Source organism: Lissotriton vulgaris, chromosome 2_1 (genome assembly GCF_964263255.1).
Source record: "Lissotriton vulgaris chromosome 2_1, aLisVul1.2, whole genome shotgun sequence".
In the NCBI taxonomy this organism is placed as follows: Eukaryota; Metazoa; Chordata; class Amphibia; order Caudata; family Salamandridae; genus Lissotriton; species Lissotriton vulgaris.
The window spans coordinates 592048264-592120352 of record NC_141687.1 but is presented as its reverse complement, the minus strand read 5'-3'; positions in this window follow the sequence as shown (position 1 = coordinate 592120352).

Genomic DNA, 72089 nt, shown 5'->3' with positions numbered 1-72089 from the left:
TCATGGGAACAGGGCAGACCAAACTACCAAGCCAACTCTTTCACTGGACGGAAACAAGCTTCCGGGGACCGGTTTCTGGCATTACAGCCGTCTTCGGCCCGGCTTGCTTGAATCCTGATGGTGCAATGAGCAAGGGACTCACGTCTGAGTATACCCTTCCACGCTTATGGTGGACAAAACAATTAAGCAAAAGGGGGTGGTGATGGACAGAGTTTCTGAATTAAGCAGAATACTCTCACCCAGTCAAGAGATCAGGGCTTGATCCAACACCGTTTTTAGCTCACTGCACCATCCCAGCTCAGAACCTGGCTATATGCAAACAAAATGTGCCATTTTCCTGAAAATTTCAGCCGATTCCGTCCACAAACGCCAAAGTTATTAGACATAGAATTTTCAAAAGTCCCATAGAGAAAAAATCCTAACTATATATACCTACTGGCTATCGCCAGTGGGTAATATATATATATATATATATAAAAAAAGAAGACCTGTCCGCTATGACTGCGGATTTGGAAAGGTGCCGACCTCTCTCCCCCACAACGAATCTTGTTTTCAATAAAACGCCATCACAACGTTGAAAGTTGTAGCAGTGGAAAAATGTATTGTGCAAATCATGGAGCAAGTGCTCTCCCTGACAGAGCTTGATCACCTAAATATATATATTTTACCTACTGGCGGTCACCAGTAGGTAGTTATAGTTAGGACCTATTTTCTATAGGAAATCTGCAACATTCTATTTGGAATACCTTTGGCGCCGGTTGATGAATCTTCACGAAATTTTCGAAACTGGTGGGGCGCTCCGGTCCACTCCTATCCTGAAAGTCTCGGGGTGATTCGTGAGGCGGGGCTGAGAAAAAAGGGGGTCCAAAAACGTGTTTTCCCCATGCAATTTTCCATAGGAACGTTAATCGCGGCTACAGCCCGAACTGCTGATCGGAATGACACCAAATTTGGCAAAGAGGTAGTCCTTGGTTCAGACTCGTGCCTTTTGTTTAAATGGTGTAAATCCGTTCTGTAGTTCCTGAGAAAATTACAATTAAAAGTACATATATATCTGTGGCCTCGGTGGATCTGTGCATCTTGCGCGCACTCTAAGCGCACCGTCCCGATCACATGCTGAATGCTAATTGGCTGTCAAGTGGTTGTCAACATTCGAAACCAGGAGGTGTTGGCAGCCATTTTGTGCCTCTTTAGAAGTGAGGATCTAGAAATTAGTGGAACAAGTGTTCAAAACGTATAAAGGGGGCAGGTAAGAATTTTTTCTTTTCAAAACTGAGAAATGTGCACTGCATCTGCCATAAAAAAAATGAAAACGAAGCACGGGCTCCTGTGCTTGTTTAAAAATTAGCTACCTGGGAGGGCCAAATCATGGGGTCTAAAATATTACATTGGATAGGGGTTCAGAGGGGCCCTGTAGCCTGGGGACCGCCATTCCTCGGTGCTACAAATTAAATGGGTGAGGGAGCTCAAAGGTCCGTCTAAGCCACCCTCTGGGGTTTTATATATTTTGGGAGGGGGGCCACATGGTCCCCATTCTGCAGCAGTCGAAAGCCTTGGAGAACACCACCCCCCAGTAGCGGCTCCTGCTGTGTCTTGGGGTGCCTAGCCCCGGGACACTGCTGTTTGCTATGCCAGAGCGGGAATCGAGGTTCCAGCTCTGTCATAGCAAACTTGAGGAAATATTAACAAGTGCCATTTCGCTGCAATTAAAAAAAGAAAAAAATGCTGTGAAAATGATATCGCCGTATTTACTAGGTGACGCTAAGATGCATTAACGCATGTTAACAGCCGGTTTGCTAACGACTCGCCTCGGATCTCCAATGAGTTGCAATATTGGCGTTTCCAGTGGTAAGTTAGGTGTTCCTATGACAATATAACATGGAAGAGGGAGGTATGACAACAGCGTTGTATTTACAAGGCGTCCCAGGATAGCAAAACCCTTGGTAATTGTGGTTTATGTCGGATCCTAACATCTGTTCTGAAGTAGACTTAAGCATGTCACTTGCGAACATGAATTATCGCTGTTTTTCTTGCGATATTGTGGGAATATTTACAAGGACAGCATTAAAATTATCGTCGCTTTAGCGTTAGGAAAGTGCCGCTATAGCGGCCATAATGGGCTTAATAATAGGCATTTGAGAATTTGTGAGAATTCCAATAGAAACCCAGGTTTACGTCAGAACATTTTAACACTGTCTTTGTAAATATGTCCATTCCAGACTCCTAATTTTACAGTAAAAAAAAAATCACCTACTATTAATTTTTATTCTGTCTCGGGATCCCATCCCACGGGTGTATATACAACGTTGGGGACTGTGGGTAGAGGCCGAATATCCCTACGGTCCTAGTTACCTCCCTGCGTCCTGCGTCCTACAGAAGCCGCCATTACTTTTGCACACGGGGACCTGCTAATATGCAGCTCCCCATGAGGAAAAGCAATCTGCGTTGCATTTTAAAAGAGAGAGTAGGTTTTCATGTTCTCTCTTTCAAAATACAAACCAAGTTTGCTATGGCAGGGCGAGAGCCTCAGCTCTCAACCTGCCTTAGGAAAAAGCAGTGTTGAAAATATCTTCCGGTAAGACAACAAAGGATTTTTAAGTCCATTATCACCATATTAGCTGTAGTTTGCTGCCGTTAAAGCGGACATAATTTTAACGTCGTCCTTGTAAATATGCCCCTAAGTTTTGGAATGTCGACAATCCCGTCTCCCATTTAAATAGGCACAATGTATTTAGTGAAGTACACACTGTGAATCGTGAAGCAAAACTGTCTAATTGTGATCGATAAAGTATTGTTGAGTACAAAGTAGGTAAAATGTACCTGGGGTTTTGTAACGTCATTGTCTATTCCTCGAGCCATCTCTTGAAGTTAATTCGAAGAGTTGTGTACTTCTTTTGCTCGTAATGTACATAGGGGCAGATTTACAAGTCCCTTGCGCCACTATTGAGTCACTTTTAACATGGGAAAAGTGACGCGAAAGTGGCGCAAGGGGCTTGTAAATCTGCCCCACAGTGTTCTGTCATCTCAGTTTGCTTTCCCCTCTGTCATGTAGAGGATCCTGCGTAAATATAACGGCTTCTGTACCGCCAGTACCTTTCAACCCTACCCCCAAACTGCTTACTGCCTGTTACTATAGTAACATTTCATGGAACACTTAACTGAGCACACAGGTCACAAGTTCACCACACAATGTTGCTAATCCAAACAGTAAGTGTGCTGGACTTTTTAAAACTTTCCATAGGAACCGTTAATCGCAGCTACAGACTCTGGTAAAGAGTTAGCCTCAGTATTATACTTCTAGTTATAAACATAATTTCTACTTTTAATTGTTAAATCTTCTCGAAGCATATGATTATCATACTAAATAATAGTGAAATGTTGTCCGAAAAAGAAGACGTAAACACTCATTTTATTTTTTTAACTTTTATTAAAACACTGATAAATAAATAGAAATGTAACTTTAACATAACAGTATAATGAACAAAATGTGAGCTGGACTCTAATGGTAGAAGGGTAGGTAACCTGCAAAACAAAAATGAAAATAAGTCTTTAAAATTAGATTGATGTGACTGAATGAGGTCAAAGATCACAAAATAACATAACACTTGGCAATATTGCTTATTCGCACGTGTGTAGTGTGCCTGATACATCCCACCCCTCTCATAGGCCCGCGTTGAAGAGGTGTCTGTAGGGAAGTGCCTGCTGGGTCAGATCTACAGTATGGTCCAGCAGGTCTTTAAAATGATTCAGAGATGAGACAGAATTAGGTGAGAGATCACATCATTATGCAGGACAATATTGTTTATTTACAACGCGTTTAATTGGAGGCATTGTGTATCCAGGCCGCTCTGCTTACCTTTTGGAAACACTGTTTTCAGCAGAGCTCACAACTTGAAGTCTGCTTTGGATCTATACTGCAGACTGTATTAAATTCAGCCTCGATTTATTTATGTGCAGAGTGGACAGCAGCGTCCATAACTTGAAAAGAGACAGAGAAACAATGTGGGAGAGAGGGAGAGAGAGAAAGAGAGAAACAACGACATTGAAAGTGTGTGAGAGAGAAAGTAATAGATGGAGCAGGAGAGGTAGTAGTGATACTGGAGAAAATCTTCGTAGCTCACCTTTATGCCTCCGGTGTCTGTCCAACCACGTGCCGGTTCATCGTGCACAGGCAAGTTTAGTGATCTGAAAGATAGTATAGAGTTAGTAATAGCAGAGTACGTACAACTGCACACGTATATTCCACTGCAAGGAGGTGTCTGTGTGCTCTTTCTCTCCCAGAGTACTATTCCCATGCACTCCCACTGCATAGCGGTGAGTTCTCATTACTGCGTACCCAGAATGTTGCACTCTATTGACTCCCAGTGTCTGGAGGTGAGTGCCCTTTCTTGCGCACCCAGACTGTTCCAATCAATCCTCTCCCACTGCCCGGAGGTAATTGTACGTTCGTACGCAGTCAACTTGCTTTACACTATTCAGTCTCTACGCCCACATGTGACTTCTTGTTGCTTCGGAAACAAGCTTCTTTGCTCACCTTGTGCCATTGGCGGGATTCAAAGAGGGTCCACCACGTGTCGAAGCAACCTTCTCATCCATTGTTACGATGGCCATGCATCATCGCAGAATCCTCAAACGTTGAGCTTTGGAGGTGTTGGGCGAACGCCAATTTGTGAAACACAACCTTTTAGATAAAAAGGAAGATAAGATTGTGCATCATTTCTTTATCAAAGGAGAGAGGAAGTGAGAGAGTGACTGAAACAAATATTCGCAGCTCACCTTTCTGTCACCGGTGTGTCTTCCATCACATGCCTCGACATAGTGCACCTTGAAGCTCTACATCTAAAAGATAGTAAAACAAAGATGTTATGATTGGTAATTGTTACTATCTTAGGGGCCGATTATGATGGCGGACGGACCTGAGTCCGTCCGCCACCATAGAGTAGGAGGGAACCTCCGCATGGCCTGCGGAGTTCCCTCCTTTGCAATTAGGATGTGGCCGCCACCTTGGCGGTCACATCCTCTATTTTTACCATTGCGGCGGGTGCGGCTTCAAGCTGCATCCACCGCAATGGTAAAAATGCATACATTGCATTTGTATGCAGAAAGCGGCAGGCACCGTGCGGTGCCTGCCGATTTCTGCATACAAATGCAGGGGGGTACCGTAGGTACCCCCCCATGTGCACCCCCCACCCCCCTTTACCCAGGGGGCCCGCAACGGGCCCCCGCAGTGAAGTTACACATGCTTTTCCACGGCGGGAAAGCCGCCGCAGAAAAGCATGTTTCACAGCCCATCCTAATCTGGCTGACGGTGTCTGAGAGACACCGTCACCATATTAAAGCTTTTACGCTGCAGTTGTAAGCTAACCGTGGCGGAAAAGCTGCGGACAGAAACCAGGACCCACCAGCCATCCTAATGTGGCGGTGGGTCTTTGGTGGGTCCGTAGAGGATTTTCCGCATCCTCCGGGCCGGCGGTGGCTTCCGCCGGCCCGGAGGATGCGGAAAATCCTCCATCGTAATAGGCCCCTTAATGTGGAGTAGAATAACATCACCCTTTCACACACCTTCCCTACCGCATTAAAAATACAACTATTTAAACAGTCCCAACTTGTTTAATGGACTTCGATTTATGAAGAATTAGTAGAGTAGTAATATGCTCCATCTGGTTATAGAAAACAAGTAGTGCGCAGTGATCCACGCGCTTTCAATAATCAAGAGCGACAGACTTTTGACTGACTATAAAAACTTTCCTGCTATAGGAAAAGAAAATACAAAGGCAATAAGATACGGTATATAGGACTGCATACTCCTAAATCGCTGTGTCGCCTTTTTGTATCCAGTCTGCTACACCCCATCTACTCCCTCCGCTGCGCACCCAGGCCTCACTGCTCACCTTTTCGCGGACAGGGTACGTTCTACATCATGCAGTCCTACTCTGCCACCAAGAAGGCTCACATTTGGGGCTGAGTCTTGATATCACTATGGCAAAGGACATACTCGTGCACCTATCTTCATCGCAGGTTCCTCACCCGCTCAGTCCTTGTGGTACCACTAACTCAGTGACCAAAGAGGCCACGCACGTGGTGGTGGGCCCTCTGTTTGGTAGTTTGGGCCTACATGCAGTGTCCGAACCACCAGGTTGGGCCATCACAGAGCTTGAGATTGGAGCAACTCTAAATTGGCATAGAGCACGTGCGCCTGTCTTTTTTATTGGTAGGGTCACATGTGTTGTGACGCATGTGCTGGATGGGTGTGGTGTGGGAGTATACCAGCCATGAGGGAGTGTGTTTGCCATTCTGACAACTAGAGCTGGAACTAAGAAATGACTACAATGGAACTCTGAGCCGTAGCGTCGTTGTGTTATCCTGGAAGCGTAAGCGGAGTGGGCTGGACTGACGTATGGCAGTGCTGCGCGAGTCTGTGAACGATGACTCCAGGGCTATTGGTGTGGTTCCGTTGTGAGCTATATGAGATATCAACTGATTCGGGTGTCCGTGTTGTAGTGCTGCCGCCACCCGGGTCTTAAACGCAAATGTGTCTTTTAAAGTCCCACAACATGGCCAACATGGAAGGTACGGAGAATCACTAACCCTACATTCATCCATAGTTTCACACATAAAAGTTGGTGGACATGACGCATTTCTGCAAATATGAATGTTTGTTGTACATTCAGTGGAGTGTTGTAGATGTAGTAATACAGGGCTATGAAAGCTTTAGGTTGCAGTTTTGGCACATGACGGGCAGCTAATATATATACGTATGTGGTCATTCGGGTATACTGTGGAACTTGGTGCTGGAAATCAGTGTTCGAGGCTCGGAGTTGCGTCCACATCCTGTTACTGTAGAGAAATTACATAATCAACACTTGCCTGAAAATGTACTGTAAATACGGTGCTCATGTGAATTGCTGATATAATTTTGGGTCGAGTTTGCACTATATAAATATGCTAAAAAAAGTAATCGGGCAATAGCACACACTTATAAATGTACTGTACACTTTGTTTGCAGTATTGTAACGATCTAGTTTGTACATTTGTATTTGTAGATTGAGCGAGAGAAAGTAATATAATCAAAGTTTTTGTTACTAGCAGAGGTAAGATGCATACGGTATTTACAGCACAATATAATGTGGTAGGGCGCAGGAGCAGCATTTTATAAACATAATAAATACATAGAAACAGATAGATAGTTGAAGTGGGTATGGTCACGTGTGCTCGACTCCATTTTATTAATTTGCTGTTGGTAACAAGTAGAATAGTAATCATGATATCATACACAGATATTCAATCGTAAACGCTTTATGACTTCTGCTGCACAAATTTAGGAGCACTATATGTGAAATAATACACAGAAGATTCTATCGTAAAGGGTTCATGAGTTGTGGTGCACTGAGATAGGGGCGGTTTGTGTGGAGCCTGCAATGATGCATGGTTAAGGCAGAACGTACTGGTAAGAATGTCTTTTGATTACTGATTTTTGCCTTTATAAGGCCATGTGGCAATTATTTATGGTGTACTGAGTAAGTGGTATGTGTGGTCTTTAGCGTGTGCTCACCCTGTGAAGATGCGTGGTCTGAACGGTCTGCACTCAAAGCTTTGACAGTTGCATACTGGACTGCATGAACTTTGAGGGGGGAAAAAAAACTACAAACGATGGTTATCAATTGCTCTGCAAACTAGGTCTACTGATTGCTCCCTATAACAAATTAAACGATTACACTTCACGTAGTGCATTCTAACTTTCTCAAAATGGGGACCTATGTCTGGTGGTGAAGTTGAATGCAATGCCCCGGAGGTACTTGGTATTTTCAATGGTGGAGGTACATTTTGGCATAATCTTCTACATTCTTTGTGGGCATAGTTCACAGGATGCAGGGATTGAAGGTGCTTGCACATACTAGCAGTGCCACAGGAGTATTTTTAGTTTCTGCCTTAAATAAATCGAGGCTGAATTGAATGCTGTCTGTAGTATAGATTCAAAGCTGAATTCAAGTTGTGAACCCTACTGTCCGCAGTGTACATGGAAGGCAGTAGTTAGCACAGTTATAGAAGAATGCTTTTTTTCACTTATTTTAACATAATCTGAATGCATAGAGTATAATTGTCTCTGCATTATATAAATAAATGAATTAAGGCTGAATTCAATACTGTCTGTAGTGTAGATGCAAAGCTGAATTCAAGTTGTAAACCCTGCTGTCCGCAGTGTAGATATTAGGCTGGACTGCATCATGTGTAATCACGATTGAAATACCAGATGAAACATGTATGGAATACATTGTCGATATATGTATGTTTCAGGGACATTATAGTTCAAATTGTGACCTGTGCTGTCTGCAGTGTAGACTGTCATTAAGTGTGCCTTTGCACTTGCAGCATGAATTTTATTATTCAACTAAATATATAAGTGATATAAAAGAAGTTTTTGAAGGAAGCATACTAAAGGTATATTGTATAGGTTTGATAGTTGTTATACTTACTTTGGTTTGCACTGAGTTAGTGGCACCTGAAACAACAAGGTTCTGTGGAGTCTGCGATGATGCGTGGTCCGGGCAGGACGTACTGATAGTAATGTTTTTTCTCTTGTGAATTCTGCCTTAGTAAGGCCACGGGACAATGATTTTAGGTGCACTGAGTTACAAGTACCTTTGGCGCTTAGTGTGTACGTACCCTGCGATGATGCGCAGTAGGGGGCACAGTAATTGGAGTAATGTCTTTTGTCGATTGAATTCTGCATGAATTCCATTTAAAAGTGATAGTATGCCTCATTGCTGACATAAAACTGTTCATTCTTCTATGCGATGATTTATGGTGCACTGAGTTAGTGGTACCTTTGGCGCTGAGCTTGTACGTACTCTGCGATAATGCGTGGGCCAGGGGGGCCGCATTCGGACCAATGAATTTTGTCTGTTGAATCTGCCAGAATACGGCCATGTGGCAATGAATTATGGTGCACTGAGTTAGTAGTACCTTTGGTACTGAGCATGTACATAACCTGCGATGATGCGTGGTCCGGGCAGGCCATACTGGGAGCAATGTTTTTTGCCTAGTAAATTCTGCCTTAATAAGGCCACAGGGAGATGACTTGTGGTGCAGTGAGTTAGTGGTATCTAAAAAACTCAATGTCGCACTGGTACAATATTTCTTGCCTACTGGAATGCGTCATGTGCAATCGCCAATCCACCTGAATCGTGAGCCCTCTCAATGTAGATCGAAGGCAGTAGTCAGCACAGACATCAAGAAATTATTTTTGTCGTATCCTTTAACAAAATCTGAGGACATAAAGTACAATAATCTCAATCTGAAAGAAATCAAGGCTAAATTTCGTGCTGTCGTTAGTATAGAATCAAAGCTGAATTCAAGTTGTGAACCCTGCTGTCCGCACTGTATATCGAAGGCAGTAGTCAGCACATATATCGACAAATGATTTTTGTCACTCATTTTAACAAAATCTGAACACATACAGTACAATTGTCTCTGTATTAAATAAATCAAGGCTGAATTCCCTACTGTCCATAGTGTAGATGCAAAGCTGAATTCAAGTTGTGAACCCTGTTGTCCGCAGTATAGATCTAAGGCAGTAGTCGGCACAAACATCGAAGAATGCTTTTTGTCACATACTTTAACAAAATCTGAGGATAGAGTACAATTGTCTCTGCCTTAAATAAATCGAGACTGAATTCAATGTTGTCTGTAGTGCTGATGCGAAACTGGTATCAAGTAAGCATGGGCGAATTTTGCGAATCTGGCGTTCGCGAATTTGCGTATTTACGAACTAGCAATCCGCAAAATCCGCGAATTCTCGCAAATTTGCGGATTAAAATTTTTTTTTGTGTTCGCAAGTGTTTCTGTCAGTTCGCAAGGGTTTTGTACCAGTTCGCAATTGCGAACTTACTTGTCGGCTCGCAACTTTCGCGACTATGTTGTTTCTACGTCTGGTTCATCATCACAGGTTCACAGCACCCTCTGTTTCACCACTGCCACCCTCTGTTTCACCCTTGCCACCATCTGGTACATCAATGCCACCCTCTGGTTCATCACTGTAGATTATGGGGGGGAAAAGCAAGCACACCTGCCCTGCTTCAACTGACATGAATTAATTTGGGGTTGATTTATTAATGTGTCACTGTTTTAAAATTCCAGTCTGGCACCTGCTTCCTTATCTGTAATTTGCTTTCTGTTGCAGTGCAATTTTTTTTCCAGGACCTTTGTGGCCTACTTGTAGCTATTCTATGAGCCTGCTGTGAGGGTCAGAGCAGGGTCATAGAATTGTTGCAACTAGCAACTGAACTCTGGAGGGGCCCCAGTCAGGAAGCACTACAGGGAATGGGTACTATTACTAATGATGAGTTTGAACTTTTGCACCTGCTGAGTGCTTTCAGTTTTGCAAAACTCGTTTTTCTGCAGAACAGCAACTGTAATGCCTCAAACAAACATAGGCAACTGAACTCTGGAGGGGCTCCTCAGGAAGTACTACAGGGAATGGTTACTAATGATAAGTGAACTTTTGCACCTGCTGAGTGCTTTCAGTTTTGCAAAACTCGTTTTTCTGCAGAACAGCAACTGTAATGCCCCAAACAAACTTAATTGTGAAAGTTGATTTCTAATCCAAAAGTAATCCAAAGAAAGTCAAAAGGCCTCAAATCCAAAAATGTGCAGGCAAATGTCAACCTGAGGAGTTATTCTGATAAAAATCATAATTTTCAGAAGGTCTATGCTGCTTGCTAGTGGATTTCTTGTGCAGAATTGCACATTTTGTAATTTCGCGAGTGCGAGATTGTTGCTGCCCGCCACACCTACATGTTCGCAATTGCGAACTCTCGCGATGCGTTGCCAAACTCCTGCGGGATCCCGCAGCAAGATCCAAAATGGCGCAGCACTCGCAAAATATCGAGAAAAACAACTCGGCGAACGCTGAATGATGGTAAGTGAACGCCGCACGCCGCAATATTGTATCACCAAGAAAAAAAATCCGCTGCGTGCGAATTTGCAGATTTTCTGTAAATTCGCGAGAGTTCGCCGATTGCGAATTTACCGAAATTCCGCAAAATCCGCGAGCAGAACGGATTTTCCGCCCATGCTTAGTATCAAGTTGTAAACTCTACTGACCGCAGTGTAGATCAAAGGGAGTAGTTAGTACAGACATTGAGGAATGTTTTTTGTTGCATCCTTTAACAAAATCTGAGGACTGAGTACAATTGTCTGTGCCTTAAATAAATCGAGACTGAATTCAATTTTGTCTGTAGTGCTGATACCAAACTGGTATCAAGTTGTAAACTCTACTGATCGCACCGTAGAACGAAGGCAGTAGTCAGCACATATTGACAAATAATTTTTGTCACTTACTTTAACAATGTCTGAGAACATAGAGTACAATTGTCTCTGCCTTACATAAATCAAGGCTAACTTTAATGCTGTCCATAGTGTAGATCCAAAGCTGGATTCAAGTTGTGAACACTGCTGTCCGCAGTGTAGATCGAAGGCAGTAGTCAATACAGATATAAGTCTGCCGTGCTGTGGCGCTGAGTTCGCAATGGGCCTGTATCAAGGAGGCACGTGGTCTTGGTGGCAGCCACGTGGCAGAGTGAGGACCTTCGCTGTGGCAGAGTCTTTTCTCTTTGCAGACGTGAACCACACCCAAGGCGTACGCCAATTATTTATACTCTTACGTTGGAGTTGCGTACGTTGGACCAGCCAATTCGGCTTCTGCTTCAAGGGGGGAACCAACACAGCTTCATGACCGAGATATTCCCCAGAGTCTGAGATAATAAGGTTGCGTCCACTATGCAGTACACTACAGATATCAATAGTATATCTATACACGGAAAAGTTTTTGTTTTCTACGGTGAGTTGTGTATAGCATATCACCGGTTGTGTTAGCATTGTGTACATTATTGTTAATGTGCAAATTTCTTCCCTTATACATAGTTGATTGCCACATCTCTGGACATTGAGCTAGTGTGCTGTTGAGAGGATATATTGTTTTGGGAAGGTCCGTTGTCCTGTTTTGCGCTGCCTGTGAGGTAGTAGAGGGGAAGTGGTCAGGAGGGGTGGTTGTAGTGGTGGTGGCGCTAGGTGTTGCGATTTTGTTGGGTGTTGGAAGTGGATAATTTGTAAGTATGGGCGAAATTCGCGAAATCGAATTCGCGATCCGCAAAATTCGCGAATTTGTGCGAATTTGCGGATTTATTTTTTTGCGTGTTCGCTGGGTTTTTTGCGTATTCGCGGGCCGCCTGCAGGGCACCGACCGTAAAGTTACCCATGCGGTCATACATGGGCGCGGCCATCTTTTGCGCGTTGCGTATTTTCTGTTTCCAGGCACTATTGGCAATCTCACGTTGTGTGCAGTGCTCTATTATGAGTTTGCATGTGTTTTTGCGTACTCGCGGGGGAAATATTGCGCAAACTTACCCACGCGGTCCTCAATGGGCACGGCCATCTTGTTTTTCATTCATTGCTATGGTTCTGGGCATGCCTTTTCTATCCAGCTTCAATCTTTGCCATCCTTTGTTTGTTTGAAGTTTTTTAAATCTTTTTTACTTAATATCTATTCCTCTATTTTTCTAGAACTATATTTTGTGTTTTCTTCTACTTTTGGTTACTTTAAAACTACTTTTTTTTACCTCTTCTTTTATTTACTTTTTCCATATTCTCTTTCCTATTTATTATTTCCATTCCTGTCCAGGACCATGGCAAAGGGAGCCGGGAAGGAGAAAGGGAAGGGTCCCGCACCCCGTACCCAGCTCCCATGCGGGCGATTGAGGGGGGAAAAAGTAATAGCCTGGGAGATCTTTAGCCTGGAGGAGGTCGCCGCACTGATTTTTTATGTCCAGCGCCACCTCCCCGAGACCATCGCAGCAGGCGGCAGGATCGCTGGCAGGTACGGGCTCGGGGGGCATCAGCAGCTGTGGGGGAAGGTGTGCCTGGCCATGTATCAGCAGTCTTGGGTCCCGCGCACCTACAGCCAGGCCACGCACAGGTGGTCCGATATCCTGGACCTTGAACACGACCTGCTAGGCGTCAAGATCCCTGGGCTTTGTGAGTAGTAGTAGCTATTTAATCACTACTCTGTTTTCTCCTGCTCTATGTTATCATATTGCAAATGTTTGTTTTTTCTGAAGAGCAATAATGCTGCAGATTACATTGTAGGTAAATTATGTTTCAAAATCTTCTGTGATTGCATTGCAGGTGCACTGCTCGCCTGCTCAGTGGTGGTGCTACTATGCTTACTTGTTTTGTGCTCATTTCATTGGCCTGAGTGATTATGTATGAATGTACTTTACAGAACTGCGTAATGCTAGACACTAAGGGGCAGATTTACAATTACTGGCACATCCAAAGAAGCAGGGAAGCGCCAGTAATTGTGCGCCACGCCTCCACCACCCATGGTGCGCCGCATTTACAATGCGGCGCACCATGGGGCAAAAAACGACACAGATGTGTGACGCATCTGTGCCATAAAGGTGGGGCATTGCTGGAGTTGCTTCGCAAGCATGACGCAGCTCTAGCAATGATCTGTGGTGCCCTATCTCCCCAATGCAGCGTCAAACCGTACGTCTCCTTCAAGCAGGCGCAAGGTTTTGACGCAGCATTGGCCTAAAAGTGACTGAGTGAAATCTTGTAGATTTCACTCAGCCACATTTAGGAGGCGTTCCTGTGCAGGAACGCCCTCCCTTGCGCCGGAAAGACCCCTGATGGCGCAGGGCTTTACAATGTGATGCATCTCCCAGATGCGTCACATTGTTAATATACCCCGCGCAATGGCGCCTCTTTTGCGCTGCCGCTGCGCCACAAAAGTCACGCAACGACGGAGCAAAAGAGCTTCAAGGGGCTTGTAAATCTGCCCCTAGAGACTCAAGTCCAGTCCTTCCTTTGTACTCCTGCCACTAAGAAGAGATAGTGGTGGTGGATTGATAGTTTGAGTATATTATGACTGGTTATTTAGTAGGAAACTTTTTAGTGTTCAACTTCTCACTGGTCTGCAATCACGATGGACTGTGTCTGTCACTACGCGTGCTGCGGAGTGCTGCCTGCCAGTCCTAGTCGATCCTTTTTGTAGTTTGTTTAGTGAGTTACATAACTTTTAAGTAGAAGGTCCGTGAATCCAGCAATACTAATATCCTAGTACTGTGGTTCCCAAACTGTGCGCCGCAGCGCCCTGGTGCGCCGTTATCAGTAGCCAGGGGCGCCGCCGCACTATGTGGGAAAGCTAGCATCTGGCCGCGTTAGGCCCCCTGTGCAGCAATGTCAGAAGTGCAGAGTGCCACAACACCAGAGTAATTATGCACGATTAAACAGACAAAGACACGATCACACGCACACTCATGCATAAATAAACAAACAAACTCTGCGCACAGGCTTCATTTCTAACAAGCCAAGCCCCATTTTCTTTATTTTCCTACATGGGGACACCGGAATCAATCATGTGTCAAAAAATGTATGAATCGCCTCAGTGCTATTATTGGAGTAAACATAACTACTTCATGCTAAGCCCACAAACGTCGGTGAAATGCGAGGCAAACCATCCAGAATTTCAGTAGAAGAATATAAAGTACACTGGCACCATTTACTTTGAACCTGGTGAACGCGGATGTTGACCTAAGGCTACCACCACACCGAAAGAGATCAGCAAAGATTATTTCAAGCCACAAGGCAATCGGACAATATCTGTCAAGTTATCACCTGAGGTTTGATGGGTGTACCATAAAGAAAAAGCAGAGGAATGGACCTCGGCTAAAAAAGAAAAACTACAATCCTTAATGAGTGAAAGAACCAAGCACAGCGAGGGGGCAGGAGAGCAAGCACAGCGAGGGGGCAGGAGAGCAGGCACAGCGAGGGGGCAGGAGAGCAGGCACAGCGAGGGGGCAGGAGAGCAGGCACAGCGAGGGGGCAGGAGGTAGGCACAGAGAGGGGGCAGGAGAGCAGGCACAGAAATGGGGCAGGAGAGCAGGCACAACGAGAGGGCAGGAGAGCAAGCACAGCGAGGGGGCAGGAGAGCAAGCACAGCGAGTGGGCAGGAGAGCAGGCACAGCGAGGGGGCAGGAGATCAGGCACAGCGAGGGGGCAGGAGAGCAAGGGGCAGGAGAGCAAGCACAACGAGGTCCTAGCCCCACATCTGTTGCATCCACTGATGCCCCTCGGCTATTTCATTTATTTGTTACAACTAGCAGCCAGACTCGCTTTTCATGTGTGAACGTTTGAAAATGATTATACCAGTGGGCTCTGCCAATATTTGTCAGTCTTTGGCATGGAGAATGAATAATGGTCTGCTGGTAGTTTAAAGCTAGCTAGCAGCTGCTACCATTTTTATCCCTAATACCTTCATTGCATCCCAATTAATTTAAGGAAGCCAACAGGAAGTATGCCAGAGGTCTTGATTACATCCCCCCCACCCGCCGGTGAAAAAATGGTGGGGAGCCACGGCCAACTGCCTACTAGGTCAAGGGAGCCACGGGTTAAAAAAGTTTGGGAACTACTGTCCTAGTAGACAGGTATCCTAGCACCTATTTTTTCCTAACGTTCCTCATTCGATTTTTTCTAAATCGTCTTTGATCTTCTTGTAGACTGTTTTTAAATTCTTATCCTGCCTCTACTATGACTCCCTGTCGTACTACTAGATTATTAGTCTGTCTGTGTAGCTAACTAAGCTTGCACAGTTGGCAAAAGGTGTTAAACAAAACTCCAATTCTATTCAGCAATAGCTCTATGCACTGAGTGCAGTCCTCTGGGTTGTCCATAATGTCTTTGGAAGTCTTCCAAATGTTTATGCTTTGACAATTCCCAACAATAAAATGTCAATGGCCACCAAGAAAGAATAAGATACTAGTTTACTTTTTTATTGGATAGGAGGACAATCCTTACTACTACTGTTGCAGGGACTATTCTGCACAAACAGAACTATGGACATGAAATAGTGCCATTGCTTATTAATTATAATAGGCGCAGTTAGACTTTCCACATACCTCCGTAATAACAGAATTTAAACCCCCAAACTCCTTACTGACTAGCTAGTGTGTCAGAGTCATTTAGCACCCGAATTCATCGATGATTGATCCCCAATGATTATACAACCCAGGAAATAAGACTACGGAGTCAGAGTCCCGACTTCTAAGAGCCACGGACTCATGCTTGCAAATTGGAAACCCTTCCGCTCACTCACTCATGACCAAAAACCACAGAGTCTATGTAAGTTTTAAAGCTGTATTAAAAGTAAAAACATTTATTAAAATCAAGTTCAGCATACAACATAAACGGTGGATTGAAAATTGAAAAGTGCTTAGTTATTTCACACATTAATTGTGGGTGAGCCCTCCCCATGTTGGAACTTCAAGTCTTCTTTGTGGTGCTGAATCATTGCTGACTCCGTCCAAGTGATGATGATCTGATCTTGCTCTTGTTCTTAGAAGGGAAGCTTCTGTCTAGTATGAGAAAAATGGTGCATGTTAAAAAGCAAGCATTCATCAGTTGTGCCAAAAAGTGTACAAGACATGTTACAGCTAAGCATAACTAAAAAACACCCTTCCCTGAAAAAAGGGCAATTAATAGTTTAGACTTGAGAGTCACAAATTATTAAATTTTTTTGTGTAGTCATAGTAAACTTTTTCATTCCTAGACAAAATACTACAGAGTTGTGTATATGGCATATAAGAATCTGAAATATATTTTCTAGACGGAACATCGGCACAGCCATCCACCGGTGCCGGAGCCAACACGGAGGTGGGCACTCCTTGGGCGGAGGCGGTACAACAGCCAGCGGGAACTGCTGTGGGGGATGCCACGGGAGTGGCGGGCAGTGGTAAGCTATTATATTCCTTACTTATTGAGATTGCAGACTGCAAAGTGTGCTCTCTGCACGGGTGTATATGTTATACAGTACAAGTATACTTTACTGTTAAGAGGACTTACACATTTAGAACTAAGTTTTTATCAACCAGGTAGTAGCTTCCTCTAAATTGACTTCAACTCAGCTGTGAAAGTTTTATGTTTTTGAATGCTGCCCAAGGAGGCTTGGAATATGATGCATGGCTGGTTGAAGGATGAAGCAAGGATGGCTGGAAGGAGAAAGGGAAGAGGACTGCCTGGGTGGGTGAAACAGAAAATGTATGTGTGCGCAATATATCCTTTGGTTCAAATTCAAATGCAAGTCAAGCACGGATGCATGGCTTGCGATTTCCAAAATAAAATGAAAATGTTGTTTTTCTGTGAGAAAAACGAAGGTTTGTCCCATTGAGACATTAAGAAGAATGATTGACATTTACTTTGAATGGATGGATGCTTGGATCATGGTACTACCTGACTCATAGATAGCATATGTGTATGTAGATAGAGTAGACAGTCACTGGATGAAGTAAGTGTTACTATGAAGAGCATGTAACACTGCACCCGCACGTCCATTCCAGTGTAGCAAAGGCAAAGAAAAGAAGTTGTAATTTTTCCGAATACTACCATGAATAGTAGCAGTAGTTTGTATTGCAAGCACAGCATATATCTGGTGTTTACGGGGGCTACTCACTACCTCTGTTAATAATTTTAGTACAACTCTGTCATTCATGTGTGGCTTATCAGTGTTCACTCAATAAAAAACAAATCACCTAAAGTCATGCCATATGTAAGCAAATATCCTGTGAAGGGATGGATAATCATATTATTTATCTTCTTCATTTTCCTTTTCTAGTAGTCATTGGCACTGTAGGGTGAAAGTTAAATTAATTAAGCAGTAGCCCTTGTAACAGAGTATTCTCAGTGCCACCCTTATAGAAAAGTAAGAGCTTCACCACCTGCGTGTACTGGACTGGTACAGTAACGCAAGTCTGTGTCATCATGGCTTGCGTCTGTTTTTCTCAGGTGCAAGTTGACTGCGCTGGCATTATGCCGGCTTCCAGAAGTTTAAGTGCCAATTTCGCTAAACAAGAGAGAAGAAGAAGAATAAGACTGGTGTACTGTCATAGTCGACTCTAATGTAGTGAGTCCATATAGTGCTCGTAGAATTGATTCCTGAAACTCCCACTAATGTTAGAGCAGAGGCTGACAAAGTGGGAGGTTAGATAGATACAGGCCACAAATGTTATGTACTGTGCTTGCAAGTTGCTAGTTCTACTGTGACACAAATGTCTGCTGAATTATTTTGTGTTAATCTTGAAGAGCATTGGTTACAGTATGTCTTTCTTTCTTCATGTAGATGCTCCTTCCAAACTGACATGAAAGGAGCTGGCTAGACGGGCCCGGCAAAGGAAGCTGGAGGCGATTGTCACTGAATATCGGCGGCTGGTGGCCCAGGAGGAGGAAGATACGCAGTCGCAATCCACCACAACATCCACTGTGACAGCTGCATCCTCCTCTGTTCTCCCTGGGTCAGCCAGTCAGCGCAAGCCTCCAGCGGTACAGAGCCGTGGTACCTCAGCCTCCCGCCACCGCCAGGCAGCCAAAAAATCAGCTGCCCCCCACAGCAGGTGCAAGGCCCGCATCCACCACCTAACCCATAGGGTGTCCAACATCGAGCAGGAGATGAAGAGAATGAAGAGCCTGCTCAAGAAGAACCTCCGCGCGGAGCAACGGGCCCACCTGGCCAAAGGACACCGCCGGCACCAGTAGAGGAGGAGAGACTGTCCTTGCCCCTTTTTTAAAGATTTTTTGGGGGGTGGGAATTGGGAGTTGGGTTTTTTCTTGGACTTTGGGGACTTTTTCACGGACACTCTTTGGGGTTAGGGAGCGGGGTGAGTCGGGTCTTGCGGGATAGTTTATTTTTGTTATGATTTAAATAATTATTTACTTTCAACTTAAACATTGCATACGCATTTTTACTGTTTTGCGGGAGAGGCGGGGGGGCGTTAACTGTTCGTTTGGTTTCCTGAAACTTAACTGGCTGCTTGATTCAAATTGTCTAAGTAATCGCCCAAATATTTACAAAAGTAAGTGCCACTCACAGAGTTAGTGAATTCAATTGTCCTACTACTTTAGTAGTACTACCGTCAGTCTCTTCTCTCTCCTCCTACTCTATTATTCTTCCTCCCCCCCAAAAGCTTATCTTACCTGTGATTCGTGTTTGAGAATAGACCTAGGGCTAGGCACAGGGCTGGCTGCATGGCAACTGGCGATGAAGGTTGGCAATCCTGGGTGGATGAAATGGTATCATTGTGGTGGTAGTGGTGGTACACAGTGGCATTAGCAGCATATGAAAAAAGAGAAAATGAAACCTTGAGAGGCCTGAGCGGATCATTACAACAGTACGATAGATAGCATAGTACACAAGAACAGTGCCATAATTTAGCCTAACAAATGCTGAAGTTTCCAAAGTATACTAGTTGCGTGGAGTTTGGCTTTGGCTACTACAAGAAATAGTACTGAAGGTGAAGGGCACAGCAGCGTAATAATTTGTCATGTATAGGAGGAGGATGTTTTCTGTTGCTTTGACCTCATCCTTCCCAGCAAGTGTGTGGAATTATTTTGTAATTTACTCACACCTCAATGAAAACCACACAGCCCGGGGGAAGACGGTTAGGGTTTGAAACTTGGATGGGAATGGGGTTTGTGGGGAAAGTTTTGCGGAGAGAGGAAAATAAAACACAGCATGGACAAACAACAAATGAAGATGAACAAATCTTTGGATACAAAGCTATCCATAAATCTTTTACGAGACATAAAGGAAGTGCATGCACTACTGCATGCATGAAGTGGTTTACAAAATGGATAGGTTACTGTAAAGTAAGTAGTACTTTATACAATGTACTAACTATGAAGAAACAATGTGACAGTACAGGGCTGCAGTAATTACGCAATTTCACTTGCCTATCTACCCTCAGAGAGAAGAACCACTTAGTACATTAAATTAGTTTAAAAAAACAGCAAAGAAAAAATGATACAATGGCTAGAGGGATGAATTGAAGCAGAGAGCAAACAAATGCACAGAGTCACACTCACAGAAGTTCACAGCAATAACATTACTTAAAAGATAAGCAGAAATGAGGATGGATACTGTAATTGTATGTTGTTGTAGTTGTCCTGTTGACTTTGGGAAGTTATATGCATCCAGCCATTCCTCTTTTTCACGGTACTCCTCCATTCCATCTGACGCTCCGCCGATCAATGTTGGGGACCAGAAGTCACCTTGTCCACTGCCTACCTGGTGGATGCTGAATTGCGGGTCGCTAAGCCTGCGGTCATCCTTTTTGCCATTGCACCGGGTAAAAGACGGCCTGTAATTAAAACACCATGGAGAAAGAAGTATAAGGTAAGCTGTGTAGTGCAAAAATAACACTTTCAGTGTCAGAGTCGACAGTATTACAAAACATACAAGCATCATTTCGAAAGTGCGTACTCTGAGTCTCCTTTTCAAGGATAAATTAGTGTGGGCGAAATTTGCAGATCTTTCCCCTCAAGCTAGGTGTAAAGTGTAAACTGCGATTTTAGAACCCTAACCCTAACCCTAACACCTAACCCCCCTTTTTCACCATGGATTTTCTCCAAACCACTTGATTCCAATATTAGACCTTCGCCGCATTGCCCCCAGACCCCCGAACCCACCCGCAAAAAAGCAGAACACCCCCAAACAGGCAAAAAGCAAAAATGGGCCTACCTTCAATTCAGTCCAAATGCGCTCTGCATCTAGGCCCTAACTCCCCTTTTCCACCATGGATTTTCTGAAAAACAAATGTAATCAAAATTAGACTGTGCCAGCAGTGCTCTCAGACCCCAAAACCCACCTCCAATAACCTAGAAGCCCCCTAAAAACAGGCAAGTGAGCAAAAACTGAAAAACTTTTTCACCATGGATTTTGTCCAAACCACTTGCTTCCGATATTAGACCTTCCCCGCATTGCCCCCAGACCCCTGAACCCACCCGCAAAAAGCAGAACACCCCCAAACAGGCAAAAAGCAAACATGCAAAAACTGACACTTAGAAAAATGTAGGCCTAGTTCCTAGATCACTCCATGCGCGCTCTGCAGCTAGGCCCTAACTCCCCTTTACAACCATGGATTTTCTTCAAACCACTTGCAACCAAAATTAGGCATGCCCAGCATTGCTCCAAGACCCCCCAAACCCCCCCAAACACCAGGAACCCCCCAAACTGCCCCCGAAAACACAAAATTGAGCGAAAAGTCTGAAAAGTGAAAATCTTTTTCACCATGGATTTTGTCCAAACCACTTGATTCCAATATTAGACCTTCCCAGCTATGGCCCCAGACCCCTGAACCCACCCGCAAAAAAGCAGAACACCCCCAAACAGGCAAAAAGCAAAAATTCAAAAATTGACACAGAAAAATTTAGGCCTAGTTCCCATATCGCTCCATGCCCGCTCTGCAGCTAGGCCCTAACGCCCCTTTCCAACCATGGATTTTCTTCAAACCACTTGCAACCAAATTTAGGCATGCCCAGCATTGCTGCAAGACCCCTCAACCCCCCCAAACACCAGGAACCCCCCAAACAGCCCCCGGAAAACATGAAAGTGAGCGAAAAGTCTGAAAAGTTAAAAACTTTTTCAACATGGATTTTGTCCAAACCACTTGTGCCCAATATTAGACCTTACCAGCTATGCCCACAGACCCATCAACCCACCCGCAAAAAAGTAGAATACCCCCAAACAGGCAAAAAGCAAAAATTGACAAACTCACACTTAGAAAATTTTCAGCCAACCAGTCAACATTGGTCCAAACGCGCTCTGCAGCTAGGCCCTAACTCCCCTTTCCCACCATGGATTTTCTTCAAATCACTTGCAATCAAAATTATGCTATCCCAGCAGTGCTCCCAGACCCCCCTCACAAATCTAGAACACCCACAAACAGCCCCCCAAAAAACACGCAATACTGCTAGGCCTCAGTTTAAATTGTGCCAAAACGCTGTCTGCAACTAGGCCCAAACCCCCCTTTTCCACCATGGATTTTCTTCAAACCAGTCGCAATCAAAATTAGACTATCCCAGCAGTGCTCCGAGATCTCCTGACCCACCCCTACAAATCTAGAACACCCCCAAACAGCCCTCCAAAAACATGCAATACTGGTATATTCAAAACATGGCAAATTGCGCTGTGCACAAAAAATTGCTGTTTTCAGCACTTCCACTACTTCGATCCTCTTGAAACTTACCTGGACACTTGTTTCAGCAATTCCCAAGAATCTCAGCAAGACAGAACAAAATCAAACCACTGCGCTCTTTGAAGAAGAAGAAGAAGGTCTACGGCTAGTTTTCACTTAGTTTTCACCCAAACACACGCGCCCGGAAAAACACCACAAAAGGCTAAAATTCTGCCAATTCTGGAACAAAGAACACCAAACGCCCCTAAAACCTTGCCAACATCATTATGAACAATCCTGCATTGGGCCCAGAGCCCTAGACTCAGCGGGAACCCTACTAACTTAAACCCAAAAACCCTAGTAAATCGCACTGATCCCTAAACCCTAGATATGTTTTGTCTGTCAGTGTCAAAGAGCCTAGGTATGCTTAATCAGGCGGATGCTTAACTCAGTTGTGCCTGCCTTAACCGTCTGCATGGCCCTGACGCAAGCATGGGCCAAAAATCTGTTCCGCTCAAGAATTTGCGATTTTTCCGTAATTTAGCGAGATTTGCGAAATACCGAAAAACAGCAAATTTCGCAAACATAACGGATGTTTGGCCCAAGCTTGAGGCAGTGCCATGCAGACGGTCAAGGCAGGCACCACTGAGTGAAGCAACCTGATGTAGCATACCTATGCTCTTTGTCAGACAGACAAAGCATATCTAATTGTATGCAGCAAGCCACATAGTCCCGATTTTACATGAACTGCTGTCTGGAGTGGACTCTGCCTAGCATAACAACAACAGTACACTGCCTCGCCCTCGACCACTAAATACCACGAATAGACAGACATGTAGTTCTGCTGTAGTAGTTGTAGTAGTGGTTGCAGACTGGTTTACCTGTTTGCCACTCACAAATTGGCCATAGTTATTCCGTAAACCGACGCTGATGATCCATCCATCCCAGTGAGTGACTGTAAAGAAAAACAGCAATTGGTTTAATCAGAGCCAGACAGCCATTGCTGTCCACTGCATGCCATCTTCACAATTATTCATTACCTGTTTTACTTTTTGTCCGCATCTTCTTCGGAAAGTGAGGGCCCACAGGGCAGCCTCTCCTGTCAATATCAGAAGTAACTCTGTCAGCAATCAGCAAGCTTGTAGTCATTCAGTAATTTCAGTCCCACATGAGGGGACTCGTCGTAATCCATCCATCTGCCTTGAGGGAAATGGATAGTATAGAGGAGCATGATTGAGTTGTGAACTTGTGAACTTCAGGAATGCAGACTGCGGCACCTTCAAATCAATAAGGAAAATAAGATGAAGACAGTGCTGCTGATGGATTTGTTGTGATTAGGTGATAAGAGTTTTGTTGTGGTAAAAGTTGCAAAGCAAAGAAAGATACACAGGAATAAAAGTGAATAAGGACGAAAAAAAGGAAGTCATTTTCAGTAAGCATGGGCTGAAAATTCGTTCCGCTCGCGGAATTTGCGGATTTTCCGCGATTTCGCTCACCGTGAATCTCACGAAATCGCGGTAAAATCCGGGAATCAGCGGGGACGAATTTTCAGCCAAGCACTTACAGGGTTACAGCAGCAGGTGCAAAAGTTGAAGCTAATTTTTTGTATCCTTTTACATAAGGGTTACAAAGAAATTAACTTCAACTTGGGCTCCAGCGGCTGTAAGCCTGTAAGTGCTTCCTGGCGCCTCGTTGCCTACTTGCAACTATTCTCTGACCCTGTTATGACCCTTGAAGCAGGGTCAGAGAATAGTTACAAGTAGGCAATGAGGCGCCTGTCACGAAAATTAAACCTCAACAGGAAGCACTGACAGATATAAAAACAAACATTTGCAATGCAATAGGTCTCGCATTAGGAAAGTTTGAGCTATTGGTCTTGTAAATGACAATTTTTTTTATTTATGTGTTGGTTTTGAAAATAGCTAAATTAATAGCTTTGTCATTTACAATGCTAATAGTTATAACTTTTGCAAATGTGACACCTATAGCATTTGTAATGCAACATGTTTTGTATTTACGTGACTTAGCTGTATTGATATTACAAATTACAATGGCTTTTAATTTTTTAAAATTATTAATACTTAAATAAAAGTGATTTTAATTTATAATGGCAATAGCTTAAACTTTTGTAAATAACGTTTGTGAAGATTATGTTCAGTGTATTTTATTGTGACGAAAATCCAAGAACAGAAGTGAAATATTAACATCTTTATGTGACATTTGTAATAGAGTTTAAAACATTGAGAGAACATATTTGAACCAGTTGTTGCTGAATGGTTCCGCAGATTGATGCTGGGGTGGCGCTGAGTGATGCTGTGGTGGTGCTGAGTGGTGCTGTGGTGATGCTGAGTGGTGCTGTGGTGGTGCTGAGTGATACTGGGATGGTGCTGAGTGATGCTGGGGTGGTACTGAGTGGTGCTGTGGTGGTGCTGAGTGATGCTGTTGTGGTGCTGAGTGATGCTTTGGTGGTGCTGAGTGGTGCTGTGGTGGTGCTGAGTGATAATGTGGTGGTGCTGAGTGATGCTGTGGTGGTGCTGAGTGATGCTGTGGTGGCGCTGAGTGGTGCTGTGGTGGTGCTTATTGGTGCTGTGGTGGTGCTGAGTCATGCTGTGGTGGTGCTGAGTGATGCTGTGGTGGTGCTGAGTGGTACTGTGGTGGTGCTGAGTGATAATGTGGTGGTGCTGAGTGATAATGTGGTGGTGCTGAGTGATCCTGGGGTAGCGCTGAGTGATGATGTGGTGATGCAGAGGGCAGAAAGGCACAAAAAGCAGTCAAAGGGCAGAAGGGCAGAAAAACAAGGGAAAAACGAGTCTAACAGAGGGCAGAATGGCACAAGAAACCAGTCTAACAGAGGACAGAAGAGCAGAAAAACAAGGGAAAAACAACTCTAACAGAGGGCAGAAGGGCACAAAAAACTAGTCTAAATGGGCAGAAAGGCACAAAACGAGTCTAACAGAGGGCAGAAGGGCACAAAAAACGAGTCTAACAGAGGGCAGAAGGGCACAAAAACAAGGGAATAACAGAGGGCAGAAGGGCACAAAAAACGAGTCTAACAGAGGGCAGAAGGACAGAAAAACAAGAGAAAAATGAGTCTAACAGAGGGTAGAAGGGCACAAAAAACGAGTCTAACAGGGGGCAGAAGGGCAGAAAAACAAGGGAAAAACGAGCCTAACAGAGGGCAGAAGGGCAGAAAAACAAGGGAAAAACGAGTCTAACAGAGGGCAGAAGGGCACAAAAAACGAGTCTAACAGGGGGCAGAATGAATCCCGCCCTGCGTGTTCGTCCACGAAGATGCCACCTTTTTGTGCAATACCTCTACTCAACTGGAGTACTTTCTACTGTCTAATCAGTAAGTGCTCCCTCGTTGGCTAAATGTATAGGGGCAGATTTACAATAACTGGCGCATCCCCAGGGATGCGCCAGTTATTGAGCGCCGCAGCTCCGCCACCCGTGGTGCGCAGCATTTACAATGCAGCGCACCATGTGGCAAAAACGGCACAGATGTGTCACACATCTGTGCCGTAAAAGCAGCGCATTGCAGGTGCTGCGTCGTGCTTGCGACGCAGCTCCAGCAATGCTCTGGGGGGCCCTATCTCCCCAATGCTGCATCAAGCCTTGCGCCTGCTTCAAGCAGGCGCAGGGTTTTGACGCAGCATTGGCCTAAAAGTGACTGAGTGAATTCTTGTAGATTTCACTCAGCCACTTTCAGGAGGCGTTCCTGCGCAGGAACGCCCTCCCCTGCGCCGGAACGCCTTCGGATGGCGCAGGGCTTTACAACGTGACACATCTCTCAGATGCGTCGAGTTGTTAATACCCAGCACCATGGCGCATCTTTTGTGCTGCCGCCGAGTCACAAAAGGTCTCGGTAGAGGGTGGGAGTGGTGAACCATAGGGTGGCAGTGATGAACCAGAGGGTGACAGTGATGAACCAGAGGGTGGCAGGGGTGAACCAGAGGGTGACAGTGCTGAAACACACACAGGGTGGCAATGCTGAACCAGAGGGTGGCAGGGGTGAACCAGAGGGTGGCAGTGATGAACCAGATGGTGGCAGGGGTGAACCAGAGGGTGGCATGGGTGAACCAGAGGGTGGCAGTGGTGAACCAGAGAGTCACAGTGGTGAACCAGAGGGTGGCAGTGCTGAACGAGAGGATGACAGTGGTTAACCAGAGGGTGGCAGTGGTGAACCAGAGGTGCAGTGATGAACCAGAGGGTGGCAGTTGTGAACCAGAGGGTGGCAGTGGTGAACCAGAGGGTGACAGTTCTGTACCAGAGGGTGGCAGGGGTGAACCAGAGAGTGCTGTGTTGAACCAGAGGTTGGCAGGAGTGAACCAGAGGGTGGCAGTGGTGAACCAGAGGGTGGCAGTGCTGAACCAGAGGGTGACAGTGGTTAACCAGAGGGTGGCAGTGGTGAACCAGAGGTGCTGTGATGAACCGGAGGGTGGTAGTCATGAACCAGAGTGTGGCAGTGGTGAACCAAAGGGTGACAGTGCTGTACCAGAGGGTGGCAGGGGTGAACCAGAGGTGCTGTGATGAATCAGAGGGCGGCAGTCAGGAACCAGAGGATGGCAGTGGTGAACCAGAGGGTGACAGTGCTGTACCAGAGGGTGGCAAGGGTGAACCAGAGGGTGCTGTGATGAACCAGAGGGTGGCAGTGGTGAACCAGAGGGTGGCAGGGGTGAACCAGAGGGTGGCAGTGGTGAACTTGAGGGTGGCAGTGCTGAACCAGAGGGTGACAGTGGTTAACCAGAGGGTGGCAGTGGTGAACCAGAGGTGCTGTGAGGAACCAGAGGGTGGCAGTGGTGAACCAGAGGGTGGCAGTGGTGAACCAGAGGGTGACAGTGCTGAACCAGAAGGTGGCAGGGGTGAACCAGAGAGTAGCAGTGCTGAACCAGAGGGTGGCAGTGTTGAACCAGAGGGTGGCAGGGGTGAACCAGAGGGTAACAGGGGTGAACCAGAGGGTGGCAGGGATGAACCAGAGGGTGGCAGTGATGAACCAGAGGGTGGCAGTGGTGAACCAGAGGGTGCTGTGCCCATACACGACCGCATGGGTAACTTCGCCATGCAAGCGGCCCGCGAACACGCAAATTGCCCAGCGAACACGCAAAAAACCCCGCAAACACACAAAAAAACCAAGCAAACACGCAAAAAATCAAAAATCCGCAAATTCACACGAATTCGTGAATTTTGCAGATTGCGAATTCGATTTCGAGCAAATTGGCGGATCGCGAATTCGCAAATTTCGCCCATACTTGATTTTCAGGCCTCGTGTAAGGGAAGTAGAGCTCGTCCTCAAACTCTATGAATTGAGACGGGAGAAGGTCAGCTAACAAAGAAGAACTTCCATCACCTAAGTCGGTGTCCTCTTCTTCCTGCGTGCATTCACGTACTTTGTAATCTGGTGGTATGAAGTGCTGATTCATCTTGATCAGTGTTAACCTCTCCACATTTTTGGGTGAGAGGTGGGTCCTTTTTGATGGTACAATGGCACCAGCAGCACTGAAACCACGTTCAAAAGACACGCTTGCGAGTGGGCAAGACAATTTAGAGCCAGGTTGATGATCAGTGGCCAGAGAGGCATTTTCCTGTACCAATACAGCAATGGGTTCTTATTAACAAAGACCTCTGTTGGGTCATCCAGATAGGTCTGCACCATCGACTTAAGGTTCTCCACGGTTGTTCCACTTTGCGTACCATCTGTGGCCTTTGCAGCTCTGGAACGAGCAAACCCTTGATGAGTTAGCCAATCCGATTCCGACAATATTATGGCTTGGCCTGGTGCATGTGAGTATGATGATACGGTTGCACCAGTCTCCTTGGTAGGTGGTGCTCTTCAGATGTCAGAACAGCAGGCTGCAGTTGCACGAGTTGCAGAGTTGTCTTGTCTGTGGCCACACGTGACGTTACATGATGTTGTGCTGCACACACCACTGCAGGACTTCTTCCTGGCACTGTTGGTTCTCTTGTGCACCTAAAAGCAATAGAAGCCAGAGGAACATCAGTTAAACACCCCAAAAAGCCAAAAAACACACAAAAATCACCAAATGAAATGTCATCCATGCCTTCAATGATGTTTAAATTCAAGAGACTAGGTCCATGCACCACTGAGTAACCCTGGGCATAAGCAAGGCAAACTTTGTGCAGGCCTGAGCACACTGCCTGGCTTCAAAATGGCCACTTGACCCCAACCACATGACCAAGCCCTGCCTGTATCAGGACTCAAAATGGACCCCACCCACATGGCCAGGCCCCAACAACACCCCAAAAAGTAAAAAAAACACACACAAATCACCACATTCCAATGCCATCCATGCCCTCAATGATGTTTAAATTCAAGACACCCCACAGAAAGACTAGGTCCATGCACCACTGAGTACCCCTGGGCATAATGGTTGAAAGCAAGGCAAACTGGGTGCAGGCCTGAGCACACTGCCTGGCTTCAAAATGGCCCCTTGATCCCCACACATGGCCAGGCCCAGCCTGTACCAGGCCTCAAAATGTCCCCACCCACATGGCCAGGCCCCAACAACCCCCCAAAAATCAAAAAACACAGAAAAAACACCACAATCCAATGCCATCCACGCCTTCAATGATGTTTAAATTCAAAACACCCCACAGAAAGACTAGGTCCATGCACCAGTCACTACACCTGGGTATAATGGTTGAAAGCAAGGCAAACTGGGTGCAGGCCTGAGCACACTGCCTGGCTTCAAAATGGCCCCTTGACCCCACCACATGGCCAGGCCTTGCCTGTACCAGACCTCAAAATGGCCCCCACCCACATGGCCAGGCCCCAACAACACCCCAAAAAGTAAAAAAACACACAAAAATCACCACGATCCGATGCCATCCATATCCTCAATGATGTTTACATTCAAGACACCCCACAGAAAAACTTGGTCCATGCCCCACTGAGTACCCCTGGGCATAATGGATGAAAGCAAGGAAAACTGGGTGCAGGCCTGAGCACACTGCCTGCCTTCAAAATGGCCCCTTGACCCCCACCACATGCCCAGGCCCTGCCTGGACCAGGCCTCAAAATGGCCCCCACCCACATGGCCAGGCCCCAACAACACCCCAAAAAGTCAAAAAACACACAAAAATCACCACAATCCAATGCCATCCATGCCTTCAATGATGCTTAAATTCAAAACACCACACAGAAAGACTAGGTCCATGCACCAGTCACTACACCTGGGCATAATGGTTGAAAGCAAGGCAAACTGTGTGCAGGCCTGAGCACACTGCCTGGCTTCAAAATGGCCCCTTGACCCCACCACATGGCCAGGCCCTGCCTGTACCAGGCCTCGAAATGGCCCCCACCCACATGGCCAGGCCCCAACAACACCCCAAAAAGTCAAAAAACACACAAAAATCACCACAATCCAATGCCATCCATGCCCTCAATGATGTTTAAATTCAAGACACCCCACAGAAAGACCAGCTCCATGCACCACTGAGTACCCCTGGGCATAATGGTTGAAAGCAAGGCAAACTGGGTGCAGGCCTGAGCACACTGCCTGGCTTCAAAATGGCCCCTTGACCCCCACCACATGGACAGGCACTGCCTGTACCAGGCCTCAAAATGGCCCCATCCACATGGCCAGGCCCCAACAACACCCCAAAAAGTCAAAAAACACACAAAAATCACCACAATCCAATGCCATCCATGCCCTCAATGATGTTTAAATTCAAGACACCCCACAGAAAGTCTAGGTGCATGCACCACTGAGCACCCCTGGGCATAATGGTTGAAAGCAAAGCAAACTGGGTGCAGGCATGAGCACGCTGCCTGGCTTTAAAATGGCCCCTTGACCCCGATCACATGGCCAGGCCCTGCCTGTACCAGGCCTCAAAATGGCCCCACCCACATGGCCAGGCCCCAACAACACCCCAAAAAGTCAAAAACACACAAAAATCACCACAATCCAATGCCATCCATGCCCTCAATGATGTTTAAATTCAAGACACCCCACAGAAAGACTAGGTGCATGCACCACTGAGCACCCCTGGGCATAATAGTTGAAAGCAAAGCAAACTGGGTGAAGGCCTGAGCACACTGCCTGGCTTTAAAATGCCCCGTGACCCCCACCACATGGCCAGGCCCTGCCTGGACCAGGCCTCAAAATGGCCCCCAACCACATGGCCAGGCCCCAACAACACCCCAAAAAGTCAGAAAAACACACAAAAATTGCCACAATCCAATGCCATCCATGCCCTCAATGATGTTTATATTCAAGACACCCCAAAGAAAGACTTGGTCCATGCACCACTGAGTACCCCTGGGCATAATGTATGAAAGCATGGCAAACTGGGTGCAGGCCTGAGCACACTGCCTGGCTTCAAAATGTCCCCTTGACCCCCACCACATGGCCAGGCCCTGCCTGTACCAGGCTTCAAAATTGCCCCTACCTACATGGTTAGGCCCCAACAACACCCCAAAATGTCAAAAAACACACAAAAATCACCACAATCCAATGCCATCCATGCCCTCAAATATGTTTAAATTCAAGCCACCCCACAGAAAGAATAGGTCCATGCACCACTCACTACACCTGGGCCTACTGGCTAGTGAGGCTTTACAGGCACCCCAAAATAAAAAAAAATCAACATATAACAGTGAGCTAAAATACATACATGAGAATTAAGTTTTAAAAAAATCACAGAAACAGTTGTATCATGCACCCATGACTAACTCTGGGCCTACTGGATACTGTGGCTACCCACAATATATATTTTTTTAAGTTGTGAAATGCCCCAAACAAACAACACCAACTTACTTGTAAAATCTCAATCCCAAAAGTGATCCAAACTCCAAAGTCCACAAAGTCCACAAATACAAATATCCAGCAGCAGCCACAAAAGTAATCCTTCCAGCTCCAGATCCAAATCAAAAGCGACCAGGACATTGACAAAGCACTGGGAGGAGCCTGCTGGACAAGAACAAGAAGTTGGAGACCCTGGGGCACTTCCTTCCTCTCACCCCCCAAAAATGGACTCCTTGCACCAAAAAGTGCAGCCAAATGTCAATCTGAGGAGTTATTCTCATCAAAATCATCATTTTCAGAAGGTTTATGCTTCCTGCGGTGGATTTCTTGTGCAGAATTGCAATTTTTGCAATTTCGGGAACGCAAGCTGTTCAAATCTCCCGCCGGAAGTCAGCTGCGCGCCGCATCTACGTTTTCGGCATTGTTTACTCCCGCAATGCGTGATCGCGGACCCTTATGATGTACTCGCGTTGTCAAACTCTCGTTGTGCAAGATGGCAAGCCGTGATGAAGTAAATGCGTTTGAAAAATTCTCGCGCGATCACACAGCAAGATCGAAAATGGCACAGCACACGCAAACCTGGAGAAAAACTTCTCGCCGGACTCAGAATCACGGTAAGTCAACGCCGCCCGCGTGATATTGTATCGATTAAGCGCGACCAAGCAAAAAAATTTGCATCTTGCGAATTTGCGTATTTTTGGGAGAATTTGCGTGATTCGCGGACCGCGAAATTGCCAAAAATCCGCAAATTCGCGCGCGAAACGGATTTTACGCCCACGCTTAATAATTAGTACCTCTATTACCTATCTGTCTTTAGATGTGTGTGAGTTGGATGTAATTCACACAGTACATAGTCGACGTCCTTACTCTAGTTAAATGTTGATATTCATTTGTTAGTGGTATATGGAACTATCGCCTGTTTTTTTAGGTAGCATTGTGGATTTGGTTTGTTGTTGAAAGTATGGGAAGTGGTGTTTTTTTTTCTACAAGAACGCCTAGTTTGTATATTATTAATGTTAGTTGTGGTTCTGGTATGTAGCGATTTTCTCGGAGAAAGGAATAAATTGAAGAGTTGTAATATTTGCAGTTTTTACTACATTGAGAACAGGATGATAATTACAAAAGATAAATAAAACAGATATGCTTAATGAACATTATAACTAGGAATTATCATTTAAAAAACCTTTGAAATTCAAAGAAAAAACCATAGGTTTCAGGCATGTTACAGTTAGGAATTATCATTAAAAAAAACTAGAAATTCACTGAAAAAACCATAGGTTTCAGGGGTGTTATAGTTAACTGGACATTATGCTCATACAAACCCCCCTGAAATTCCTCCGTTATAGTTAGTTGTACATATTACATCATTCATGACATGGCCAGTGACATCACTGATGACATCTTAAATGACATCACTGATGATATCACTGATGACATCATCCACGTGACAATCAGATGCACCTCCTCATAAACTAATATAACCTTTCATCACTCACTGTAAAATACAGAGTACCATATTTGAATCTATTGACACAGCAATACAAGTATCGTTGAGATCAGTGATTTCTAGATGTACACACACATCTAATCAATTACCTATAGATTCACTCATACATGTTGTCAATGATCAATAGAACACTATCAAATATACTTATACACCTATTTTGACATTACAAACAAGTACACATCCTATTCAGTTATGCAGTCATCCTACTCACTTTTGCAAACGATGTATCATATTTACATTTACTCAGCTACATACATTTTGGCGCCCGAATAGGGACCCCTCCCCCACCTCACGCGCCGGTTGGCGCGTTGCATACTGTGTCCCCTGCCATCAGTTAGATGGAACACACGTGTACTGGCAGGATTTCCTGCATCTCCCTCTGACCCACGGAGGTGACGAAGACTGCAATTAGTGCCCAGACGAGGCGGTGAGGAGTGCGGAGGATCCCGACCAGAGCCCAGCCGAAAGAAGCAAGGTCCGAGGTGTGAAGAGGCCCACCAGTTTTCCGAAGTTTTCCGAAGTTTCCCGAAGTTTTTCCGAAGTTTTCCGAAGTTCCGAGTCGAGTCCAGTCGAGTTTTCCGAGGCCTTCTGTTTTCCGTGCTTCCCGGTGAGTGCTGGGTCGTATCTAGACGGGTTTGGGTACGCAAGTCCGGTCTGCACTGTTTTTAGGCAGTGTATCTGTACTGTTTAGCAGTATATCTAGTATTCCGAATTTCTGAAATTCTGCACTGTTACAACAGTGTATCTGTACTGTTGAGCAGTACATCTAGTATAGAGGGGTAGTCATCTATGTTTTAAATGTTTTGTAATTAATGTCGTGGTATGAATGTGATTGTTTTTGTGCATTATTGTGTTTTCTTGTATAAATAGTTACAGTCGAAATTGAGTATCAAGGATCAAGCATTTCAGTATCAAGTAGGCACAATGCCGTTTTTCAACAAGTTAAAGCAGATAGGAACTAGGAAAGGGATGTTAGAGGAAGAGATTCCAATCCCCCCTAGGGACACTCCAGGTAATTTCATGTATAATAAGCATGGCATAGACGCCATCCTGTATCTAGAATTATGGACCGATTATACCAAGCACTTAGAGGAAAGATACCGATGGCCAGTTAACGGAACATGGGATGCCGAGTGCATCATAAAGGTAGAAGAAGTATTGCGGAAAAAGAAAGCCAGACAATCTCAGAAAGACGCCATAGAATTTTGCCGTAAGGAATCACGTAAGCGTGCTGAAAGAGCACTCCGTAGAGAAGGCAGACTTAAAGAATCAGAAAAGGCCCAAGAAAACGAATTAGTTACTGAGGGAATTCGAGTAAAATTAGAACAAATAGATCGTATCCAAAATAGCCAAGTGAACAACATGTATCTTTTGGCCGAAGGTACCCCTGACGCCATTTCAGAAATACCGAAAAATTTGCCGTCACCATTGGTTCCAACTAAAGTAATGCACAAGACTACTAAAGACATATTCCTAAATTCCTATCTAGACGATGTAGCACCAGCTTACACCAATCTGCCTGTTCGTGCCCTGCCTACAGACAGGGACGGGGGTGGTATTCCGCCCCCAGGTCACGTTCCGCCGGTACCACAACAGACTTCTCCTGTTCCGCCAGCCCCGCCACTTCCCCTACTCAAAACTGACCTACCGAAACCACGTTTGCCTGATCCACCTAAACGACAAGTTCACGTTCAGATACAGACTCCCCAGGGAGGTAATGTACAAGCGTCCGCTTCAGGAGGTGCGACCACGGGTCCTCAGACCCCGCCACCAACTCACAGATTCAATCTCAAAGATATGCAGAGTCCTCTCACCTACAGGTCTCCCCACTCCTCTAATTCATCCCGCCTCGACGCATTGAAAGAAAACATGTCAGTCTGCAGATATGATCCAGTACCCGGAAAGGACGATTTAATGATATTGGCATCATTACGGTTAAGATCCGCTACTGATAGCTTGTTATGCTATGCAGGAATGAAGGATCGTCTAGACAGAATATATGAGTTTGTTCAAACAGGAAAGGACTCTGACAGTATTAAGGATGCCATGGAGAAACAGAAAGTTGGCATGCAAGCACTGATACTACGCTTTTTCATAAACTGTCTAATAAGAGAACGAGACAGGCCCGGAACAGATCAGAGTGAATTAGACGCATTGAACAAGTGGGGTCAAAATATAGCTGATGGAAAACATGACAGACAAAATTGCATAGAGTCCATGTACAAGAAGATTAAGAAAGCAGTGATAGCAGTACACCAGAAAGAGAAAGAAAAGGCTTCCTCCGAGGAGGAAGAAGTACAGGAAGAATCCGAAAGAGATATAGGAACAATAGCATATGTAGGTAAGGGAACTTACCTTAGGAAGGGTATCCGTCCGGAGAGCAAGAGAGTTTTCTTCTCTGCCTTAACAAATCCGAATTCGGCTGAGCATCAGTTCCAGGAAACTGATAAACGGCTTCGAGATCGAGTTGGGTACCATGTACTCAATTCTATGGATGAACAAGAACTAGCCCGATCAGCTGTATCATGGGCCGAAAATGCAGACATATATAATGATGACACAGTAGCGCAGACATTTCTGAACCTCTCCCCCGACGAACAGAAATTAGCAGGTGTATACATGATTCAGCACCTTCTTATCAAATACAGGAAACACTATTCTGATCCAGGTCCTTTACACGAAACACTGGAAGCACTACTGATGGATAGATGGAGAGGCTTAAGCACTAAATTAATTCAAATAATTCTAGAACAACGACACAGATATGATACCTTTGTAAGCTCTGAATATGTTCCCGCCCCACCTCCAGAAAGGAAAATGTACCATATGCAGTGCGGGGGTGGTATTGAAAGTCAGAACCCCTTACGAGAAGTGCACCCTGTTATGGGTGAGGATAAAATTTTGAAACGCGTGTATGTACACACGCCTCTGACTAAATTAGAACTGTTAGAAATGAAGAAACTAGTACCATGCCATGATAAAGACCCTGCAGGTTTTCACAGAGAGCTTAAAGACATGTTACTGATGGGAGATTACACGTATGATGACATTATGAAAATGTTGAAAGTATTATTGCCTACGGGAATATTCGAGAAATTAAAGGAAAAGGAATGGGAGGTGGGAGACACAAAGATAGCATGGGCAGAAATAGAGGACGAAGAAAGAAAACGGGTTCCAGGGTTAGGCCTTGGGGACAAAACTAAAGCATTACCAGGTTTGATAGTACAGGTCCTGCCCAGATTGTTGACAACTAGAAAAGAAGATTGGGACGCAATTTCGTCCTGTAAACAGAAACAAGATGAAGATACTAGTGACTTTTATTCAAGATTCGAGAAATGTTTTATTATAAATAGTGGTCTAAAAACTAGTAGCGAGTCATATCCACACCTTTTTGTAACCAAATTAGTCGAGAACGCCCTACCATTAGTTAAAAATAGAGTATACAAGGTCGAGAGTACATGGCAAGCAAATACGCCATCCCAGATGTTACAAATGTTACAATATCACCAGAATAGAATTAGGGAAGAACAAGATCAGGAACAGAAACGTATGAAAGACACGAAAATGTTAGTAGCTCAGACGGTCCCATCCGACAGTCACAGAAAAGGTACGACCCAGACAAGTCACACTACGGCTCCCGTTAAAGGGACATGTAACTACTGCAAGCAGCCAGGTCACTACGTACACGAATGCCCAGTTCTGAAACATAACATAGCGACAGGTAAAACTAAAGAAAGACCGCATCCGCCTAGACAAGACCATAACCAGCATCAGTCTACACAGAATACACAGCCTATGCATGCATCCGCACAGACAGCACAGACCGTAGCAGTACCACAGCCACAGCCCATTGCTGCAACTCAGCAAGTTTCACAACAGATGTACCAGTATGCCCAGTCTGCTTACCCCGAATATTCCCGATATACATGAAACAGCCTAGAGAGGGAAGGTGGCTTGCCTCTTATTGAGATTCCTGTAGATCAAGAAGGTCCTTATGTACACAGTCAAGTATTGGGAAAAGACCGAAAGTTTTTAATTGACACAGGGGCAAGTCGCACTACAATAAGTCATGACGAAGTTCCAGGGGCACCCCTCTCAGGCTCACAAAATGTTTCCCTTGGTTTTTCGGGACAGCCTATTGTAAATGAAGTCTCCGAACCAGTCCCCCTGGCTGTGGGTCCATTATCACGTGTTACAGACCTGTTACTCACGAAATCATGTCCAGAAAATCTGTTAGGAATTAAAACATTGAAGGCTCTAGGAGCTATAATCTGCTGTTCCCCGGAGGGAGTTAGACTCTTTCTGCGGGATTTCAAGGGCCATTACGTTTTGCGTGAGTTTGATGTCAGATTAAAAAATGTACCTGATTACTTGTGGGCAAAAGGCCCAACTGATGTAGGATGTATGCACATTACACCATACCGCGTTACACTCAAGGCAGGTGTTGTATTACCCAGAATCAGACAATACAAGTTACCACCCGATGCTGTAGTGGCTTTACTGAAAATAATTGAAGAGCTCATTGCCCAAGGAGTGGTCATCGAGACCGACTCCAATATCTGTAACTCACCCATCATCCCGATTCTTAAACGTACTGATCCCAATGCACCGCCAGTATATCGGCTGGTGATTGATCTTCGAGAATTGAATAAATGCATTATCCCACAGTATCCTGTGGTCCCCGATATCTCATCCTTATTGACTGCTATTGATTCAGAAGCAACGTTCTTCACTGTAATTGATCTCAAGAACGCCTTCTTCAGCGTGCCTATTGATCCAGAGAGCCAATATCTCTTCGGATTATGTTTAAATGGACGCAGTTTCAAATTTTCGCGCGCACCTCAAGGATTCACAGAAAGCCCCAGCATCTATAGTCAAGCACTGAAGAGACAACTAGATTGTATTCAAATGCCAGTTAACACCGCTTTACTGCAATACGTCGATGATCTGCTGATCACCGCACGAAGTGAGCCCGAATGTGAAAAAGCATCATTGACAGTTCTACACTTTCTGGCCGACAAGGGACACAAGGTGTCTCCTTCGAAGCTACAATTCTGTGTTCAGCAAGTTGTGTACTTGGGTCACTTGCTGTCCAAAGTGGGGAGACAGCTCACTCCCGATCGCATTCAGTTAATTGCAAATATGCCACAACCCCAGACACAAAAGGAAGTGCGGGCCTTCATAGGCCTCACCTCGTACTGCAGACAATGGATTCCCCAGTATGCATTTCTAGCCAAGCCACTCATCCAGTTAACGACACAGGAGGCAGCGACTTCGACTGCCCTCCCTTGGACTCAGGAACACACACAAGCTTTTGAAGACTTAAAGAAAGCCTTATGTCAAGCACCAGTTTTAGCGACACCATGTTACAACAAACCGTTTACACTTTTTGTTACAGAACGTGATGGTACAGCGTTGTCTGTCCTCACTCAAGATCAAGCAGGTTCACATAAGCCTTGTGCTTATTTTTCTAGTACATTGGATTCAGTAGCCCAAGCACTCCCTGCGTGCTTAAAGTCAGTAGCAGCAACAGCGTTAGCAATCAGACAGAGCGATTCAATTGTTCTAGGTCATCAGTTAACAGTACAAGTTCCACATTCTGTAGAGGTTTTGTTAAACAGAACCCAGACTCAACACTTGACTATAGCACGATTGACAGGTTATGAATTAACACTATTCCAGCCACACATAGAAATCAGACGCTGCAGTATCTTGAACCCAGCAACACTGTTACCTACAGTTATGACAGATCCAGCTCCACATGATTGTATAGAAATAATTAATGCAGTAACTAAGCCTAGACGAGACTTAACAGATGTCCCATTGACAAATCCAGACCTGACACTTTATGTGGACGGTTCATGCATGAGAACAAATACAGGAGAATTAGTGGCCGCGTATGCCGTGACCACTGAAACTGAAGTTAAAGAAACACATCGTATTGATACACTGTCTGCTCAAGCAGCCGAGCTCATCGCTCTGACCCGAGCTTGTATTCTAGCCAAGAACAGAAATGTTAACATATATACTGATTCCCGTTATGCCTTCGGAGTTGTACACGACTTCGGAGTCCTCTGGCAAGAACGAGGTTTTCTGACTTCCCATGGGGCCAAGATACAACATGGCCCCCTCATTCAAGCACTGTTAGAAGCAATACATTTGCCCTCGGGCATATCAGTCATGAAGTGTAAGGCACATACTAAAGTCACAGATTCTGTTTCCCGGGGTAACGACCTGGCAGACCAGACAGCAAAACATACAGCACTAACTCACACCCAGATTACTGACATAACAAAAACAATAGTACCAACAAAGTGTATGGCAGTTAGAGATCCCGCCCTAGACGTAATTGATATCCAGACACATGCTACTCCAGAGGAGATAAAGAAATGGACTGAACTAGGAGGGATTCAGACAGATCAAGGTTGGGTGACGAAGGGAAAATCTATATGGTTTCTCCCTGACGCAATGGTCCAAGTCATGATAAATACAGCACATAGCCCGGCCCATCTAGGAGAGAAGGCGATGTTAGACAGTTTACAGAATCTCTGGTACAACAAACACTTACGAGCAGCAGCAAAACAGAAAGTGCGTACTTGCATGATCTGTTGTCAGTTCAATCCAGGTAAAAGCGTCCCTGTTGAGCAAGGAGGATTTCATCCTCCCGATCACCCTTTTGAAGTCCTCCAGATGGATTATATCCAGATGAATAGCTGTCGAGGTTTTAAATATGTCCTTGTAATTGTTTGTGCTCTGTCCCGTTGGACCGAAGCATACCCAGTCCCAGACTACACTGCTCCGACCACTGCCAGACAGTTGGTTCGTGAATTCTTCCCACGGTACGGTTTGCCCCGTGTCGTGTATTCAGATAACGGACAGCCGTTCTCGTCCGAGTTGATGAGACAGGTTTCCCTTTTGCTAGGATATCAGTGGAGGTTCCACTGTGTCCGACATCCCGAAGCAGCAGGCCTTGTAGAAAGGCATAATCAGACACTAAAAATCCGCCTTGCCAAGATCTGTCAGGAAAAAGGGGTCGACTGGATTGTCGCCCTGCCCGTGGCACTATTCTACATGAGAATGGTCGCCCACTCAAGATCAGGGCTATCCCCGTACGAAGTGGTCTTTGGCAGACCACCGAATATGTGGGGGACGCCCATTCCGAAGAAAATCACAGATGTTGATTGTAATATGTTGACAGATTACCTTGCCTCCTTGATGTCTGCACTACAATCATGTCGTTCACAGGTTGCCGCAGCCTTCCCTGACAATACCGATGTGAAGGCGCATGAGGTCCGTCCTGGGGACCTGGTACTCGTCCGGAATTTCGACCGGAAAAGTCCGCTGGAGCCCCGCTGGAAATCCCCGAAGACCGTTCTGCTCACCACCAGGACTGCAGTGAAAATCGAGGGGAGAAAGGGGTGGGTCCATACGAGTCACATCAAACTTTGCAATGAACTAAAAAACGGACTGAAACAGGACTCTGACTCGTCCACCCCCACCAAAGACTGTGCTGAAACGAAAGACTTTACCGTTACCGAACGAGAAAAGACTCCCCAAGAACTATATCGAATGAAACTCAGATCTAGCAAGTCAGACAGTTTAATTGTTTAAGTCCTCCCCTAGGTGAATCGGTTAAATAGTTTCTGACATGTATCCCCTAGATCGAGATAGAGAGAGAGAGAGAGAAGCAAAGAAACGTACTTACTGCAAATCACTGCGTAGTCACTGTATAGTGACGTTGTTAATAATGTTTTTTCTAAGTATTCTAATTATTATTGCCAGCATTCTGCTACCTATATATTGGCCTATTTTCAGGCGTGAACAATCTGCTTACAATGTCTCTGCTGAACACACTTTTAGTGAACTTCCTGCACATGAACTCTCTTACAGACTTGCGCTGCGCAACAATACATTCATTAGTATGTTACATCACTCCCATCAGACAAATAATGCTACCGACTGCTGGATATGTGGCCGACTCCCTCCCTACCAGAATTACAAGGGAGCTCTGCCCCTCTTTCCGTACCCGTTCACTCACAATGGCTCCTGTGGAGCATGGTTTAAAATAATTAATTCCTTAGATCCTGATATTGCTGTTTTCGATGGGGGCTGGGTTTGGGGAAACTTGAACTTAGTCCTGCTCAACGTCTGTTACCCGGATAAAGAGGGACTTCCCACTCGAATAGGAACTGATCTAGAAAATGAAGTATATGGATTAGGTAATTACACAATTAGCCTTATGATCCTTACTGTTGAATCCGAAGCTGCTCCAGTTTTGCCCCATATGTTAGTATTACCAGTCACAGGTGAATTATGTGTTAGCAAGAAAGGTTCAGTACACGTAGGTCATAGTAAATGCACTACTGTGGTCGAGTTCAGTGATCATGGTAAATCGTCCTTTAAAGCTACCAGTCATTCCTACTTTGTTTGTGGTCATACCGCATACATACGTTTGCCTCCAGATTGGGATGGTACCTGTTACATTGCATTCCTTCTGCCACCTGTTTTTCTAGCTCCCCCTGATTACCATAGAAATACGAATCTAGCACCAAATAGACCCAAAAGAGATATTCCACTTGTCGACTACACAGAAACGGCATGGGAACAGTACACTGATTTCAATAAAGGATTCTTTTTCTTCCTAGGACCTGTCCAAAACAGTAAATTGATACGCAGATTAACCAGAACACTTGAAGCAGTAGTACATGAAACTGCCTCCGCCTTAGGTAACTTAACAGAGGAGCAATCTGCTATGCGGGTTGTTGTCCTTCAAAATCGTCTTGTAATTGACGTCATCTTGGCAGATAGAGGTGGAGCCTGTAAGGTCATCGGGTCAAGTTGCTGTGTTTTCATTCCACAAAATGCACCATCTGTCTATCAAGCTATTACCCGTCTGCATAAAATTGCAAATCAGATACATCAGAATCCAGGCACCTGGACTTGGTCCGGTTGGTTCTGGACTACGTTAACAGCTTGGGGATGGAAGATCTTATCATTCCTAGGCATTGGCCTTGTTATAGTATTCAGCTGCTGCCTATGCCTACAGTGTGGGCCAGCGATTTGTGGACTGTGTGCCACATCCTGCATTGAGCATTCCAGTTGTCTCTCAAACAGTCAAAGAAAGAAAGATGAACATATAATGTTACAAGAACAGACTGATCGATTTATGAGGATCGATATATCATGAAGGGTCCGTAGGGAACAAGGAGGGAATGAGGTAATATAAATTTTATGGTCAAGTTATGTTCCCTAGCGCGTACCCCACCGACTCCATGTACGAGTTAAAGTGCATGTAACTTCCCTCCTGTACCAGCTATGAAGACGCAAATACATTTGCGTCCAACGTTAACTTGTCCTCTTTCAGACCCACCATGAATGGGTTGAATGGTCCGTTCCTAAGTATGCTATGCCAACGTCTTTTTGCAGTGTACTCCTACGTTTTTCAGCCCTGGCTGGAGTAGGCCCTGAATCTCTGCCACCGAACCTCTTTTCTGGCTTCTGACTCCAAGAAATCTCTGCCCAGGCAGCCCCCGTACCCGTGAACTCTGACTTACTTCTAGCGCGGCCCTCCGTGCTCAGCTCAGCCTGCTGCCTGCCAAGATTGACTATAACCTTCGAGTTATCTGTTTCCCTCCCCGAAAATACATTCCTTCCTGCTAGCTTCAGTAAACATCCTTCCTCAGCTACAGGGCTAAAGGGCCGACCTGTCTCTATGTAAGTAATTCATAGCCTCTGTTGCCATGCTTTCATGGAAGGCCCCTTGCCCCACGCTTCTCATACAGACACCCAGGCGCTTATACACGCACTCACAGCAAGTATAGACTAGCTTCTGCTCTAGAGACCTTTCTGCCCAGATAGCTTAGTTCCCAAACATCAGATATCAGATATGATAGAAGCACAAGTTGATCTGACATGCCGGACTTCTGTCTCTTTCCGTCAGTGTAAATGTCAAGTCCCCTGCACCCCTCCAGTTACACGTCATGCAGCTGCGCGCGCATCCAAGCTTCCGATTTCTGCTGACATTGCAACATTCTGTTAGCACCACCCCTTGGTGCCACCCACTTGTGTCACCTATCAGTGACGTTTCCAGAACACACCTCTAGTTCACGCCTCCTGATTACGTACATGTGCCACGTGTATATTGTTATCTTGTCTTCTCTCAGCTGTTACGCCTCTTGCACTGTTACTTATGGAATGAAATAAGTATATAAGCTATGTACTGTTAATAAAATGTAGCGCTCTATCCCTTCTGACACCCTGTGTGGTGGTCAGAACATGATATCCTGATTCCTTTATGAGGAATAAAACCATTAGAAACTCTTACACCACGGACTCTGTTTTCCTTCATTTTGATTGAGTTATTATTGATTAAGTACTTACCTGCATAGAAATTAAGAGAGTAAATTAATTATTTACGCCAAATAGCACTTCATTTATTCATATAGATAGTAACTTATACTTAGTGTGTTATGAAATCACTATTACAAGTATAAAGTTATCTATACGGTCACTCATGAAATCTTATGTATACTTATTTGTATACAACAACTGTCACATACACCACCTTTTATTTTTTCTACCTGTTGGACATGTACCATTGAGAAATATATTTGCTCATCACCCATCACCACACCCATAAAGATATTCACTCCCCCAAACAATTATTATAACACGTAGTCTTAACGTCATATATCTACTGAAGTAACTATTCACATATCTTTGGGCAGTCACAGATCCCCCACCGAACCACACACACATTCACTCTCCCATACAAATAGTCAGTTGACTAACCAATAACTAATATAGACTTTCACATAGCTAGTAACTAACTGGTGCAGCAGTTTACACAACAACTGACAAAGTAATACAGATATTCACACAGTTTAGTCAATATCCAATATATTTAGTGAGACACTATAAATTAGTCAAGTAAACAGTCAATCACACTGCTAATAAATCCTCCCTCAAGATAGGTATATAGTCACTGATACTTAAATGCAGATTGCTATATATATAATACATATTTAAATAACAAACCAAACCACATTCACTGTATGATGTTATCAGTGATGTCATCAGTGATGTCATTTGAGATGTTATCAGTGATATCATCAGTGATGTCACTGACCATTCCATGAATGATGTAATATATGACATCATCACCAGTGGATTGCGAGCGGAGAGTTACAGTTAGTACAACTAATTATAAGGGAGGAATATCAATGGTTTTGTGTGAGTGAAATGTCCAGCTAACTATAACACCCCTGAAATCTATAGTTTTTTCAGTGAATATATATATATATATATATATATATATATATATATAGATATATATATATATATATATATATCTATATATATATATATCTATCTATATATATATATATATATATAGATAGATATATATATATATATACAGATATATATATATATATATCCAGCCACAATTCGTCCGCAGGGAGCAGGCACCACTTTCAGGGCGGTCAGGGCGCAGGGGGCGGACAACCTCCTTATATCTCCAACCAAAACTCCCATTCTAACGAAAAGAAGTACGCCTGACCAGACTTCAGGTAAAGACTTGCACTTTTATTTAAAACAGCTGAAATGCAATCCTGACGCGTTTCGGGGCTTTGCATAGCCCCTTCCTCACAGGATACGAAATGCACTGTAATGCTTGTCATGGCGCCAGCTGAATGCTCTTAATTTAAATGTTCCCAGTGGACATCTCGAGTGAGCAAAAAATGTCAAGCATGCTGGTACCTGTAGTTCAGCGCTGTCTCTCCACAGTGGGATCAGTGCAATTTCGAAGTTATTGGCAATGTTTCTGAAGCTGTTGTTCTTTTTCCAATGTCAGAAAGTGCTTGAAATCCTTTAGTCCATTGATGAAAGGCAACTGCATTTCACCTTTCCCTTGCCTCGCCGAGCTCACAGAAAATCTCTTGGCTGGAAACTCCGTGCCAGAAACTGACATGAACACTGCTGGCGGGCCCCGCTCCTTTTGAAATTAATCCAGCCACAATTTGTCCGCAGGGAGCAGGCACCACTTTCAGGGCGGTCAGGGCGCAGGGGGCGGACAACCTCCTTATATCTCCAACCAAAACTCCCATTCTGACGAAAAGAAGTACGCCTGACCAGACTTCAGGTAAAGACTTACCTGAACTTACTTGTTATGTGTAACGTTTACACCTAGCCCCACAGAACATCGATGATGCTGACTCCAGTGCCGCTGCAGGAGGAGATGGGGTGGGCCAGTTGAATGGGGTGGAGCAGCAGCAGGGATGAGCACTGGTAGGTCACAAAGGGGCACATGCATCAAGCATTTTACCGGTCGCAAACGGGCTATTTCTGATGCATCAAGCTCAAAGGCATTCGCAATTAAGGAAATTTAGATTCCCTAAATGTGATGCATCATGCAATTTGGAATTGCAAATTATTATCAACTTCAAGTTGATAGTAATTTGCAATTTCTTTGAAAAATTCATAAAATTGCATTTTCTAAGTGGCATGTGGCCCACACATATGCCCTTAGGGTGTGTCGCATGAGCACACAAGCCAATTTTGGGGATGCAGCAGGGTGGCCCCCTAGAAGCCTTGAAATTGCATTCGTAATTTGCGAGTACCTATTTGGTACTTGCAAATTGCGAATGATTTGCATTCCTTAATAGCGAGTCGCAATTTGCGAGTCGCTATTAAGGAATTTGAGGGAATCTTAATTTTTTGCGATTCCTACCTGCATAGTGAATTGTGATTCCTAAATAGCAATTCCCTAATAATCGATATTTAGGAATCGCACTTCCATTCTTTGATGTAGGTGGCCCATAATTTCTTGCGATTACTGTGCTTACTAGCACATGGCTTCGCTCGTCATTATCAAAAATGACTGTGAAGTGTACTCCACCAGCTTTACCAGCCAGAGAGTTGGTTGAGTATTATGGCCTCTTCTATCTGCAATGCAGTGAAATCTCCCTTAATGAGATTTGATGGATTGAGGGAGACATGATAGAACGGAAGGTAACTTAAAAGAGCGGAAATGATATATATGTGAAAGGGTGGGTGAGTGAAAGTGTGCACAGTAGGTAAAGGGATGGATGGGCTAAAGGATGGCTTGAAGGATGGGTTACTATTCAATGCGTGGATAATGTATTGAAGACTTTGGTGAAAGATTAGATGGGAGAAAGTAAAGCTTAAACATGGTATTTATTTATTTGATGAGTTTTATGTAGCACTGGCTAGACCCGGAGGTATCAGAGCGCTTTACATGAGGATCAGTGAGCTCCAAATTACAAGTTACATCTGTTACAAGAGCATAGTCAAACACAGGATAAAAAAGCAATGTTACGGTAATTTGTCAGAGGGAGGGGGAGGAAGGAGACATAATAGGGAGACAGGGAGAAACTGTGCCCAATGTCCGGCTGGGTAGGTGACGGCCGAGGGGATGAACCAGGGCCGATTTTTTCTATAGCTGTCTAGGCAGCTCCACCGGGCATCAGCCATAATGCTTGGACTCCGCTGTCAGGATAATGATCAGGTTTAATCTGAGAATGTCGAAATCAAACAAGGGAGTTGGAGAGATGACAAACCGCAGTCCGATCAAAACCCAGGTGTAAATTTGATTATAGGTTCAGTGATTTATCAAGGCGCAATCAGCAGGAAGCTCGATGTCCGGGAGAGGCAGCCACCAGAGAACCGTAGACGACAACGGGCAGAACGAAGTCAAAGGGCGGGCACCATCTTAAAGTCAGGCGTAGTCCTGGCCAGACCTTACAGTGTGGTACATATAGATACGGGGTCCCCGCAAGGAGGTGTATTGTACTAGATATACTGGCACACTAAACAACATTAAAAAAATAAAGTACACATATTTATGAAACTTACACAGCATTGTAATTTATTGGCAACACTGAGCACCTAAACTGGTGACAATTACTTAATATTAATTGATCTATTAAGAAGCCCCAAGGAAAGGGAGAAAGGAAAAGGAAGGGGGGTGCTTAAAGATGTGAAGTACAAAAAGAAATAGTCATATTCAATCAGATCAATCAGATAATGACAAACAAAAATCAAACATTTCAGATGCAACAAACCGAAATTTGTGGCCAAAATTGATACAACTTAGAAAGACATTCTACGGTCACAATCTATCAATAGGAACGTCGGGGACTTGAACCGGATGTCAAAAATAAACAACACAAGCCGTCCACGTTTCGACCCCTATATTATAGGTCAAGTTAGGTCCTTAGGCAGGGTCTTCATCAGGACAAAACGGGGAAGGAGGTGATGGGGCAAAGATATCTGAAATTTAAAAGCAAAGGATCAAACATTCAAAGGGGTACAGCTAATCTTACAAATTAACTTGAGACGTCGTGTTAACGGCGTCAGAATTATTATTAATAACAATGACCATGGACAACAGGCCCCAGAAGGCTCTGCTATGGGAACTCGGGTACACCGCTCAGTCGTGGTGGATAGCTGCCGCGATAACAATTTCGCAACTACAGAGGAATTAAAATCAGAAATGGAAGTCCATTATTAGACACACTATGGTCTTAAAGATGTATAGCTAAATGAATCAGGTCATAGAGGACAACCTCTTACATCAGATGGTTAAGATTATCTCATGGCATAGTGGCCCGTGGTCATTTGAGAAAAAAGGGGAAGAAGGGTTCACAGCATACACTTGGTATGGTTCCTAACATCATAGTAAAAGTTGTCTCATGGTCTAATGCAGATGGAGATGTATATCATCATGGTCACCAGGCTAATTACAGGATGGTTAAATAAAACAACTTCTAGAAAACATTCATGTCCGTTGTGCTCACCCTTGTTTAAAAAGAGACTGGGACATCTAGGGAACCGAACTGGTTTATAGAATAACAAATATTCTACTCGCGGTCCTCAAGGGTCATATTGTACCAATGACACATCATTTACAAGGAGATATTACTTCAGGCGAGACACGCTGTGGGCAGAAAAATGGTGAGACTGATCAGTGGATTAGAATGCTAAAGTATCGCACCACCCCCTTGTTATGAAAGGTATAGGCACTTACTCTTGTGGGCTGAGAATGTTAGGCAACAAAGCAAACTGGTTTCAAAGAGTCAATTTCGTGCGGTATTACAAAAAGGATAAAGGAGTTTTTGTTACTTATTACACAAGCTCATTTGAAATATGTTCTAAGCTAAGCCTCGAGAAGTACGGGGAATCACTTAGATAATCCTAAAGGCGGAGGGCCGGACGGGTTAGAGCTGCTTAACACGTCCCAAACGATAGTCGCTGTTTGGAGGAAAAAACAAACAACAAACGGAAAACCGATCCGTTACTCGTTGCGGGAATCGGCTTGAATTAACTAGCCAGACCGTGCTTTCTATTCAGGAAGAGGGGAGTAAACTTACGGTCAGTCAAACTTGGAACGCCATCCAGCGGAGTAGCGGACGCCAAGGCAGAGCTCCCTTGACACTACGCGTAGTTTTGGATTGTCGGGTCACATGTCCAAAACATCATAGAAAGTGAAGAATTACTTCACCGTTCGGGCAGGTCGTGTGTTATGGCCCGTATGAACCCGCGTGCATCCATGGATTGTAAACCATTCGGAATTAATTATTGAAAATTTTTCAGAAGTGTAAAGTTATTATTAGAAATAGGGGAAAATTGATAAAAACCCCGTATGTCCAACCAAATTACTATTGGGAAGTGTGGAAAGGGTGAATGGTATTAATCAATCCTTCTCTAAGCCGTGATCGTGCAACTCTCGACCATGAGGTTGTAGACGATTTTTAACATGCACAATTGCCATCAGATTTACAATATATTTCTGTCACTCATTACATAACACATTCAATTTGAAAATATATGAGAGGCCATCTAAAAGCTCAGTATAGTTCTGAATCAGACGGAATCGGATCACTTTAAACAAATTCATCGGAAATTACCCGTGCAATTCTCAAAACATGAGATTGTAAACGGATTGTATCCAAAGAATGGGTTGCAACAACACAGAATATCTGACAGATGACATAATCCTGGTATCGGTTTCTTATCTGTTAACAGTAAGTGACCTGTTAGAAAGAAGGGTCAAACATACCGACTCGGGCACTTCTCTGGCACGAGAGCGAAGCCGAGTATTGTTATCTCAAACCATACGATTCATACATAACAGTCTCATTAGGAAATGCTACAGATGTCCCACTATTAGCCAAGTGCTGCCAATTGGGACAGGCTACTGTCTTGTTCATTGAGGCCATTATTAATGTTATCCAAAAGGGACATCCATTTTGCTTCACGTGTGTTTAGTATAGTCATTACATTGCCCCCTCTCCTACCCAGGGTTACTTTTTCAACTACCAGCCACCTCAGATCACTTACAGATCACTACTATCTGAATACTTCCAAGTTCTGCATTTTTGTCTGGTGGTATCACTAGGTTGAAGCCAGATTCTCTGAAACATCAGAAGACTTTTTTGTGTCCCTGGCTGCCACTGGAAAGGATATCCTTGTCAGAACTATAACATTAGTTTCTATCCAGGACTCAATTCACAGTCTTCTATCTTTTTTCTTTCTTTCTGCATTTCATACGCCTAGTAAACAGACCAGCACCTGTGCAGACATGTCAGGTGTGGTAACTTACAGAGGCAGGTAGAAGTTTGTAAGTAGTTTATTGGCAGGAGACAGCTTATACAACCACCAGCAACAAGTACTCAGTCTAACTGTACATCTCTAGTACATGGAATGTTGGGGTAAGAAAGAACCATAACAATTCTAAATGGAACATGGACAGGTAGGATGCTACACACCTTCCCCCCTAAAAAAACAAAAAAAGAAAGAAAGCAAAAGAGAGAGAGAAAAAAAAACAAAACAAAAAAAAACTCAATGAAAATAGTCACGCAACTTTACAGGAGAGTGTTTAACACGGACACTTTTCCTTAAAACAAAATCATTAGAAGAAACAGCATTCTGTATGGTAACATTGTCACTATTTACATTATCTACCCTACTAGATGGTTCCCCATCATGATTATAATTATTAAGCATGGGAATAGGGTTGTCCAAATCATGGCTCTCACATCCAAAAGTGTCTAACAGAGGTGAATAAGAGTCATCATTATGTTCAACAGGACCATTAGGTTTAGAGACAGAAAGATCATCAGTAGGAGAACAACCAGGAGGTAATTTTGTACTCGAATTCAACTCTTTACATAAAGAAATTCTCCTAAAATTCCATATTTTGCCCCCATCAACTCTTACAGCCTTGGAGAAAACTTCAGTAATCCTGCAAGGATCAGACCACTTATTCCATTTGTTACCGAAAACCCTACCAAACTTGACACGCACAAAATCACCAACTTTGACCTTCCTGCAACTATTTTTAGATGACAAGAAATTAGTCTTCATTTTTTCTTGGTATTTCAAAACTCTGTCCTTAACTTTATCAGGATCTAAAGAAGATTCGCAAGGCAGCTTAACTTTCATCCACCAGGGGAGCAGTTTGGATCCAGGTTTTCTACCTCTAAGTAGCTCAAACGGAGATAAACCAGTAACAGAACTGGGAGAACTGCGATATGAGAGTAACGTTGCACGCAATGTTTTCCTCCAATCTAAATTACTTTTGATAGCCAATTGTATAGACTCTTTAATAACTCTATTAAAGCGTTCTGTTTGACCATTGGCCTGGGGATTATAATTAGACACTCTTTTGTGAACAATGCCACACCTCTGAAGAAAGGATGAAAATTCTTCACTAACAAATTGTGGACCATTGTCCGACACAGTCTCTGCTGGAATGCCTTCCCTGCAAAAGACTTCATCTAGAAATTGAATCACTTGAGTGGAGCCAATCTTGTCAACGATTTGTAATTCCGGCCACTTGGAGTAATAGTCAATTAGAACCAACCCAAAAACATTTTTATGAGTGGATAAATCAAGAGGACCGATTATATCAATGCCTACCTTCTTCCAGGAACAAGAAACAAATTCTATGGGTGAAACATCCACAGCTAAGGGTTTGACAGTTTTGTCGCTTTTAGCACAAGGAGAGCATGAACTAACCCATTTATCGACCATTCTATCTATACCGGGCCACCAGTAAAATTCACGAATGCGTCTTTTGGTGCTTGACATGCCCATATGGCCTTCATGAGCCATAGAAATGATTTTTCCTCTCAAGGAAACGGGAGGAACTATTTTATCACATCTAATTATGAAACCCTGATCAAACATAAGCTCATCTTTTACCTTGAAGAAAGAGAGAATATCACCAGACAAATTACGTTCCTGGGGCCAACCATACTGTAAGTACCTTGTTACCAAAGGCAGGGTGGAATCATTCGCCATATCTCCTGTCCAATCAGTTTCAGAAATGCAATCGGAAGAACCTACAGCACTGCAATTGTTAACATCATCAATGTTAAAAACAACATCGGAATCATCTTTTAAGTTGCTAGAACAAATCGAGTTGACCAATGTCAACCTGGACATGCAATCAGCATGAACGTTTAAACGACCGGGGACATACTCAACCACACATTGGAACTCTTGTAACTTTGCCGCTAAGCGTGCTAAACGTGCAGTTAAAGTTCTACCACCACCAGCTGCTAACTTGTGAATCAAAGGTTTGTGATCAGTCCTTAGACGGAATCTAGTTCCCCAGAGGAACTGTCTAAAGTGCTTAGAGGCCCAAGTACACGCTAATAACTCTTTTTCAATGGTAGAATAGTTGTACTCAGCACCCCGCAAAGTCCTTGAAGCATATGAGACTACATATTCATCTCCATTGTCTTTCTGCATTAATACAGCGCCCAAACCTACGTTGCTTGCATCAACACACACTATACATTCTTTTCCAAGATCAAATGGCCTCAAGAAAGGAGCATTGGTAATTTCCTGTTTTAGTAAATCAAATGAATGCTGTTGATCATTGTTCCAAGAGAACTTGATATCTTTTTTTAATAACAGCCTAAGAGGGTGTACTTTTGAGGCATAATATTGGACAAATTTGCTGTAAAATTCGGTGAGACCCAAAAATGAAACAAGCTGTTCCTTATTTGAAGGTGCCGGTGCTTTAGATATACTTTTGATGTGATTGAGTTTAGGTTTAATGCCCAAAGAAGAAATTTCATGACCCAGGTATTCAACTTTACTCTGTCTAAATTTGCATTTGGACAATTTCAATGTTAAACCCTTTTCTTGAACACTCTTTAGAACCTTTACCAAATTTCTATCATGGTCCTCAAAATCTTTCCCATGTACCAAGATATCCTGGAAGGCGATTGCCCCCTCACAACCTTCCAATACAGTTTTCATGAGCCGTTGGAACACAGATGCTGCACTGGCTAGACCAAAAGGCATTCGACAATATTGGAACATGCCTTCAGGTGTAATGAATGTGGTCAGAAATTTTGATTCTTCGTGCAAAACTACCTGATGATAGGCGCTGGTCAAATCAAGTGTGGAAAAAACACACGCGCCTGAAAGAGTGGAGATTAGTTCATGTATATGAGGTAAAGGATGTCTATCAATCCAAATCTCCTTGTTTAGACTGTGGAGGTCTACACATAGACAAAGTTCGCCATTACTTTTAAGCGATAGAACTACTGGCGAAACCCAAGGAGATGACTCAACAGGTTCAATTATTTTCCTGGCAACAAGATCTGACAGGATGACTTTCAATTTGTCGCGGTAGGCCAAAGGTACATTTCTGACCTTATGTCGAATGGGAATAGCTGACTCTTTAAGGACAATACGGTGTTTAAAATTAGCAAAAACCCCCAAATTATCATTAAAAATAGAGGAAAATTCACACTTAAGTCGAGTAACAAAATTATTCTCAGGTGGAACTACATATACAGGGGGAGAAGCATTGGGATCAAGTTTAATCCCCAAACCATGTTGGTGAGGCCAACACAAGATAGATGCGCCTTTGGCGGCAACATATACCTTACCTCTAATAGCTCTATCTTTGAATTTAATGTCAGCCAACATATAACCCTCAAGATCAATTTTCTTTCCAGTATATCCCCCAGGATGTATATCAGGAGGTAACAACTTCGTTGTGCTCCAATATTTGTCAAAAATATTTCTGCCTATGATGGTGTACCAGGCACAAGAGTCAATGAGCATGGATATTTCTTCCCCATTAATGGAAATAATATCACTAGGAAAACCCTTACATTCAGTATCACCCACACATAACATAGTGTTAATTTCAGATGGTTGTTCAAGATCATCACATTCGTCATAAGACAAATAATTTACTTTCTGTGGAGACTTACACATTTTGTTAAAATGGCCCGGTTTTTTACATTTAATGCATATGTTGTTCAATGCAGGACAACCCCTATAGTTTCCTACATGGTCATTAGCTCCACATCTATAACATATGATTTGAGGCTTCCTATTAAAAAATCTGTTATCTTTCCCAAAGTTTTCTTTTTTAGGAGGAAAAAATGTAGGTTTCCTATAATTGGAAGGATTCTTTACTAATGAGACCTCAGGAATTATTACTTTACTTTTTACATCTTGACCTCTTATTTCATTCACGAACAACTCGGATTGTTCAATGCCCTTGGCAATGTTTAACACAGCACTAAGAGAGGATTCGGTGCCCATCCACAACCGTTCTTGTATCTTTTTACTCTTAGTGTGCATCATAATTTGATCTCTCAAGACTTGTTCAAAATGTATAGTCTCGAAAGAACAAGAACCAGCTAATGTACGCAAAGCAGCTACATAACTTTCAATGGATTCATCATCTTTTTGTGCCCTGGAGTAAAATTTAAATCTTTCCATGACAACGTTGATTTTTCTTCCAAAACGGACACTAAGTTGCTTAATAACAATTTCAAAAATATTTAAATCTCCAGAACCTACATTCTCAACAGGAGGTACATTTTCTAATTCTTTAAGTCCTGCACCACCTAAACAGTTCTTTAATAAGGCAAGCTTTCTTTTTGGAGAACAACCATCCTCCTCCACAACATCTACATATGCTAAAAATGTTGGAAACCAAAGATCCCATTCTACCTTGGGATCACCAGCTGAGGGTAAAAAATGTGCAGGTGAGGTAATATTATTAGACATTTTTTTTTAAAAGTACATAAGTGAGATAAAGAACATAAAATAATAAAAGTAGTCACCATTGTCTAGACCATAGATAAAGTCTAATGTAGGTCGAAGATGCACATTGTTTTGGTATTCATAAAATTATTTACCCAATATGAGTTAGCTGAAGAAAACGAAGTACAAAGTTCTACTTGTGGAGAAATGCAGTGGAAAAACGCTCTAATCTTGATGTACGATTTCAAAGTACACTCTTGTGCAGATTTCCGACTTTTGGCGCTCTTGGGCGGACTTCCGACCTTTGCCAGAGAAGGTTGCTATGGAAACAAATGTTTGAAGATGGCCGCTGGAACGCAAGCGTAAAATTATGCATTAAGGCGTGGCAAATGATGATTGCGCTACGTGATGTCAAGCAAGTTGAATAGTGGAACAGTGAAGAGAACGGAAATCCAGGCGCGCTGAACAACGAGCTCCAAGCTCGAGGCCGAATGACTTCAGTAAGTTTTTAAAAGATGCATATTAGGGTTGACACTCAAAAAGTTATGAAAAATGTGTGAAAAAGTCAGACAAATAGAGATTTCGACGCAGTTTCACACGAAGGGAGAAAAATGTCAATACCAAGTTTTAGACGCTTCAAATGTAAAATTACGAGTGCTACAGAGGTAATTAAACTGCCGCAGGTGCAATCAGGGCACGTAAAATAACATAAAGCTACCGCTGGTGCAATCAATTTACACAGAGAAAGAAAAATAAATACAAAGAGTACCTTCAATTTTCCTTAATTGACACGGTGAGCGCTGTCTCCAAACTTCATTTCAAGAGAAAGAAAAAAAAATCTTGAAGAAGTGGGTTCTTTACTTGTCTTGTTTCTCTTGCTTCTATATCCCGATCGTCGCCAAGATTATGTTGTAACTTACAGAGGCAGGTAGAAGTTTGTAAGTAGTTTATTGGCAGGAGACAGCTTATACAACCACCAGCAACAAGTACTCAGTCTAACTATCATCTCTAGTACATGGAATGTTGGGGTAAGAAAGAACCATAACAATTCTAAATGGAACATGGAAAGGTAGGATGCTACATCAGGCTCTCTTTTGGGATGGAAAGGGCTGCTTTGGGCCTGTCTTGCTTCCTGCGAAGTCTGAACATGAATATAACTGCACAGGCTGCGGCTCCTCTCCAGCAGGCTGACACCTGGTAGCTATGGGTGAATTAGAATGAAAGGATTAATTATTATTTGGATTGTTTGGATGGATAAGCAAGACAGCCCTTCTTCTCATGAGTAGCATGCTGCTCACCTACTTTGCTTACTTGGTTTATGTAGGGTTATCAATATCATTCAAAGCTATGGTTCTAAGTGGGAGTCATTTATTTTTAATCTTTGTTGTGCTCCCTTGACTAGCTGTATTTGTTAAGTGAGCGATCTCTATCCTACCTATCATTCATCATTACCACTCCCAACCTATGGCATTTTTGCCAAATATGACGGAAGTGCAGTATGGGTCAATCAATTTGTGATTGCAGTGTTGACTGTCTAAGGAGAGTTTGCTTCTGTTAATGCAGCATTTGCAATGTTTTCAATGCATTGCAAACCGAACAGAAAAGGGTGCTGATTAGGATCTCGTTTAGAGTGTCCTCTGACTGACAACCCTGCGGTTTCGAGACCTACCAACCTTAGGTCGGTGGTCTAAAACTGCAATTATGATGCAGCCACACTTGGGAGCTTGTGCTACGGTCAAAAACCAGCGGCAGCCCAAGCTCCCATAGAGTCACTCTAAATCCCTGCATCAAGCGGCACACACGATGCAGGGATTGTGCCCCCATGGCCCCCAATTAGAGGCTGCTGAATAAAGGAGGCCTTGCTATGGGCCTCCAGAGTCGCTTTCCAACAGGCTTTCCATTTCAGAAAGCCCCACATGGAAAGCCTGTCGGAAACACGCATCATAATCCTGACGATGTAAACACCGTCCATATGGGATTTGGTGGTGGTTCCGACTGGCCGACTGGCTCCTTGAGCCCATTTGAAGACTACCGGAGTGACCGGTTGGTTTGAATTCTGACCATCATAATAAGGGAGTCAGAAGTAAAACCAAGGATGTCGGTTGGAAAGCCTCCGACCTGCGGTCACAGGCTTTCCAGCGACATCCTAATTAGGGCCTAAGAGTGGTGTCCTCTCTCTGAGTTAGTCACCTCATAGTACTTCACTCCTTTACTTTTTTTCCCAAGTTCTTCCGTCCCAGCCTACCAAATTGGAAAATCCATTCCTGGCAAGGGCCATATTTAATGCAATACCCATGTGAAGTGATTCCTAAATATATTCCATGGTTTCCAAAACAGATTTAATTTACACTTCTTCAGATTTTTCCCTGTTGAATTGAACTGTGACTGAATAAGCCAAAGATGATGAATCGATGATCAGTGTAGAGGCCACTCTATTATATTGTTTACAAAAGCTCTACCCTACCTGTCTAATCTCTCCACCCTACTCCCTGAGGTAGAGACAATCAAGTTTCCTTTCCTTGGTTACAGTCCAGCAAATTAATTTGTTGGAAATACATGGTGGCCGTCGAGGCCACAGAGTAAAGTGGGAGTAAGTGCATGATTTGAGGTCAAGTTTGGCATATGGGTTGCACAGTGTCGAATGTGCCAAATAAATATATATATATCCCATTCTTTTACCTATAGTGCAGCCCATTAAATTCATTTTATTCAACATCTACTTGCGACAGACAGGATAATATATTATTATCTGCATTTCATACATGAGGTGTTTGACTGACGTACTATCTTATTAATTATTTATCTGCCTCTTTGGAGACAGTGTAGAAATAGAAATGCATTTGGCAAAGAGCAGGGCCATTGGGATTAAAAATAGATAATTGTCAACTACAGCTGCAGAGAGTAGCAAACTAGCAGAGACTCTGGCTAGCATTGAGCACCACACGCAACTTGTACTCCATATAGCACATAATGCCGTACTCATCAATGAGAAGTTTATTTTTCAACTCAAAGTATCACACTCTGTTTATAGTTACTTGAAAAGCCTTTCGAAGAAAACACATAATTAAATCACTTTTGTTTTAATCCTGTGATGTCATTCTCTGCCTCTTAGTACTTTTCTGCCACACAGCAGTGCTTTTTTATGTTTGTCAAGTTGTGTGTGGGTAAAACATAAAATTGTCCTTGTGATTCTCCTAATCATATTCACATTAAATACATTCCAGTGGTCTTAGAGGACCAACAATGTACTGCTACTGTACCACACAGTAATTTAAAACAATTGTTTGCACAGAGCATTATTTACAATTTGTCTTTTTTTATTTTTCTTAATATAGCTTCTCCTGCTAGTCCAGCGGGACCACCCAACGCCGGACCACCCAACGCCTGTTTGCAGTGGCAGAGGCTGGAGCATATCCAGCTGGAATACCGGCAGCTGATGGTCCTGGAAAAGGTTGAGGAGGAAATTAATGCACAACAGCCAGACCCAGTGCATCCGGACCCCCTCAGCCTCCCAGCCATCCAATCGCTGCCACCAGCCGACTGCTTCCACCCTCCACCACACTGATAAGAGACCATTGCTTTGCATCCTGAGTGGCTGGACACTATCGAGGGCCAGATCACCTCAATGGAGCAGAGCCTAAACCAGCTCCACACCAACATCCATAATGCCCTCTTCAAGCCCTTTTTTACACTTTTTGTTCAGGTGGAAGGGAATTTTTGTTTGCTAGGTGGAGACCATGGAAATTTTGAGTTTTGGGGCTTGGGTCAGTGTTGTTTGGGAGAGGGGTGGGTATGTTGCTTGATTTGGGAAGTTGGGTGTATTTGTAAATAAATAAAGGGGAACTATTTTTTTGTCTAAATTTACAAAGCCTGTTTATGTTCTTGTAACATAAGAGAGAGAGCATAGCACTTAGTTATGGAGTCTAGGCTTATACTTCTCTAACCATCTTCCCCATTATGGGGAATTCTGCCATGATGACCTGTATTGTGTACAACTACCTAGATAAACAAGCATTTACAATGCAACGGTTTCGCCTTTGTAGGCTTCATTTGTACCTATCTCTAAGGCAGAGACATGTGTAAACAACTGTATACAAAGTGGCATGGTTTGAGTCACTGCCACAACCCAACTGCAGGACGGCCCTTACGGGCAGCATTAGCTCAGCGTGCGCTCTCTCTCACTGGGACCCCGGTTCATGCATCGTTACCGCTCAGTTCTTACCAATGAAGCTGCACAGCGGCGCCTGGAGGAGCCCCATGGCAGAGAAGGAAGGCGCTGTGTCCGGACAGGCTACGCTCTGCTCTAACTCCGCATCCAAAGTAACCCGAGCACAAGCCCCGAGTTTCGGTGGGAGGGTCGCACTCGCAGATGGTTACACCCTGGGGCAGGAGCAAGAACCTCCTCAGGGCTGAATTTTGGAGGACGCAAGAATGTGCCCCGGGTTCACGGACAGCGGGAGGGGGGGGCGGACAGCGGGAGGGTTAACAGGCTCACGGACAGTGGAAGGGGGGGCGGACAGCTGGAGGATTAACGGGCTCACGGACAGCGGGAGGGGGGGCGGACAGCGGGAGGGTTAACGGGCTCACGGACAGTGGGAGGGGGGGCGGGCGGGCACACGGACAGCGGGAGGGGGGACGGAGGAAGGCAGGACAGCAGCAAGCACTCGCCAGAGGTCGGGGCAAATGACCAAATAAAAGGCAGCCAAAAAAATAAAAAATAAACGCCCACCGCCGCACTGACGTGTCCAAAGGGGCCGGATGAGAAAAATTCTCAGAAACGCCCACAAGTCGCCTCGCAGGATGACGGACGCCTCTGTTTGCCAATGGCTAGCGTCCATTTATAGAGCTAGCCAATGGGAAACAGAGGCGGGACGAACATCCATACTGTTAACAAAAGTTTTCGCCTGGGCGAAGCACAGCGTGCTACGGCCAGGCGAAACCTAAAAAATGCCCTGGGCTTTCCTGCTCTCCCTCTATGCTAGTGCACTAGTAGCTGCCATGCGCCAACGCAGGCATGGTGCCTGCATTGCAGGCAAGATTGTTTTTGTGCAGTAAGGAACACCTTCCTGCACAAAAACAATCCTCTGAAGCTTTTTCCTCTTTCTATGTGTGCTGCAGAATGCAAAATATGTAGAAAGACGAAAAAAACGAGGACGCATAAACATATTTAAACACAGGTCAATCTTAGAAGGAATGCCTTTGTTTTAATCAACTAGTGACATGCAGTGAAAAATATTATTATCATCCTTAATATTGTCATTATTATTATTAATATTAACAATTATAATAATTGTTATTATTGTCAAACACAACAACCATACTAATAATAACAATACCAACAATAATTATAATAATAATGATCATAATAATCTTCACTGCATTTCACTCTATTTAAAACGCGACATTCCTTTTAAGCTTGACCTGTATTGAACTTGCCTGTACGGAGTAACTCCAGGGGTACCTGCTTCTCCTGTGTGATAGCAGGTAGGACATTGCCTCCCAGTGACGAGGCATTGATCAGCAGCTTGCAAACTATATCCTGGCGCTGTTTTCAAACTGCAGTCATTTCACTGCTTCTGTCTCTGCCTTCCCATCGCAGGCAGCATTGCGCTCGTCTGAAGGTGGTTTCCAGACAGGAGGTTCAGGTAGCTGATGCACCGAAAATACAGAATGCAAAAGACACCCTGTGTGAACTGAACGCAGGGGTCACGCCGGTGTAAAAGCGTCTTTTTATTCCAGCGAAAGAACCAAACACCCAGTACCAAGCAAGAGCTTTGAAGGGATGCACCAGACCCACATTATTTTATTTATTTTAAAAGTTTTAAATAGCGCTAGCTCGACCCGTAGGTATCAGAGCGCTTTACATACACACAGTAAACAGCAGAAGGACATTACATTACATAGTAGGCCGGCAGTAAGTAAGCAAACCACAGAGAAAATACAGCATGGGAATAAAAATGTTTACTCTGAAAGAGAGCTGCTGGTGTACACCTTCCCCCCCCCCCCTTTCTGGAAGCGAGGGTCTCGCTGCAAGCCATTACCCGGGGCCATTTGTGCTCCTGTAGCACACAGACCATGGGGCCGAGGACTGGGGCAGATGGGCTCTCTGTAGACGGAGCTCTGCGTCGGGTCTCGATGCTCCTGTAATGAGAGGGTCGGAAACAGTGGGGGTTCGAGCTCCCCGCTGTCTGCATGCGCCCCATTGTGTATGGGGCACAGTGTCGGTGGCAGGCGCCCCCCCTGCTGTGACAGGCGTGGAGGGGGCACAGCTTGTGTTCAGCTAGATCAAAACATTCCAGAAGGGATAGAGTAGGAAAGATGTGTGGGAAATGAGTCCCTTTTCCCTTGAGATAGCACTGGCAGGCTTCAGGGAGCGAGGTTGCGCAGGGGCTTCACCGGTGGACAGGCCGAGGTGCTGCCTTCAGCATAGTGTAACGGAACAACGAGGGATTGGGTGGAAAAGGAACTGAGAGGGACGGGGACATATGGGGGGGGCATGGGGGTAGAGAGTACAAACGAGGGTGCTTGAGTGAGGGCAACGGAGAGATGCGATGACTTTAAAGCATAATGAAAAGCGGGCAGGATGGAAGAGTGGGGTTGTACAGGCTCTTGGGCGAGATGTAGAGAAGAGGTGAGCGGGCTATGAAAGGGGAAATAGAACAAATAGTTTAAGAGGGGAGAGAAATGCGAACGGGGGGAAGGGGTTAAACATTGTTTAAATACGTCGCAGACCCGCGATGAGGGTGCTAGGACAGGCCACCAGTCCAGGAGGCAGACAGCGGGGTATTCCCGCCAAAGACCAAGGGGTGTGGGGGTGCGGCGGTGGTCAGAAGCGGGGTGCCGGTGAGACCAGGAGTGTTAATTGATAACGTGTGCTGGTGAGAGTAGGGGTGCTTGTGGAGGAATAGTACTACTGAGGGGGGAGCTGCTGGCGGAGGAGGGGTGGTGAGCAGAAGGGGTGCTGAGGAAAGCAATACTCGGGGAAGGGGAGTGCTGGTGAGTGGGCGGGCTCTGTGGGATGGGGGTTACTGGTAAGTAGAAGGGGCTGTAGAGGAAGGGGTGCAGGTGAAAAGAGTGGGTATACGGAGGTACAGGGGTGTTGCTAGGAGGAGAGCTGCTTGGTTAGAATTGCTGGTGTAGCAAGGTGTTAGAATGGGGCGCTAGAAGAGGCGCTCCTCGGAAGTGACAGTAGGTGTGGGGGGGAAGGGGACCTGCAAAAGAGTGCTGGCGAGAGGAGGTTGCTGGAGAGAGGAGAGTGCCTGGGGTAGGGGTGCTGGAGGTGGTGGTAGTGAGAGGAAAGGTTCTCGTAAAAGGGGCGGGCTGTGAGCGCGGCCAGTGTCAGCTCCTTGCCTGAGGTTTCTGACCCCCCGCCCCGTGTGATATGTCAGGCTGATCCAATCTGGGAGAGCGGGACAGGCAGTCTGTACATCCCAGCGCCAGCTCCAGCGCACCACAGTCCAGCTCCGGTGCAGGCGGAAAGCTGCGAGACCCCAGAGGAGGAGGGAGTAAAGGACCCGGGACAAGGCGGAGACCCCCTGTGAGAAACGCCGAGCGCAGGGCAAGTCCGGTCCTGTCCCTTCCAGGGTCACAACCAGTGCGCGTTGTAAGCTGTGCTCAACACAGAAGCATCCAGTGCTGAGTGCAGGCAACATCCCTGACACGCGGAAGCACCCGGCGCGAGCAGCACAGCGTGTGTAACATCTCCGAAGTGAAGAAGTGTCCAGCGTGCACAGTGCAGCGTGTACTGCATCTCAGAAGAATCAAGTGTGCGCAGCGCAGTGCGTGCAACCCATGGGAAGTAAGCGCGCGCACACTATGAACAGTGCAGTGGGTGCAACACCTCGGAAGTGCGGGAGTATCCAGTGTGCACAGTATCACCGGCACTTACTCGGAAGTGCTTAGGATCGCGTCTGTGCAGCTGCAGTGCCAGGGGCTCCAGTCCGCTTACTCCCATCTGTGACCTGCATCTCGAGCCCTGGAAGGCGCTCAGAGTCCCGCGTCAGTCCGCACCTCGCCCCTGCTCCTTTGAAGCGCATGGGCTGCATATCTCAGTTCCACCCTGTCTACCCCGCATACTTGCACCTTTAAAGCGCCGAAGGCTCCGGTGCTCCCGGCGTCTCTCAGCCTGTGTATGCAGATGGTTCTGGCGGCGGAGCCTGAGGCTACAGTGTTCCCAGGCTCTCCCAAGGGAGCACCCATCCTCTAGGCACTTTAAACACCGGGATGCTCCGAAGTTCCCAGTTTCTCCAACAGTACACTAACCCTCTAAACCCTTGAAGTGCTGGGAGGCTAAAGCGTTGTTTTGCAGCTTTTCAGACACCAGTACCCGGACACGGAGGCTCCTGCAGTCTGAGCCCATCTCGTCTACCAGCGGGCACCCACCCTCGGTACTTCAAGCACGAGGAGGCTCAAAGGGCAGTCTATACTGCTGTGCACTGACGTCGGTAGTCCATACAGTGCCAGAGTCTGAAGTGTCGTCTCTGCTGATCTGAAGACGCGGAGGTTGAGTGTCCCGAGCTTCGCCCAGTGTGCTCTGCACTCCTGGACTGTGGATCGCCGTGCTTCCGCCTCCGGCGTCTGGTGTTCAAGGCGCTACATTCCCGGCACTGGGGCAGCAGGTGGACTTCTACAGAGCGGAGCCCCTGGAGGTGCCAGACGCAGAAGCTGCCGGACTGAGGCTCCCCTCTCACTCTCCCCCACAGCTGTACCCTCTCCTCCACAGGAGCACAGAGCAGAGGCCAGTGATGAATGAGGCAGAGCAGATCCCGGCCGCGCTCGGCTGGAACCGCTGCTACCGAAATGCCCCGGTGAGAAACATGCAGATTCGCGAACACCTCCTCGGCTCCGCAGCAGAGACTGACTGGGGCTGTCTATCTGGAGGGGCTGTGTGTCTCTGGAGGTCCTGCGGCGATGTCTCCGTATCTGCACTTCCCGCAGAGGAGAGATGTTAACAAATCCCTACTGTACACAGAGGTCACGAGATACCGACCCATAGGAGAGCTAGGGGACATATCGGTGAATTCCCGGGAGAGACCGTCGGATCTGCCTGTAAGATACGGGTATCTCCGTTCTCTGTTATTTTTATACTTTACAACAACATTTGGCGATTCTGCAGACTGAGGCTAAGAGATCATAAACAAGTCAGGTCCCGGCCGCGCTGTGATTGGCTGACGTCACGGGGGTGTCCCGGCCGGCAGCCAATCACAGCGCGGCCCGGTAATGACGTCACGGGGGTGTCCCGGGCCGGCAGCCAATCGCAGCGCGGCCCGGGACAAAGGGGCGGGGCTTAAAAAAAGCACCAGAAACGCCCCCGAATCGCGTTTTCGTGAGAAAGCGCGATTGACAGCCTCTGTCTCCCAATGGCTAGTCTCCATTTATGGAGCTAGCCAATTGGAAACAGAGGCTGTCCTAACCTCACTATTGAAAACAATAGATTTCGATCTGGGAGGGGCTTCGCCCCTCGCCAGGTTTCGAAACCTAAAAACATTAGCAGTTAATTTATTTCATACTAAGTTAAGTTTCATCCATACTAGTTGTCTTACCTGAATATATATGCAGCAATAACAGGGGAGGCATTGCAACTTCACAAGCAAGGTCCCACTTCCCGTTCCACCAAGGTGAGCTCCAACTGCAGGATTGATCTGAATGATTTATTGATTATCCATCATAGGCCACTAAATGGAAGTAGAAATACTGAGTAAGTGGGTTATATATTCATCAAAGATTTTCAAAGAATTGACACCACCTGAATACTGTGTGATGACACAATGAAAATGCTGGATTGTGCTAAAATGAAAAAAATAGCAATACTAGTAAGATTTGGCTAATGTGGTGCTAGCAGTATTAGTTGTGAAACCCTAAGTTATAATAAATGGACTCAAAAGTCTGAGTGGACAAGCTTAGGTTAGCCGTGTACGGTTAAGCAATACAAGGCTTGAATGATGATTCTGACGACTGATGTTCTTCATTCTATATCTATAATATATGGATCATTTTTAATGTGCATGTTGGTAATGGGCTGCTGTGGGCTACAGCTTAGAAGATTCTATAGTAAGATGGTGTTGCTTTCAGCACATTCGCCCCATTAAGTCAGTGATCCATTGATGGTGTAATTTAAGTCACACCTCAATAAATCACACAGCTAGGGGAAAGAGGGTTAGGGCTTTGATGAAGGGATGGGTAATGGGATTTGGGGAAAGAATTGACAAAGACAAACACTACAACACAAGGCCTCATTCATATGGGCAACAAGCAGTAGCCCATCATTCACCATCTGTTGTTAGAAGAAAACAAAGGAATGAGTATGACAGAGTACAGATAAATGCATTGCAAACAGTCCTGCCCGAGACCCATTTTATCATATATTGAAATGTTGTTTTCTAGGTTGGGATGTGAACAAACCCACCAACTTCTCTTAGTTAATATGATTGTTAAAAGAAAAATGAAACTGTATTGAAAAATTGGGTTGAACATCTCCATTGTCTTCGGAAATCCCACACTTTGGGGCCTGTCTGCACTGGTCCTGTCGGTAAGCAGGACTGTTGCTGACCTCAGCTAGATTTTGGCTTTCATTTGTGAAGGAGACTAGAAGAAGGCATGTGGATTGTAAAAGAGAAACTGTATTGTAGAGTCAAGGAGAAGAACAGAAGGAAGGTAAGCTTCAAGAGGAATGTATCAAGAAGACTCAGAGGCAGAGCAAAAAAAAACAAAATGGGTACTCAGAGTATCACTTTTGCCACAAGTCCAACACACACACACACACACACACACACACACACACACACACACACACACACACACACACATTCACACTCACACAGAGCAGCATTTCACAAACAAACTTCTCTCTAATCCACACAGCTGAGTACTAGACCTCAGACTCTTGGTTTACCTTTGAACTGTAGTCGATACTCGATAACTTCTTTCTTCTAGCAGTTGATGAGGCAGTCATGTAGCTCCTGCCATGAGTTCCTCCATGACATTCCTCCTGACTCCAAGTAACGCTGTCCCAGACCAGTTGTCATCATCATGAATGACGATGACCCGAGCAAGATAGACGTGGAGTGCCCTGCTGTTGAAGAACAAGTAGAGAAACAAGAATTGCAGTATTTTGCATAGGTTTTTGTTTGTTAACTAAAGTGACTGTTCAGTTCTCCGAAGAACCAGAAAAAAGGAGAACAACTTGCAATTAAATCTGGCTCAGTGTGAAAGGGCTGATCACCTACAGGGAAAACCAATGAGCTCCCATCATTTAAGCCCCAAACAATGCAAATCAATAATCATCTCAAGTAATATCCTATATTACAGTTCAACACACCATCCTTCACTGTCTGCCACCTCACGAATCATCAGTCAACTTATATCACCGCTCACGCAATCAGTCAATCACCGTTGCAATAGTTGAATTTATCTCATCCAATCCAAAACCCGGGTAGTTCAGGTACTAGTTATTCAATCATCTTTGATGTAGGTAGCACATTGGAATTTGTTATTGGTAGGCAGTCTTGTAGATAATAAATTATTTTATGGGGCGGCCCTTCTAGTGCTAATTGATGCAAAAAGAGGTAGGCATGAGGCAATAACCATGCACGGTGGACAGGTATTGTCCCCAATGTCATGAAAGAATTGTGGAAGCTTCTTCGATGCACACTGGTCCAACTGCAATCCAGCAATATATATGTGACTAATAAAAAGGTGGGCAGCATAAATCTGACACAAAAATAATAATGTTGCTCCGCCTATTTTTGTGTGTGTGTTTTTGCAAAGAAAGAACTAAGTTCAATGAGAGAAAATGTAAAAGTTTAATGAGAGCACTGGCATACTTAGTCTGGGAATTAGAGTTCGTCCTCAAACTCAGGTGGTTCACACAGAAGTTGGTCAGTTAACACATTTGATTCATTTTCAGACCAATCACCCTACTCCTGTGCTGCTGTTCAGGAATGGTGTAATTGTGTGGTATAAAATGCTGGTTCATTTTGATCATACTCAATCGCTCCACATTTTGAGGTCAGTGTCTGGTCCTTCTCAATGTGACAACCACGCCAGCTGCACTGAACACACATTCACCAGACACACTGGCAACAGGACAAGCCAGATACTTTATTGCCTGTTGAGTTCTGGCCATTGGCACATCTTCCCATACCAATACATCAATGGATTTTGATCCATATAGACTTCTTTTGGATCATCCAGATACTCCTAGAACATCCTCTGGATGATCATTGGTGCTGCCACTTGCTTGACCTCTATTGCCATTGCTTCTGCACTGGACTTTAGTCCTGCCAATTGATATCAATATAATGCAGAGGTTGAGTCTGGTCCTACTGTTGCTGCTGGTATTCTGGTTGATAGTGTTGTTGGCTGCTGTGAGACAAGACTGCCCTCTCTGGAATTTGAAGGTTGCACCCCAGAAATGCGAGGTGGGACTGCAAGATCCAGTAATTGCTCTTCAATGTCTCTGTCTTCCTCTACAATCCACATTTTGTATTTTGAAACAGCCCCTTCAGAAAAAAGAATGAAAGTGGGCACAATAGTTTTGTACCATGGATCAAGTATTGCGCTATAGATGTACTGATTGGACAAGATGATGTTGTCTTGCAGTCTTGCATTGGAAGCCAATTGAAGGAGTAAGCTCTGAACCACGGCAAGCACTTCTGTGTTTTCATTCACACCTGTGGAGGTGGAACTTCCAGGCACTTTTTTCCCTTGGTCCTGTAGCAGATGCAACAATGAGCATAGCTTGGTCCATCATACTGTCCTCAATGCTAAATGCCCATGTGAAAATCTCAAAAGGGAGTAGCGTCTGTGTCAGGCATTTGACTAGGCCCCGTTTCTCCACATCCATGGCCATAGCTTTCCCAACTGCATCCCATTCTCTTTGAATGGCATAATCATTGATCTGATTGTACTGCTCAAACAGACGTAGCAATGTGTAATAAGTCGAGTACCAACATGTTGGCACCTCCTGTATCAGGGCTTTAACTGGTACTCTATTAGCTTACTTAATAATCTACAACTGCTTCAAGGCTAGGAAAGAATGGCTGAAATTAGTACAGATTAATTTGCAGGTGCTCAGTATGTTGCTGACTCTGTATTCTTTTTTTGGAAACTTGCACTACCAGAATGATGCAAAGGGCCAAAGACAGGACCCTGAAATTACAGCCATGGCCTTGACTGTGTTACTGCCATTTTCCGTGGCAACAAATCCATGTCTGAGACAACTGGATCACAGCCATTCACATACCTTGCTGTTAAATTCATCCAATATGTTTACAGCTGAATGTGATTCCATGGTGAACATAGCCACTGTTGCATGCCACCTAATGCTCTTAAAACCTTCTTCATGGCCAAAACCTGCAGATATCTTTTGCTTTACCCCCACAAAAGAGATCCAGTGTGCAGTGATGCACATGTAATCAGTCGTCTGACAACTGGTCCACGTCTGTCATCAGGTGGATAGTGTGAACAGCACTTTGCTGCAAAGCTTGGCCAACCAATTGCAGTACATTGTGATGCAGCGCTGGAACAGCAACTCTGGCAAAACAGATATGACTTAGAACCTTCGATTTTTGGGCAGATGTCTGCCACAAATTCTATGAATCCCACTCCTTCTACAACAGAAAAGGGACGATGTCCAGCGCTAACATTTTTACAAGCTTCCCATTGTACAAACGTGCCTTTGGGTGATTGCGGTCATGGGGTCCAACCTGCCTAAACAGGCTCGTAATAGTAGGGTGTATTTTTTTCTTCTTTTCTAGAGCCACTTATGCAGCCGAATTTTGAGAAGTAGGTGGTGGTAGACTCAGTGTGCATTGTGGTTGGACAGTCACTGTATGCTTTGGTGTCTTCATCTGATTCCAAGTTTTATGCAATTGTGAAGTCCCTGAGGTGGGTGATTTTGCTGGTGCACTACTGGGGACAGGGCTGCTTTGCATGAGGATGTCACCCTCTTCTTCCCCATCATTATTTCCCACCATGATTGGACTTTTAGCTGATGTTCGCCGGCTCTTCTCACCTTTACCACCACAACTACGCTCAGCAATTTTTTTAAGGTGCTCCACCCACCAGATTACATGGTGTTTTTACATAAGGGTCATTTGGCCTCCAGTACCATAATGACTGTGTACCAGGCATACCTCAAAGAACATTTTTGTGGCAAATGGTGCACAATACAATGTGCTCCCCCTCTTTGCTAACCGCAAACAATTCCCAAACTGGGGGGGAAAAGTTTTTACTGGGCCACTGTCAAAGCCTGAAGTAGAACCGGAGGGAGGTGGGTGTGTCCTCGATTGCATCTCTGCAGTACATACTTTTACTGAGGTAGAGGTTAGTGCAGGTCTCAGCTCTGGCTTTGCAAATATGGGAGCTGGCATTGCTACCTGTGCCACATCCCTTGGTGCAGGTTGAAAAGCAATGTAGGACTCCTCTGTGTCACCTTCCACAGTGACTAGCTCATCGTCATTCTGCGCATCACCCCCTTCCATAATTCCAAGGCTTTCAGGAACTCTTCTTTTCCCTTGCCTCTCCTGGCGTTCCCCAGACATGCCGGAGTAAACTCCAGGTTCCTAGCATCAACATCAGAAGTGGTGCTTCAAGAAATAGATGTAGTAGTACTTTTCCTTTTCCTTGCTGGAGATCTGGGAGCCAACATTTTTAAAAGAGGAGGTTTTTGCTCTGCAGGATGTTCAACCTCCTGTTCTGCTCCAGCATCAATAAGATGTCCTATTGCTGGCTGCAGCTGCTGTCCACTTTGCTCTGCTTCCTAAAACGATTGGGTAATACTTTGCAAAAGAGACAAATCCAATTCAACATCACAGCTTGTCTGCCTTGACATGATTGCAGTGGCCACCTCACTGAAAGATATGGTCTTGGTCTTAGGTTGGGGTGGTGCTGTTGATGCGGGAGTGCTCCTCCTAGCTTACTCACTGGAGGCTGGTGCAGCAGGCGCATAATGTGGCCCAAAAAATGTTTGTGCCGACACTTGACTGGTGCATAGCTTCTTCTTCTCACTGACCACTTTCTTGGAATCATCTTTCTTTGGGGCCATCTTAAAGCTTTCAGTTGGATGTTGCACTGAGCTGCACAAGCAGAGGAGATTGGAGGACTGATGTGTGATGTCACTGTACAGGCCTTCTGTTTGGCTGCAGTGTGGGTGATGTCTCTTCTCTTGTGTAACTAACAGCAAACAAGCAAGAAAAACATGGCATTGTTGCAGTTTGAGTTAGTACAGACGGAGGCAATAGTGTGGTTGGTTACTGGGGGGATAATAGCCACTTTAAAGTCAAACCACAACACCATACCATAAAATGTAATTCCCCGTTAGGATAACACATGCAATATACAGATAGAGCTCCTTCCTTTTGATCCTATATTCTAAAGGAGACACCAGTGGCACTCAGGGAACTGCATGGGTAAATGTACTTATATTATTTAAGAAAACGCAGGTGAGTGTGTGTGCCATCATCGGTGAGACGGCCTCACTGAGGCCTAAGGTAAATGAAATGGGACACTCTCTTTAAGAGACTTCTGCATTAAGTATGATCAAATGAAGAAAGTGGCAAAGCCAATTGAAATAGCTCATCAAATAGTTCCACAAGTAAGAAGGACAATTGGTGTCAAGAAGAGATCTATGAGTGAAGGATGCTTAAAATCTCTTAACTATAGCGAGATCGGTCAAGCAGCTTCAAAGATCCACTCATTGAGCCACACAGCATTAGTGTTGCGAGAGACTTAGTTAACGGGGAAAGGGGCAGTGGAAGTGAAAGTAACATAAATATGCAAAGGGAAACATGTGAAGAAGAATTGGGGGTTGAAGTACTCCTAAAGGTAATAGAAAGGTGGATTCCTGCAGTCCAGAGTCCTAGTGTAGTCCCAAAGATGATAATTATGACCACACCCCCACACATGAGACCATCCCTCCCAAATTAAAGCAAAATTGGATTGTGAATCCCCTGTAATACTAGAAAGAGGAGGAAGGTCGCATTGTTGCTACAGTGGTGGTAGAATATGACCAGCGGGACTGCCAACAAGATGGGCAGAAGGAGGGTGAGATGGAGGACAATTATCTCGTAAATCCCTGGGTATCTTTGGTACCTTCCACCAGCAGTTCAACATTTTTAGGGGGCAAGGCCTTAATAAAAACATTATCGGCCACTACCAAGGCAAGTAGGTTACATGTGGATAAACTGGCTATGCAAATGAATGTGCTGAAACTTTAGCCACGTTCACAATGGGGATTGGTGCCAAATTTGATCAATTAAACCAGCTAATAAGACATGCTCAAGAGTTCATCAAGGACTAATCAGTATATTGTCAATGTAGCTCAATCTTCGATAACCTAGCCACTTTACCCAATGTTATACCAATCCTCCCACAGGATATTAAAGGTGGGAATTGCAATCAACAGTCTTGGAATGGGCTTGTAAACTCCACCATGCGGTGGTTGGTGGAGTTTTGCTGACCTCCGTGCTCCAAGCACAGCATGCAGTGGAAAAACTCCATGAATTTCTCCGGTGGAGTGGCGTTTACCCCCACCCCTACAGAAAGTGCATGTACTTGAACATGATGCTGCTGCTGCGCACGCCCCAGCCTGGTGCCGTCACTGACTGTACTGCACGATCCTTGATGTACACACATTTTATTCACACATCTCCACATAAAATAAAAATACAAACTCTCAGGAGTTTATTTGGGTTCTGCAGCATGCAACGCAATGGCACCTGTTAGTGAGATGCAGATAGAACTTAGAAGTAAAGCGCTGTACCTCAGGCACAGAGTATCACGTAGGAAATCAGAGCCAGAAACTGGTACAATTGCATAAAGTCAAAACTTATTGCTGCATTGTACAAAACGGTTCACTTGTGATGCTACGTATTGCAATTTACTGCAAGCTTGCTAACTGTAATGTAGGTATGGTAACCTGGGAGCATCTGTGCACAGATTATCCTGAGCACACGGTCTCCCCAGATGACTTCCTGTGCACTGAAAAGTAAACAGGTGGTGGCCATTGCATCTCCATTCTCGCAGCTGAAGCACATGACAGCCCCTCAGTGTGATGTTTCAATTAGGTGCAGGATGGACCGGAGACTGCTGGGTGTGCTTGGTACAGGTACACTTACTACTTAATTAAGTTGTCAGTCAATGAAAACGTATCTTTTACCACAATATTCTGAGCTCCATCTTAAACTGAAATGGTGAGAAGCAACTTAATTCGCCAAAATAGAAAAAATAAAAAAAACCTAGATTCTGCTTTGAAGCCTGTGTCCTCGCTTTAGAGAATGTAAAAAAAAGTTGAATCCATTGAGTGGTGTTCTATCGTGGTGCCCTCTGTTGTACATTCGACGTCATTGCATGCATCACTGACATTTCGTAAGAACTGAAAAAGCTCAGAAATTAAATGTGAATCATAAGATATTTTAACTGGACTAGCCAAGTCCAATGAAAAGGCGGTGCACAACATAACTGGCGACGACTGTCATACTTCTTGCAAAGTTCCATGGTACCAGGGCAGCAAATGCTGTTCTGCACCACCCTGCCAGTTTGTTATTCTAATGAATGGCATTACAGCCTGGGGCATTTGCCTAGTAAAGCACATCATTAATCCAGCTTATTCCTCAGCTGCAGTGTGTTTGCTAGAGAGTTAGACTGATGAGCCCTTTAAATATAGCGGCCTTGTTCGCCCTGCAAGAAAAGCGTTGCACCAACACAATTGTTTTGTCTCTTAGGGGGTGGCATCCACACTGCAAACACATAAGAATGAAAGTACCAGTTTGTAGAGCATCGTACGTTGGGCCCTCCTTCCCGCCTATGAGCAGTGCCAGGTCTGATTCCATCAGTGTCTGGGAGGGACTAGCAGCCAGATTCATGAAGCAAAATTGCGATCACAATAGCTGCGAATCAGCAATTGCGATCGCAATTTGAAGAAAAGGAATTCATGATTGTGAAAAGTATAAAATTGCGAATTCGGTAAAGAAAAATTGCGAGTTCGCAAAGTAATTAGCAGAATCCTGGAAGCCCTTTAGCGAATCGGAAATTGCGAGAAACCATGGATTCTGTGAATTAATTTGCGAAATCGCTAAATAATCGCAATCGCTATTCAAGAAAAGACGCAAAATGCGAAAAACCCAAAAATCGCTATTAGCGACACGCAATTTAAGGAGAACCCAAACCAGGTGGTAACCATTAAGGAAAAAAAAAAAAAAACTTTAACAAACCACCCACAGGAGCAGGCCTGACCAAACACACTTAAGGATACGCAGCTGGAGCATGAGGACTCTCACAATGCCAGGACTCTACATGGTGGTCAGGCGGCGAAGGCTTCAGCGAGCAGCATAGAACAGACGCAGGATACAGGAGCGAATATTTCGCCAGCGGATCACCCTACTGGGCCAAACTGCAGAGCAAATCTACTCCAAGTACCGCCTGAATGGGGCAATGATCACGAAGCTGATCCGGGACCTATACCCCCTGATGCAGCACCCAACAAGGAGGACCAATGCCGTGCCGACCCATGTACAGGTCTTGTGCAGCCTGCACCTACTGGCCTCCGGAAGCTTCCAGGGGATAGTTGCATATGCAGGGGGGATCTCCCAGAGCACCATGTCCCGCTGCCTAAGGAGTTTCCTGGAGGCAATGCTGACCCGGCTAAACCATTACATCACATCCCCAACCACCCAACAGGACTTGACTCAAACCAAGCTGGATTTCTACAACATTGCACAATTCCCCCATGTAATTGGATGCATAGACTGTACCCACATCCACATCTGC